Below are 72,089 nucleotides of genomic sequence, written 5' to 3'. Positions count from 1 at the left end.
TTTGACTGTTAAAAAGGCAAACCAAATATATTTATTTTTTTCTAAAATTTTTGTCATATAACTAAAATATACAGATCTTGACATCCGTACGGTTGGATCATTCATTAATATTTTTAAAAATATCGAATCATCACTATGGGATTAAACACTAGTTAGAAGTACCAGTCAAATTACTAGTTGATTCTTAAAAAAGTAAACCAAATATATTTGTTTTTTTCTAAAATTTTGGTCATATCACTAAAAGATATAGATCTTGACATCCGTATGGTTGGATCAATAATTAATATTTTTAAAAATATTGAAACATCAATATGAGTTAAAACACTAGTTAGAAGTACTGGTCAAACTACTCTTTGACTCTTAAAAAGACAAACCAAATATATTTATTTTTTTCTAAATTTTTTTGTCATATAACGAAATTATACAGATCTTGACATCCGTACGGTTGAATCATTCATTAGTATTTTTAAAAATATCGAATCATCAATATGGGATTAAACACTAGTTAGAAGTACGGGTCAAATTACTAGTTGACTTTTAAAAAAGTAAGCCAAATATATTTATTTTTTTCTACAATTTTTGTCATATCACTAAAATATACTGATTTTGACATCCGTACGTGATAGGGATAAATAAGTCCTGATTTTATAATTAATGGGCTGATAGGCCCAATAATAAGATGTATAATATTCAGACCAGAAAGGTTAAGCCTGATGGACCAGATCAGGCCTAATGGAATAAAAAAGGCCCAAAAGCCCTGATTATTAATTAATTTCGTAATTAATTAATAAGGGAGAAATCAGATGTTGAAAAGAGTCCCGATAAGGATATAAATCCTTAGAGATTAGCCTCAAGGGGATCTAAAAGGATAAGGAATCAGCTTCCTACTTCCTAGGACTCCTAAGTCTATCCTAATTCAGAGGCTTGTCCACCAAGTCTCCTATACCAAGTCCAATTCAAGGACCACCAACATCTATATAAGGGGTCTCACCCCCACCAATCAGAACTACGTTTTTTGACTTGATCCTTGGCAATCAGCAAGGTACGTAGGCATCTTGTTAAGGCAGATTGAGTCACGAAACACAAGAGCAGTCAAATCGAGCCTCGAAGCTCACGTTCCTTAGTATTAAATACAGCAATTATATATATTAGTTTTTAATCCATAATATTTGGCGCCGTCTGTGGGAAAAACGGAACAACAACCATGGCGAGAACACGGAGAACAACCAGCACTCTGGAGGAGGGAACACCATCAGGGACAACCCAGGTGATTTCATCAACCGTGGAGGTTCCTCCCCATTCAACTTATGCATCTACTCAGGGGGAAGTCCAGACAGGGGCAACTCATCCTCAGCCACAAGGGACAACTCCCCCGACTATTCAAGGTACGAATCCTCAAGTTCAACAAATACATATACCTGTGAATTCTCGACCCGTCGGGTATGAATATTCAACTATTGTTACTACTAACCCCCCTTATGGGATGCCTCTTCACCCTGAGGTTGGAGGAAGTGGATATGCTGGGCGAAGCGAAGCACGAGGGCGGTCGCCCCCCTATATACGAGGTTTGGATCCTATCCCCGAGGATCGGGAATTTTCTGGTCCATACACTGAGAGAGACTCCGAATCTTCGGATGATGAAGTAGCCCCGAGAAGGAGGCGTCCTGGAAAAGAGCCAATGGCCGATGGAAGGCAACGCCCCCAAAGCACCCCAGGGGCGAATCCCCAAGAAGTGCAGGAAAAGATCAGGGCTCATGAGGCTGAAATCCAAAGGTTGAGGCGTGATTTGGAGGCTCACCAAGCCACCAGACCCCACATACCTCCTAGGGGGAGAAATCCTCCTCCTATCATAGACCTGGATGGTCCGGTAAGAAGAAGGGCTGCTGTCCCAAGAACTGATCCAAGCAATCTCCTTCCCCTTGGAGATCCTGATGATCCAACACCACCCTTCACAGAAGAGATAATGAATGCCCATATCTCAAGAAAATTCAAGATGCCCACTATCAAAGCCTATGATGGCACGGGAGACCCCGCTAATCATGTTAGGACATTCTCTAATGCACTGCTGCTGCAACCCGTGAATGATGCTATAAAATGTCGGGCCTTCCCTCAAACCCTGTCGGGTATGGCTCAAAGATGGTACAGTCGCCTACCCCCAAATTCTATTGGATCATTCAGAGAATTAAGTCAGGCTTTTATTAAGCAATTCATCAGTGGAAGAGTCCATGAGAAAAGTTCAGCATCTCTTATGAGTCTTGTGCAGGGAGCTAAAGAATCCTTAAGAGATTACCTAAATCATTTTACAAAGGAGGCTTTAAAAGTCCCAGACCTTGATGATAAGGTAGCCATGATAGCACTGCAACAAGGAACTAGGGATGAGTTTTTCAAGATGTCTTTGGCCAAACGACCCCCTGAGAGCATGTTGCAGCTCCAAGAGAGGGCAGGGAAGTATATCAAGGTTGAAGAAAGTATGAGGAAGACCGTAGTAAGTAATGAGCCCACTGGAGGCAAGAAACGAAAAACTGACTTGGAGTATATCGCTAAGGATAAATATCCTAGAACTGAAAAAACCCTGATTCAACCCCCAAGAAGGGAGGACCTGGGCAAAAGTTCACTGAATACGCTAAGCTGAATGCTCCCAGAAGTCAGATTTTGATGGAGATTGAGAAAGACAGAGATATTCGCTGGCCTAAGCCCTTGAAGGCTGATCCCGCCAAGCTAGATAAGGGCAAGTATTGCAGGTTTCACAAAGATGTTGGTCATGACACCGATGAGTGTAGGCAGTTGAAAGATGAAATTGAGTTTTTGATTCGAAAAGGAAGACTGAACAAGTATACTGGAGATGGAGGAGACAGAAATAATAATGGAAGGAAGAACTTTGAAGATCGTAGGAGGGACCAAGATGATCAGGGGCGGAATCCCCAACCTAGAGGACCAGTTATAAACACCATTTATGGAGGGCCGAGACCTCGAGGGCCTGTGATAAACACGATCTTTGGAGGTCCAACTGCTGCTGGATTGTCCAAAAATTCCAGAAAGGCATATACTAGAGAGGTTATGCATATTGTTGGAGAAGCCCCGAAGAGGGCCTGAACAGAAGTAACATTGGCTTTTGATGATTCCGACCTAGAGGGTGTGAAGTTTCCCCATGACGACCCGCTGGTCATAACGCCGATAATAGGAAATAGCCCGGTTAAGAGGGTCCTTGTGGATAATGGTGCTTCTGTGGATATCCTGCTCCACGACACCTTTCTAAGGATGGGGTATAACGACTCCCAGTTGACACCAACCGACATGCCGATATATGGATTTGTTGGAGTAGAATGTCCTGTGGAAGGGATAATTAAATTGCCAACCACCATAGGTACGGAGCCAAGGCAAGCAACGCAGATGCTGGATTTTGTGGTGGTAAAGGCTAGTTCAACTTATAATGCTATCATGGGGAGAACATGGATACATGCCTTCAAGGCAGTCCCCTCTTCCTACCATTCAGTCATGAAGTTTCCCACCCGAAACGGGATTGGAGAAGAGAGAGGAGATCAAAAAATGGCTAGAAGCTGTTATGTGGCCTCTTTGAGGGCAGATGGAGTCGGGGGGCAGGTTCTTCCTATTGAAGATATGGATGTTCGAGAAAATGATGAGAATAGAGGAAGGCCAGCAGAAGAATTGGTTTCGGTTCCTTTAGATCCCAAGAATCCTGAGAGGATGACTTTCATTGGAGCTACATTAGAGGAGCCCTTTAGAGGGAAGTTAGTGAAATTTTTGCAAGAAAATAGTGATGTGTTTGCATGGTCAGCAGCTGATATGCCAGGCATAGACCCGGAGTTAATTACCCACAAGTTAAACGTGGATCCAAGCCGGAAGACAGTGAAACAAAAGAAAAGAAATTTTGCCCCGGAAAGACAAGAGGCTATAAAGCAGGAAGTGGAAAAGCTCTTAGAGGCTGGTTTCATTGAGGAGATTCAATTTCCGGAGTGGTTAGCAAACCCTGTAATGGTGAAGAAGGCTAATGGAAAGTGGAGGATGTGTATAGACTTCACCGATCTGAATGATGCATGCCCCAAAGACTGTTTTCCGCTGCCTAGAATTGATATTTTGATTGATGCCACCGCTGGACATGAGATGCTGAGTTTCATTGATGGGTTTAGCGGATACAACCAGATCAAAATGCATAAGGATGACATTCCAAAGGTATCATTTATCACTGACTTTGGTGTTTATTGTTATCTTGTTATGACGTTTGGTCTCAAGAATGCAGGAGCCACCTATCAAAGGTTGGTGAATAAAATTTTTAAGGATCTTATTGGGAAGACTATGGAAGTCTATGTTGATGACATGCTAGTCAAGAGTCTAGTAAAGACTGATCATATAACCCATTTGAGGGAAGCTTTTGAGGTCCTGAGGTACCACAAGATGATGTTGAATCCCACGAAGTGTGCTTTCGGAGTAGGATCTGGAAAATTCTTGGGATTGATGGTCTCAAAGAGTGGAATTGAGGCTAACCCCGATAAAATAAAGGAAATCCTGGACATGGAACCCCCAAAAACTGTCAAGGATGTTCAGAAACTCACAGGAAGGGTTGCTGCGCTAGGACGATTCATCTCCAAGTCAGGAGACAAGTGCTTGTCATTCTTAAGTCATTAAAGAACATTAAAGACTTTGTATGGAGTGAGGAAAATCAGAAGGCATTTGAAGAGTTAAAGAAGTATATGGGCCAGGCCCCATTGTTAGCCAAGCCAGTTCCGGGTGAAGTTTTATTCTTGTACTTGGCTGTTTCAGAAAGCGCCTTGAGCGCGGTGTTGGTTAAGGAGGAACTGAAAGTCCAGAAACCCGTATACTATGTCAGCAAAATTTTGCATGGTGCTGAGTTGAATTATTCAGCCATTGAGAAATTCGCTTTAGCCTTGGTAATGGCTTCAAGAAAGCTGCGTCCTTATTTTCAAGCTCACCAAATTGAAGTGCTAACAAATCAGCCACTGAGAAATATCATTCACAGTCCCAAGGCAAGTGGGAGACTGATTAAGTGGGCAATAGAGTTGGGAGAGTTCGATCTCAAGTATAAGCCACGTATGGCCATAAAAGCCCAGGCACTAGCTGACTTCGTGGTGGAATGTACCATACCCAACCAAGAAGTCGGGGGGCAGGAAGATACCACACCTCAAGATAAGGGAGTCGACAATGGGGACAAGGAGAAAGAATATTGGGTTCTCTATTTTGATGGAGCATCAAAAACAAATTCCAGTGGAGCAGGGTTGGTTTTGCAAAGCCGTGATGGATTCTTAATTGAGTATGCCATGAAGCTAGACTTCCCAACCACAAACAATGAGGCAGAGTATGAAGCCCTGATTGCTGGCCTTGGTCTAGCTGGGACACTTAGAGTCAAAAACTTAAATGTCCGTGGAGACTCGAAGTTGATCATATCCCAGGTAAAGGGAGAATTTGAAGCAAGGGATGATACGATGGCAAAGTATGTTCGCCTAGTAAGGGCTGTGATGACCCAATTTAATGAATGCCATGTTGAACACATTCCAAGGGAAGAAAATGCTAAAGCAGATGCGCTATCAAAGTTTGCTTCGTCTGAGATTGAAGAAAGTTCAGGAAGTGTGTACTTCCGTGTTTTGAAGACACGAAGCATAGATGTTAAGCTTGTGGCTCCCGTAGGCTTGGGAACGTCATGGATTGATCCCATCAAGGCTCACATTCAGACCGGTTGGTTGCCAAGCGATACAATTGAGGCACGGAAGTTAACTGTTCGAGCACTAAGGTACTCTTTGATAGATGGGATTCTATATAAGAGATCTTTCGTGGTTCCTTACTTGAGGTGTCTCAGGCCCGATGAGGCACGCTTGGCTCTTGAGGAAGTGCATGAAGGCATTTGCGGGCAGCACTTGGGGGGCAGGGCCTTGGCTCATAAGTTAACCCGTTTAGGCTTTTATTGGCCAAAAATGATGGCTGATGCCAAAGAATATGTGAAGAAGTGTGACCGCTGTCAAAAGCATGCACCAATTGTTAGACAACCCCCCGAGATGCTGACCTCTATCAACTCACCTATTCCCTTTGCCATGTGGGGGATGGATATTCTAGGGCCTTTTCCTATGGCCACGTCACAAAGGAAATTTCTGATTGTAGCCATTGATTATTTCACCAAGTGGATCGAAGCCAAACCTTTGGCCAAAATCACAACCAAGCAGGTTGCACAATTCCTGTGGGAAAACATTATGTGCCGATATGGAATTCCCCGTATCCTCGTCACTGACAATGGAACGCAATTCAACAATGAGGAATTCAAGAAGTATTGTGAAGAAAATGAAATTGAGTTACGATTCACCTCTGTGGCTCACCCGCAAGCCAATGGGCAAGCGGAGGTAGCAAATCGGATAATCCTGGATGGATTAAAGAAGAGGATCGAGAAGTCAAGAAATAATTGGGTAGACGAGATACTTCCCATATTATGGGCCTATAGGACTACCTGTAGAGTCACGACGGGAGCAACTCCCTTCTTGTTGGCATATGGGGCAGAAGCAGTAGTTCCCGTGGAGATATCACATTCCTCTCCAAGGATTCAGGCTTTCAACGCAGAGGAAAATGGGGAAGGTCAGAGGTTAGCCCTGGATTTGATCGATGAAGTGCGAGATAAGGCACATGCAAAGATAGTAGAATATCAGAAAAAAGCTTCATTCTACTACAACCTAAGGGTTAAAGAAAGGTTTTTTAAACAAGGCGATCTAGTCTTGAGGAAGATAGAAGCATCTGGTGTTGGACAAAAAGGGAAGCTTGCCCCAAATTGGGAAGGGCCGTACAGAGTCAAGAGCGTTCAAGGTAGAGGAACCTACAAGCTCGAGACTATGGATGGTTTTGAAGTCCCGAGGACCTGGCACGCACAAAACCTGAAGGTTTACTACGTGTAAGATAGGCGAAGTACGATTCTCACTTGTCATTGTGACAAGTAGGTTTAAAAGCACCTGGAAGCTTTGCTTGTGTAGGATTTTATATTCCAGTAGAATTTACATTGTCTAGTTATTATTGATTAGGGTCGAACCCATGCTATGTAAGGTTTTGAAAAACCAGACTTCATATTAAAGAGTTTGAAATTACTTCAATCCAAGGATGTTTAAGGCTCAAATGCATATTAAACAGAAAGAGGCAAGAAAAGCAACATATAAAATATAAGCCCCGAAGGGTAATAAGTTTTGAATACAATTAAGTCAATACAATAAGACAAGCCATGCAAGGATGAAAAAGCTCTAAGGAGCTGAGGTGCCCTCGGCGTCCATATCATCGTCTTCTCCGCTCTCGCTAGATGTCTCCGTCGTCTCGGAGGAGGAAGAGCTGCCATCCTCAGCAGGTCTGGAAGAAGACTCGGGAGGAGGAAGAAGTGGATCCTGAGGAACATGGTCCGAGACAACTACTCGGGTACGAAACCTCTGTAGCAAAGCCTCGTCATCAGGGCAGATGTAGTCCGCCGGGTTAATATCAGGACAAGCCTCGTTCACGGTCCCAAGGGCCGTGTCCCAACCAGTCCTAAAAAACTCGGGAAAGACTGAATCATCCCTAATCCTCATAGATTGGGCAAACTCCTCCGAGTCCAGATAATTGTCTATAGCTTTATCCTTCTCCGCCCGAAGTACCACCAGCTCGGCGTTAGACTCTCCGAGTTCTTCCTCCTTGCGCTTGAGCTTCTTCTCCAGGGTAGCATACTTCTTCTGTTGCCTCTTGAGGGCATTATCGGCCTTATCAGAAGCCCGCTTCCATGATTCGGCTTGCCTCACAGCGCCTTGAAAGTAGGCGTTAGACTGAAACAAAACAATTAACAAAGTATAAGGCAAGAAAGTGCTACAAGAACGAGAAATAAGTTTAAAAAAGAGAAGGCATACCGAAGCCAGAGATTGGGCTCCCATGAGCTTAATCCTCTCAAGGTCAGGGGTGGCCACCACATCAGTAAAGTCCTTTGGAGTCACGCTATGGTAGGACCAATCCCAAGCATGCTTCGTGAAACCAACCACGGTATCCCCTCGGCGGATTCCCCAGAGAGGCTGAAAGGCGCCTGTAGCAGCAGCAGCAGGGGCAGCAGTAGTGATAGGAGCATTATGGCCCTCAGCTCCTTCAGTTGAAGCCTCCCCCATAGGCTCCTTGTGCTTTCTCAAGAAGATAGGCTCTGTCGCCTTTCCTCGGGTGTCTAGGCCTGCTAACCGAGCTTTCTTCATCCTAGCTGTTTCTTCGACCAAGGGGACATTGTCCTCGTTAATCTCCTTAGCAGCTGAAACAAAGCAAAAGACAAAATAAGTGATGTTAATAATGCGTGAAATAAAGAAAAATTGAGAAGGGAAGAGAAATACCCTGTTGAGAAACAGAGGATAGTCCCACATGAATCAGGGAAAACTCTTCTAAAAGAGTCCAGCTGGTGGTGGTGCCATCATCCTGAGTGAGCCCATTGTAAATGATAGTTTCTTCAGGAGTTAAGTGAATGGATTTGAGGCTACCATCACTGACCTTCCCGAAGGAAGATCGAAAGAGCGTGCCCCAGTCGCCATTCTCCCAACGTAACCCAACGAAACTATTCCTCCAATTTGGATTATTATCAGGAATAGAGGCGCTATTAAAGATATGTTTGCTTTTGGGCCTTTGTTTGACATAAACCCGGCCACAAATATTGGAAGAACTATTGTAACATTGAAAGACTTTCCTAAAAACGGCTACAGAAAGAGGAAAGCCCTCCCTAAGACAACAAACCATAAAACATAGAATATTCCTCCAGGCGTTTGGAGGAAGCTGACACGGGTTGATTTGTAAGTCAGCCAAAAGATGAGGGATAAAAGGATGGAAAGGGAACCTAAGCCCAGCATTAAGGGCGTCGGTGTAGATGAAGAGAGTATCGGGCCTCCAGTGGCAAGTACGGTCACCACCAGAGACTGGAACTAGTCTAAAGGGGGGAGGGACGTTATAACGAGCATTTAGTTTATTGAAATCTATGTTATGCCAAGTATTACAGTGATTAAAGGAGTCGAGATGTGCAGTGGAAGGATATTCATCCCCCCTAGTATTAATCATATCAATTAAAGACATATATGAAGCGCGGATCTCGATATCCTTACCTCGTTTTGAAGCCGAGGCTATCTTGGCCGCCCTCTCGGAACTCTTGTCAGCCATCTAGTAAAGACTGGAAAAGACTTGGGAGGAAGAAGGAGTGGATTTGAGAGAGGAGAAGATTAGAAAGTTCGAGATGAAGAGAAATGAAATGAGAGGTGTGAAGAATCACACTCTCATCCCACCTATATATAGGAGAAATAAATGGATAATGGGCCTTAAAAAGCCCATTTGGGCCCAAAAGTTGGAAGGTTCTGGAAGTTCCTGGAAAATTCAAGAGAATTCTAGTAAAAAATCAAAAGAAAAACTTGAGTTTTTTCAAGATTTTGGAAGAATCCAGAAAGATATTAGAAGAGTTTGGAATTTGGGCTTAGAAATGAGGCCCAATTCTAAAAAAAAAAACCTTGAAAAAATAAAGCCCAGCTAAGGGCCCAAGTGTTTAAAAAGCCCAGAAAAGGGCCCAGATATTTAAGGTTAACAGCCCATAACCCAAAATCCAGTCATAATGGGCCAAAAGAATGAAGGCCCAGCTAAGTGAAGGTGTCCCAAAAATAAAGTCCAGGGAGAAATGGATAAAAAGATCAGGAATATGACCCAATTCGACCAGGAATCATGGGGAAATCCTGGTCGAAATACAGTAGGTCGAAATTGCTTCGATCAAGGCACGAAATGGTACTTAAATCGATCAAAATATTAGTTCCTGACCGAAATGGTCAGAATTCTGATCGAGAGTGAATAAAACAGAAGAACTTTCGACCAGAAAGCAAGGCAAGATCCTGGTCGAATGGATCCTGCCCGAAATTGCTTCGACCAAGGCATCAAATGATGGCTAATTCGGTCAAAAAGCAGGACTCCTGACCGAAAGGGACAAAAATCCTGGTCGAAAAATTTCTGGTCGAAAAATTGTATAAAAAAAAAAAGGAGGGGGGGGAAATCCTGGCCGAAATTCGACCAGGACCTCTGCTCGAATATTCCTGCTCGAAAATCCTTCGACCAGGGCTGAAAGAAGGTTAATTCGACCAGGATCCTGGTCGAATGGATTCCTGGTCGAAAAATTGCATATAAAAAAAAAAAAAATAAAAAGGAAGAAAAAGGGAAGAAAAAGCCTGGAAAATTACAAAGAAAAAAAATAATAATAATAAGGAAATTCCTTAAATAATTTCTGAAAAATGTTAATATTTTCATAAATAAGGAATAAATCCAGAAAATTAAGGATAAATCCCAGAAATTAGGGAAAAAATCCAGAAAAATAAGGAAATTCCTTAAATTCCTTAAATAATTTCTGAAAAATGTTAATATTTTCAGAAAATTAAGGAAAAATCCAGAAAATTAGGATAAATCCCAGAAATTAAGGGAAAAATCCAGAAATTAAGGATAAATCCCAGAAAATTAAGGATAAATCCAGAAAATTAGGATAAATCCCAGAAATTAAGGGAAAAATCCAGAAATTAAGGATAGATCCCAGAAATTAGGGAAAAATCCAGAAATTAAGGATAAATCCAGAAAATTAGGGAAAAATCCAGAAAATTAAGGATAAATCCCAGAAAATTGAGGGAAAAATCCAGAAATTAAGGATAAATCCCAGAAAATTAAGGATAAATCCCAGAAAATTAGGGAAAAATCCCAGAAATTAGGGAAAAAATCCAGAAATTAAGGATAAATCTCAGAAAATTAGGGAAAAATCCAGAAATTAGGGAAAAATCCCAGAAAATTAGGGAAAAATCCCAGAAAATTAGGATAAATCCCAGAAATTAAGGGAAAAATCCAGAAATTAGGGAAAATCCCAGAAAATTAGGGAAAAATTCCTGGAAATTAAGATAATTTCTGAATAAAAGGAAGATTCATTGTAAATGTGTAGGTCGCTCCACACTTTACGCAAAAACGAAACCCTGAAAGGGAACGAATAACTTCTGCGAAACCTAATCAATGTTTCCCAAAAGTTGGGGGGCAAATGATAGGGATAAATAAGTCCTGATTTTATAATTAATGGGCTGATAGGCCCAATAATAAGATGTATAATATTCAGACCAGAAAGGTTAAGCCTGATGGACCAGATCAGGCCTAATGGAATAAAAAAGGCCCAAAAGCCCTGATTATTAATTAATTTCGTAATTAATTAATAAGGGAGAAATCAGATGTTGAAAAGAGTCCCGATAAGGATATAAATCCTTAGAGATTAGCCTCAAGGGGATCTAAAAGGATAAGGAATCAGCTTCCTACTTCCTAGGACTCCTAAGTCTATCCTAATTCAGAGGCTTGTCCACCAAGTCTCCTATACCAAGTCCAATTCAAGGACCACCAACATCTATATAAGGGGTCTCACCCCCACCAATCAGAACTACGTTTTTTGACTTGATCTTTGGCAATCAGCAAGGTACGTAGGCATCTTGTTAAGGCAGATTGAGTCACGAAACACAAGAGCAGTCAAATCGAGCCTCGAAGCTCACGTTCCTTAGTATTAAATACAGCAATTATATATATTAGTTTTTAATCCATAACAGTACGGTTGGATCATTCATTAATATTTTTAAAAATATCGAATCATCAATATGGGATTAAACACTAGTTAGAAGTACGTGTCAAATTACTAGTTGACTGTTAAAAAAGCAAATGAAATATATTTATTTTTTTCTAAAAAAAAATTCATATCCCTAAAATATACAGATCTTCACATCCGTACGGTTGGATCATTCATTAATATTTTTAAAAATATTGAATCATCAATATGGGATTAAACACTAGTTAGAAGTACTAGTCAAATTACTAGTTGACTGTTAAAAAATAAAACCAAATATATTTACTTTTTTCTTTAAATTTTGTCATATCACTAAAATATAGAGATCTTGACATCCGTACGGTTGGATCATTCAGTAATATTTTTAAAAATATAGAAACATCAATATGGGATTAAACGCAAGTTACAAGTACTCGTCAAACTACTCTTTGACGGTTAAAAAGGCAAACCAAATATATTTTTTTTTTCTAAAATTTTTTGTCATATAACGAAATTATACAGATCTTGACATCCGTACGGTTGAATCATTCATTAATATTTTTAAAAATATCGAATCATCAATATGGGATTAAACACTAGTTAGAAGTACGGGTCAAATTACTAGTTGACTTTTAAAAAAGTAAATCAAATATATTTATTTTTTTCTACAATTTTTGTCATATCACTAAAATATACTGATTTTGACATTCGTACGGTTGGATCATTCATTAATATTTTTAAAAATATCGAATCATCAATATGAGATTAAACACTAGTTAGAAGTACGTGTCAAATTACTAGTTGACTGTTAAAAAAACAAACGAAATATATTTATTTTTTTCTAAAAAAAAATTCATATCACTAAAATATACAGATCTTCACATCCGTACGGTTGGATCATTCATTAATATTTTTAAAAATATTGAATCATTAATATGGGATTAAACACTAGTTAGAAGTACCGACCAAATTACTAGTTGACTGTTAAAAAATAAAACCAAATATATTTATTTTTTTCTTTAAATTTTTTCATATTACTAAAATATAAAGATCTTGACATCCGTACGGTTAGATCATTCAGTAATATTTTTTAAAATATCGAAACATCAATATGGGATTAAACACTAGTTAGAATTACTCGTCAAACTACTCTTTGACGGTTAAAAAGGCAAACCAAATATATTTATTTTTTTCTAAATTTTTTATCATATCACTAAAATATACAGATCTTGACATCCGTACGGTTGGATCATTCATTAATATTTTTAAAAATATCAAAACATCAATATGGGATTAAACACTAGTTAGAAGTACCGGTCAAACTACTCTTTGACTATTAAAAAGGCAAACCAAATATATTTATTTTTTTCCAAATTTTTTTTCATATCACAAAAATATATTAATTTTTGTCCCAAAACTGATGTTTGGAGTTTTTTTTAAAAATATTTATAAAATGTGGTATTTATGATAAAATCGACCCAAATCATGGATTACATTTTTTCTTAAAACATTGTATTCTCAAAAAAAAAATTTAAAATTTAGAATATAATAATCTTTGTAAGGAAAATATTAATTAATATTTATGTCCTGTAAAAGTTATCAAATTATATAATAATAATGATAACAATAATAACAATAATAAAATTGATACTCCTAAATTCGACGGAATGCGGTTGTATTTAGAGCGACGTCAGCGATCCGCGTGAATTATATCTAACGGACCATATTCAACTAAGATAACAATAATCCAACAGTTGAAATTACATTTTATAAAAAATATTTACACACAAAAATAAAACAAAATTATATATAAGAAACTAACCTTAAACCCCCCCACCCCCTACCTTACGCGTTCCAAACTAGTTTGAAGTACGAGTAAAATTACTAGTTGACTATTAAAAAAGAAAACCAAATATATTTATTTTTTTCTAAAAATTTTGTCATATCACTGAAATATATAGATCTTGATATCCGTAAGGTTGGATCATTCAGTAATATTTTTAAAAATATCGAAACATCAATATGGGATTAAACACTAGTTAGAAGAGGCAAACCAAATATATTTATTTTTTCTAAATTTTTTATCATATCACTAAAATATACAGATCTTGACATCCGTACGGTTGGATCATTCATTAATATTTTTAAAAATATCGAAACATCAATATGGGATTAAACACAAGTTAGAAGTACTGGTCAAACTACTCTTTGACTATTAAAGAGGCAAACCAAATATATTTATTTTTTTCCAAAATTTTTGTCATATCACTAAAATATACAGATCTTGACATCCGTACAGTTGAATCATTCATTTATATTTTTAAAAATATCGAATCATCAATATGGGATTAAACACTATTTAGGAGTACGGGTCAAATTACTAGTTGACTGTTAAAAAAGCTAACCAAATATATTTATTTTTTTCTAAATTTTTTGACATATCACTAAAATATACAGATCTTGACATCCGTACGGTTGGATCATTCATTAAAAATTTTAAAAATATCAAATGATGAATATGGGATTAAACACTAGTTAGAGGTACAAGTCAAATTACTAGTTGACTGTTAAAAAAACAAACCAGATATATTTATTTTTTTCTAAAATTATTGTCATATCACTAAAATATACAGATCTTGACATCCGAACGGTTGGATCATTCAGTAATATTTTTAAAAATATCAAAACATCAGTATGGGATTAAACACTAGTTAGAAGTACTCGTCAAACTACTCTTTGACTGTTAAAAAGGCAAACCAAATATATTTGTTTTTTTCTAAAAAATTTATCATATCATTAAAATATACAGATCTTAACATCCGTACGGTTGGATCATTCATTAATATTTTAAAAAATATCGAATCATCACTATGGGATTAAACACTAGTTAAAAGTACTCGTCAAACTATTCTTTGACTATTAAAAAGGCAAACCAAATATATTTAATTTTTCTAGATTTATAAAAATATCACAAAAATATATTCATTTTTCCCAAACTCATGTTTATAGTTTTTTTAAAAAATATTTATAAAATGTGGTATTTATGATAAAATTGATCCAAATCATGGATTAAAATTTTTCTTAAAACATTGAATTCTCAAAAATAAATTTTAAAATTTAGAATATAATAATCTTTCTAAGGAAAATATTAATTAATATTTATGTCCTGTAAAAGTTATCAAATTATATAATAATAATAATAATAATAACAATAATAACAATAATAAAATTGATACTCCTAAATTCGAAGGAATGCGGTTGTATTTAGAGCCACGTCAGTGATCCGCGTGAATTATATCTAACGGACCATATTCAACTACTATCACAATAATCCAATGGTTGAAATTACATTTTATAAAAAATATTTACACACAAAAATTAAACAAAATTATATATAAAAAAACTAACCTTAAACCCCCCACCCCTACCTTACGCGTTCCAAACTAGTCAGAAGTACTGGTCAAATTACTAGTTGACTGTTAAAAAAGAAAACCAAATATATTTTTTTTCTAAAATTTTTGTCATATCACTAAAATATATAGATCTTGACATCCTTACAGTTGGATCATTCAGTGATATTTTTAAAAATATTGAAACATCAATATGAGATTAAATACTAGTTAGAAATACTCGTCAAACTACTCTTTGACTGTTAAAAAGGCAAACCAAATATATTTATTTTTTTCTAAAATTTTTATCATATCACTAAAATATACAGATCTTGACATCCGTACGGTTGGATCATTCATTTATATTTTTAAAAATGTCGAATCATCAAATATGTTTCGTCCCCCTTTAATTTTTTTAATGCCAATATGTATGGGATCATGTTTATGTACTAATCAGGTGAATTGGATTTATGTTTATAGGGAATTTTATTTTTGTTTTAGTGAATGTTGGTTTATGTAGTAGTATTCTGACAAACATAATTTAAAGTTTGGATTTTTTGGTGTTTCCTAGTGTATTTTTGTAGAATTTTGAATGTATGTAGTCGGTATGCATGGGAATGGCTGGTGAGCATTTTAAATTCTTTATGGTGAAAATTGTAAATGTCCTTGTACCTGGCCCTGCATATGTTGACACAGGGCTTCACCTCTTTAGCTTCTTAACTGATTTTTTTCAAAATCACATCGATTAAGTGATCTTCTGAGGGTTTTGACCTACCGTGGCCACCAGAGATTTCAAGTTGAATTGAGGCCTAGAGAGATGACGATCGTGTCTTGGAAGAAGCTTGACGCTAATCGAGCTGTTGAGAAAGACAAATCGACTGCCAAAGAGCTGCCAATTTTCGAGAAACCTGTTATGGAGGCTCCCGTTGATTCGGTCTGTATTTCTTGTTAGTTGTATTGTTCTTTTTTTATTATTTTGGAGTTGAATTTATGGAAACTTCGATTCATTTTGGTTGCTTTTACTGAATCTGTCATTTCCGAATATGTGTTATATTTTGTTTTTGTAATTTCTATGAATTGAATTGGTATGTTATGTGAATTTACGTGATACTTAATGTGTTTCGTGGTAGTTTTGAGTGTTTGGATTATGGGTGGTGATTTTGGCTTTTATGAGTGCTGGTTTCGGAATGATGTCAACTTCTTGTTGGTTTAGAACTTGTCAAGGCGTAGCTTCCCCAGTATTTAGAAATATCAATTCCCGGGGTTCCGCATGATGCTATTTGAGTTTTCATTCGATTCTTGTACTGAAATTTGTAAGAATTTTGCTTGATATTCTTGAGATGCTACCCTCAGTATACCTAGATAATTGAAGTTACATTTTCTCTTAGAATTGATCCCTTCTTGATATAATATTAATTTAAGGAAGAACACCATAAAAAATGCATTTGGTTGTATAACTTTGAATCCTTGATACTGCTATTTGCTGACCTTCAAACATTCTTATGTAGCTATGAAGTAGACACCCCTAGGCTTAGCCTGTATATACAAATAAAAGTTGTCCTATAATAGGTGATTCAAGGAATTGTTTTTTGAACGGATGGGTAGATACAGATTTTCTCAAGTGGAGATGGCAGCCTGATGCTTGTCAAATTTCGAGGTTTAATCTAAAGTTGTTTCTTAAGATTGTTAGAGGCAAATCCATGGCGTTCAGAGGTAACTCTGTTGCTAGAAATCACATGGAATCACTGCTATGTCTTTTCTGAAATGAAAATAAAAGAGATAAAGAGGTGAGGAGGACTTCTTGGTTTCATAGATTTACAGGAGGTGCGAGGAAACCAGAAGTAACCTGACCATTTCCTTTTGTGATTTAACTACTCATGCCCTGGAGTTTATATATTGTTATAATGTGCTGGGATGTGCAATGTATTGTATTATTATGCATACTATATATTTTGCTTCATCTCAATTTTTCAATTTTGTTTTATGATTTATGGTGCAATTTAAGTGGCATTCTTGTAAGAAATATTTTAATATAAGACCATAGCAATTATCATGATATAAAAACATGTTATTGAATTAATACCGATTTTGTTAAGGTGAGATTTTTCATATTTCTCAGCCTCTCTTTTAGTTGAAAATAATTAATTATACACAAGAACACACAAACTCTTAGGGTTAGCCATATATTAAAAATATCAAAAATTAGTGTTCTTTTATTAAGTGAATGTTTCTATCTTTATTATAAATTTGTATATTAGATACCCTCCTGGCCATGATATTCCTTGTAGTGGTTGATGTTTATTATCTCTGTAATGCTACTGAGTGTATCTACAAATTGGGTGAAGGCATAATATTGTTAATTATAGGTTTTACTCTTTAAATTTATTTTTTTCTGCCTTCTTTTTAACTGTTCTTGATGTTCTATATATTCTTCTCACATTTAATTCTTGATGCAGCAAACCTTCATGTATATATGATACTTGGAATAAGAACTTGGTGGGCAAGAACAAGAACTAAGACTTGGTGTGCTAATTGGAATGATCATTCTCTTGCTTGTTTGGAAAAATAGACTAAATACATATGCAAACTATTTATTGTGTACCTTAATAAGCATGTTTAGAAATAAATTTTTTAAGTTATAGTTGTAATTCTTGTAGAGAAACTTTGTATTGTTGATTTAATTTCAATTGTGAAATAACAATTGGATTACCAGAATACCATTTTATTTTAAAATTGATTTATTTTAAATAATGAGATTAGTTTTCTAAAGAGTTGTGCACATATTTAAAAAATAAAAATAAAAAAACTGTTGTTTAAAAAAGTTCCAACAATGGTTAATATAGAATTCCAGTTTTGCCTTCTTGATTCTAACAAATATTGAAAAATGCGGAATAGACTACGAAAAATCTACCTTTCAGACAACGGTGCAAAATTGTTGTGTGTTTATAAATTTCTTGTAGTGATAGCTAAAACACAATACCCAAAAAATAAAAAACCGTTGCCTAAAGTATCTCTTACATTTGTTTCTTAATAAAAACCATTGTATAACTAGATGAAATAAGTACATAAACTGTTGTAGGAGTAAATTCTCATAACACTAGTTTTAACTATTGTGTCGGTAAATTGTTACAACAGCTAAAAAACTGTTGTTTATAGAATATTATAAAGGGTCATATGCGTTGTGTGAATAAAAAGAGACAAAGGCTTTATATTCAGTTGTGTGATGTATTTGTTACAATGGTGTGTAACCGTTGTATGAGTTCCAAACACACCGCCCCTGGATAGACAACGAAAAATTCATCTTTTAGACAACGGTGGAAAATCATTGTCTGATTCAATATTTCTTGTAGTGTTCACATGACTACGTCTTCACCTTACTTTCTTCTGCTGCAATGTCACAGACTCCAATATGCTCTTGCATGATCTCGAACTTGACACGTCCGAGTGCCTTCGTTAGAATGTCTGCCTTTTGCTTCTGTGTGCCAACGTACTGAACAACTAGCTCCCCATGCTCGATGCACTCCCAGATAAAATGAAACCTCACGTCTATATGCTTACTCCTCCCATGCAGAACAGGATTTTTCATCAGCTCTATTGCAGACTTATTATCAATGTATAATATGACTGACCCAACCTGTTGTCTCAATACCTTCCTTAACAGACCTCGTAACCAAATGCTCTGACATGCTGCCAGCGTAGCCGCCATGTATTCAGCTTCACACGATGATAATGCAATCATCCTTTGTTTTTGTGATGTCCATGATATCAAATTCCCATTTAGATAGAAGTACATTCCTCCCGTGCTTCTCCTGTCAACCACATCCCCAGCCATGTCAGTGTCTATATAACCAGATAGTGCATTTCTGTAGCTATTACGTGTATATCTCAGGCCATAGCTTATCGTTCCTTTTATATACCTCAGTATTTGCTTCACCGCTTGTTTATGTTTGACTGTTGGCTGCTCCATAAATCTGCTAACGACACCCACAACATAAGTTATATCAGGAAGAGAATGGGTTAAATACCTTAAACACCCAACAATGCATCGATATTCAGTAGCATTCACCAGTTCTCTGCCTTCATCCTTGTCCAACTGAAGTTTCTGATCCATGGGACATCTTGTCAAATTATAACTCACCATCCCAGCTTTCTGAAGGATTCATTTTGCATATGCAGCCCGCTTCAACGTAATACCTGAGCAACTCTGACTGACTTCAATTCCCAAGTAATACGATAAAAAACCCAAGTCACTCATTTCAAACTGTTGATTCATTTCCCTCTTAAACTCATCAACCTCTGTTAAGTTAGCACCTGTTATTATCAGATCATCCACATACATGCCTACTATTAGTAAACTCTCCTTTTTATATCTCGTGTACACAGCCTGTTCGTGTTGGCACTTTACAAACCCCAATTTTGTTAAGCACTTGTCCAGCCTTGCATTTCATGCCCTTGGGGCCTGTCGTAGCCCGTACAACGCCTTCAACAGTCGATACACTTTATATTCCTGTCCTTTTTTAACAAACCCTTCCGGCTGAGTAACGTACACTTTATCAAGTAATTCTCCGTTTAAAAATGCATACTTTACGTCAAGGTGGTGCACCTGCCATCCTTCTTTTGCTGCCAGAGCTAGTAACAACCTTATGGTGTCCAACCTTGCTACAGGAGCGAACACTTCGTTATAATCTATTCCTTGGCCACAAGTCTGGCTTTATGCTTTACTACATTTCCTTCTGTGTCTTTCTCTAGTTTATAGACCCATTTTAGCCCCACAGGTTTATGCCCAGCTGGTAAATCGGTAAGCTCCTAGGTATTATTCTTTTCAATCATTTCAACTTCGGTTTTCATGGCCTCCACCCACTCCTGCTCACTCACTGCTTCACTGTAATGTGTGGGCTCTTCTACCTTTAGTAACATGACCTCGTCAATCATTTCTATCATCTCAGTTTCGTTGTATATTTCATGTAATGGCCTGTATCGTCGTGGTTCGCTGCTCTCAGCACTCGATATATCTGTGTTTTTTGTGAACTCACCCTCTGTTGTGTCACGAGGTATTTGAACAGGTGTCCTCTCCTCCTGTTCTGCTGTGTCGCGATGTTCAACCACTGGTGTTTCTTCAACCTCCAATACTTGTCCTGGAATTAAAATTTCAATGGTTTCAGCTTTTTCCCATGACCAAAACTCGTCCTCAAAGAATACTACATCCCTGCTTTTATGCATTGATCCTGTCATGGGGTCATAAAGCCTATTTCCCTTAGTCCCTGGCTCTCTTCCAAGGTAAATCATCCTTCGACTTCGATCGTCTAATTTCTTGACGTTCACAGTTGGTATTTTCATGTACACGCAGCAACCAAACACACTTAAATGACTTAAATCTGGCATCCTTCCACTCCATGCCTCATATGGCGTTTTTCCCTCCAGCACTCGAGTTGGAAGTCTGTTTAGTACATAATTTGAGTGCCTTACAGCCTCACCCCACATCCACGGCGGTAGTTATGATTCCTTGATGAAACTTCTGACCATGGCTGCTACTGTTCTATTCCTCCTTTCAACCACCTCGTTTTGCTGCGGGGTGTATGGGGCGGTATATTGGCGTTCAATCCCTGAGTCCTCATAAAATGAGTTAAACTCTTTTGAGCAAAACTCTCCTCCTTGATCCGTTCTTAACATTTTGATTTTCAACTCACTTCTATTTTCAACCAACGACTTGAATTTCTTAAACGCATCAAATGCACTACTCTTCTCCTTCAACAAATACACCAACATCCTTCTACTAAAGTCATCTACAAATAATAGAAAATAACGGTTACCTCCTGGTGTAGTGGGCGTGATGGGTCCGCACAGGTGTGCATACACCAGCTCTAGCTTCTTTTCGGCTTTAAACGTTGTACTAGATGGGAATGGGCTCCTGGGTTGCTTTGACATCAGACATCCCTCACATCTCCTAGTTGGTTGAACGAGCTTTGGAATCCCTCTAGTCATCTTCTCCCTTGACATTAATTCAAGGGCCTGAATGTTCACGTGGCCAAGGCGATTATGCCACAACCATGTCTCCTGCTCTGTTTTTACCATCAAACACATAGGGCCATTGTCTTCAAGGCTAATTTTATACAAGCGATTCTCAGACTTTTTCACCTTCATTAATGTTCTCCCACTTTGTGCATAGACCCACATGTACTCTCCGTCCATCACAATTTTATTTCCACCCTCGGACAATTGTCCCAAGCTTATTATGTTGTTGCAAAGGTCGGGTATGAAGAAGACGTCTGTGAACACTCTGTCTTCCCCATTCTTACACTTGAATAAGATATCTCCCTTCCCTCTTATGTACACCACAAACCCATCACCAAATTTAACCTGTCCTGTCACGCTTTTGTCCAAAGTTTTGAATTTCCCTTCTTCGCCAGTCATGTGGTTGCTGGCCCATTATCGAGGTACCACACTTGTGATCGTCTTTGTGACTCGCCCTTTGCTCATAGCTTTGGGAACACATTTCCTTCCTTTACCAATATGCTAACTTTATCCTCATTCTCGATTTCGGCCACCAACAAGGCCGGCTCATCTCCTTGTATTTGTGACAGGTTTACCTCCTTACCCATCTCTCTGTCACGACGAGGTTTCCTGCACTCTGCAGCGAAATGCCCAAGTCCCTGGCAATTGAAGTAACGTACTTTGCTCCTGTCACGTATCCCACGAGCTGGTTCATTGCCCTTGTACTCGTTCCGTCCTTTGTTGTTTCGTTTCATCCTTTCTTCAGGAGTCAACAGTAATTTATCCTCTTGGTTTTCTCTTTGCTTCCATTCCTCTTCAGTCAACAGAAGTTGTCCTTGGCCTGCCCCTGTGTCTGTTTCGCCTCGAACACGTTCCTCATGGGCTTTTAACGAGCCCACCACCTCTTCTACTGACATCTCTTCTAATTTTCCAAATAGCTCGATCGCTTATGCAATATGGAGAAATTGCGAAGGAACAGCTCTTAGAAGCTTCTCAACCACATAACTTTCTTCCATCGTCTCACCTAGTGCCCTTATGTTTGTTACCAGACAGTGTAATTTCAAATAGAAATCATCTAGCGACTCACTTTCCTTCATGCTCAGGGCTTCGAATTCACCCTTCAGTGTTTGAGACTTTGTTGCCTTTACTATGTCAGCTCCCAAGCTCATTATTTTGATGGCGTTCCAAGCATCATTCGACGTTTTCTTCTAAACCAAAGCGAGTAAAATCTCCTCTAGAATGCCTTGGTACATGACAGCCAAAGCCTTCTTGTCCATTTTATCATCGATCACAGCCTTCTCTCCCTTTGGTTCGATCGCCTCTCACACCCTTCACACCCTGTATGCTTGCATGAATACTCTCATTTTGAGAGACCACGCAGCATAATTAGTCTTTGTAAGCATTGGATAACTCACACCAAATGAAGTCTCCTTAGGTTTTTTTATTTCCATGGCGAATTGTTGAGCACGTCTTCTAGCTGATCGCTGAAGCTCTGATACCAGATGTAGCACTAATGTCAACACACACACTGTTTTTGTTGCTTGGAACAATGTTTTCTCACGTTAAGTTCTTCAATAACAGTTACAAAGCATAATTATAGAAATCCTATCAACTACTGCTACAAAATAGGAACAAACTTCTATCTTGAATGCACTTCCTTATTTTTCTCTACCACCTCTAATAACTATCCTGACTAAATCAAATCAACTATATTATAGCTACATAACAACTCTAATTATTTCTAAATAATGTTTAGATTAAAAAAAAATTATCTAACAATCAAGCTTGAAAGAACAAGCTAAACCTTATATTTTGAGTTAGACTTTTACAGTTACTGATATTTCTACCGAAAAAATTTTATATAAGAGTTTTAGCTTATACATCATTCCATACCGAGGAACATAAATTACCAACAAAATTAAAACCAAGAAACCATTCTCCAACATAAAAACAATTAACAATATAATAACTATATACAATAAGAGCTGAGAGGGTTTATTTATAAGATAATTAGCAAATATATACGAGGGTTTTTTGGTTGTTTGTATTAAATGTCTATAAAAATATACATGATAACCTAGTAACTAGTAAGGAGTTTGTCACTACAATATATTGAATTATAACCCTAACAACTACTAAATGATTCTTGCATCACACCTATAGCAATAAAATATTAATATTAATATAATTATGCAAACAAATTAAAATTGTTATTATTATTATTATTATTATTATTATTGCTATTATTATTAAATTAATACACATATGCAAAAACTACAAAGATAAACAGAGGTTACTTTATATATTTTCGTAAGAAAATAATCCATAAGACAAAATAACTTGGCAAGAAATTTAAAAAACAAGATTCATAATTATTCATCAATAACAACAGAGGCACGTTATTTATTTCCCTCAACGTAATACCTTCTTAATCTCATTATTTTTCATATACCAAGAGAGCAAAATCCTGTCAAATCACACGGTTAAAATTATTTTTGCTATGTTTTTGTAATATAATATATTTACATGACACTTAAACTTTTGGAGCCATTTAATTGCATTTTAACAATAATCATAAAAGTAATATATGTCAATTGTCCACTACATGCTCAAACCATATTAACTTGTTCCTTTTAAACATTTTACCATATATATTCTATATAGATCTAGATAAATTTATAAAAAAACATAATTTGGATATTGGTAGCCAAGGATGAATTAACAATATTCGTACAACGCTTACGAAAGAAGAAACAAATGCTACAAATTAGGTATTTTTAGATTATAATCAATTCAGGACTAAACAAAAGAAGCACCATTCAGAGAAATAAGTCATCAAATGTCAAAAAGAACATAAAACAAGGTGAAACATTACTTACCAAATATATTTTGAAGACATGGCCACAGAAAAATCTACTCACATTGTTGTGCGGAAGAGTAGAAATGAAGGGAATGAAAAAAGGAACACTAACTTTTGTGCAATTGAGGATGCATTATTATAGGTATTATTTTGAGGTCATCTTGCTTTGTCAATTTATTATTTAAAAGTTGGTGAGACGTAAAAGATATAACTGTATCCTAAACAGTATTAGAATTTTATGTAGTTATGTTTTGAAAGTCTATGCTATTAAATGCCAAAAAAGAATTAAAAATTGAACATGGAAAAAATAACAAAAGAAGAAGGTTTGCATGAAAACATGTGCTCAACAACTAAACCAAGGATTTCCCAAATGCACGCCGAACATTGGTTGGATAACAATTCATTTTAGCAAAAAAAATTAATTTAAATAGTTGATCAAAGTCTAAAAATTATTAAGATTACATTTAATTTTATATATGAAATCCTTGATTCTAATCCTAATTATTAAAAAAATACATTTAATCAATTTGTAGTTGTTGATAATAACACGCTACCACAATTAAATGAAAAAAAATCTCCAATATTAAACAACTAACAGAGTTATTCTCAATCACCCGCTAACTTTATTCGCAATAAGGTAAAAAGTAAAACTTTTCATATTTCCATCCACAACGTTGTCTTTTTCCTTAAAAAAAAGTTGTCAATAAGTTTCATATAAAATTAAGAATCAACAAAAAGGTAATTTACAAATATAAGTTGAGTAGAGCTGTCCGTGAACATCTCGGGACCGGTTTGCAAGGATGCTACTCATCATCTTGAGATTTTAAAAATCATCTTTTGAAGTAAAAGTTAAAGTAATTTATTCAAATTAAATTATGGGCTTTTTATTATTGTAATTCTTTAAAATTTATTTTTAAGAAAAAATATTGATTTAAATGGAAAAAACCTTGCGAGAGTTTTAATATCATAAATCCTAGTTTTTCCAAATCTGCATCCCCCGTCAATTGGTATCAGAGCCACTATTTTTTATACATAATCAATGATGAATCAATTACTTCGCTGATAGTTACCTCACCTTTATGCCCCTGTAATTACCTCTCCCGAAAAAGTTGTTACCTTCACAAAATATATTTTCAAACCCTGCCAAAAACTTTATTGTGAAAATAAGTTATTCGAAACTTTTTCGAGCACTTATCAGGCATCCTATAATTTATTTACTTTTGCTAAGCAAGAATCCTATAATTAGACCTCAACAAATAAAAAGTTAAGGATTGGTGATCGAGACCACAAGAAAACTAAAAATAAAAGAAGATGTTTCTTATAAAGTATTTTATCCATATTGCACATATAGTTAAGCATGATATGAAGAGGATTAATATTAAAGTAATCAGTTCAAGGAATGAAGTATTTTTTGTACCATGTTCAACGCCAACAATCAAGTACTCACAATATTATTATTAGACATAATATTTAATTGTCATGTTCCTCAACCAAAATATTCTTTCAAAGAGACACATAGTGGTAGAAAATATGTATATATTTTAACCCCAACATCCACTATGGATAATTGAAAACAAATTAAAAGCAAAAGTTAATCTAGAGTGTCACATAGCCTTGGGGTTATGTAATAAACAAGTTAAGCTTCCGGTATTTCATATGTCCTATGCTAATAAAGTCAATGATATTGCTCAAAAAATGGTTTTTGATAAATTTCTCCTTGGTTGTATTTTTTAGTTCGAAAGATTACTAACATGGTCATATATGATATTTTCCTCATGAAACTTGGTCGTATCATTTTGGGGAGTCTGTAGCTTTTCCATCAAGATGCGCCTCATTTTGTAAGTGTAGACACATTTATTCGTCAAAATATGTAATAAATATACTCCTACTAGTACTAGACATATGTGTAAAGTCTCAAAGAAACTTTTGGAAGCAAAACAAAAGACTCATATACTCCTACTAGTACTTGACATATTTCTAAAATTCTTGAGACGATTTGGAACCAAAATAAAAGACTCTGCAAGCCTAATATTTAGAAGTTTCTAAGGCAAATTATCTATTTTATTAGAATATTAGCTGATTACGATATTAGAAAAAAATTGTTTTATTTGATAAGGAAGTGCTAATATTATTATATATAGGATCCAAGTGATTATAATTATTGATATAGAAATTACATTATATGTTCTGTGTGAGGTTATCACACGCACGTGTGATATTCACTCCAAGAAACTTGGTCGTGTCATTTTAGGGAGTTCATGGGTTATTTTATAAGTGTAAGCACACACATATATATAATAGGCAAATGATCAAATAGAAACTAAAGTTAAAATAGAAACTAGAAACTAATCTAAGCCATTAGATCAATCTGCCTTAATAGCCCCCTAAAAGCACCACACCAAACTAATATGTACCCTCCCACACACAATCTCAGCTTTTTTTCTCCGATTTTTATTTGATTTTTAACGTCAAACGGTAATTTGTTTTAAAATCCGACTTCACTGTATTTTTCTCCACCTCTCAACGATCGATTTGCATACCATATGTGATATATTTCAAAATAATTTAAAATAAAATATTACTTGAAATCTAGTTTTTATTCCAAAATTGGTTTCTATTAGAGTAGCCCATATATATATACTAGTCTGTAACCTGAGCGATACACGGATTGCTTTTAACACTCGAGTAATTTTTAATAATATGTTTTAGCTTAAAATTATTGATATATTAATATAAATTTTCAATAATTGAAAAATAAATTTAAGAACATAATACGTTATAATAATTTATGTTTTATGATAATTTGAGACTTGACTGAAAATAAATAATATAATATATAATATGTTATTTACGGGACTCAAACCTTTAACCTGTAGAAACTATTAAAAATAAAGATATAAAGTTTAAATTTAATATGTTGTTAACGGAATTCGAACCCTCAACCTATGAGAGCAGTTTAAATATTAATATAATTTTTTTTATTATTATATCCAACGGTTCCCATCTATATGTCTTTAAATCTGACGGTTGTTATTTAGGGTGTTATTTAGGGTACCAAATAACTGTACCAAACAACCAACCAACTACCAAATTGCCTATAATAGTATAGTATAGATAGATTTTTTGGTGAATACATGTAGCAGAGCTAGATATCTACTTAGAAGGGCTAGGAACCTATTTGGAAGCAATATAAAAGGTTCTGAAAACCCAACATTTACATTATTTACTTTATTAGGATAACACATAATTATATAATCTTCTTCAAGTTTTGTTTAATTTTATTATATAATGGAGTCAACAAGTTATTATTGTCTATTTATACTAAAGTTATATTATTTGAGTTGTGTGAGATTGTTTTTTGGAAATATTGTTGGGTGCCACAAGTGATAAGCCTCCTCCCATGATTTCCTCATTGTTATCATCCATCTCTTCAAAACCTTTAGGCCCTGTCACCCTGATATAACATTATATATATAGAGGTTCATGATCATGGGTTGAGCAGACATGGAAGACAGAAGAGTAGCGCATTCTGTGTATTACCTGGTTGTCGCAGTATCCAAATTGTTTTTACTAGGTTTATTCCATCCAGTCCCTGGTCCAGGATGTGTGTAAAATAATTTGATACCTAATTTTTCTTTAATAGAATCCGAATATTTGACAAAAATAAGACAAATGAAAAAGCTTATTGTTCAAAAAATGAGAAGCAAACAATAAAGAAAAAAAAATGAAGTGGTTATGTTGGATATTATTGTTAATTTTGACTATAAGATTAAATGTAATACTAATTATTAATCAATAAAATACATGTTTTCATTTGCCTTGTTCAAAAATAAAAAAGTAAAAAACAATCCTCTGCATCTGGTTTTTAAAATTGTGAATCCAGCAACTAGAAGTGTACAATACTTGTATTTGCTAAGTTTCTGATGTGGATTCGGCTGCTCGTCCCCCCTTCTAGGGGTTTCCCCACCGACCCAGTGACACACCAACCACCCAACTCTTATTCTGTAGCCGAAAGGGAGCTAGGAGCATACATAAGCTACTTAGAGCATACAAGACTCTGACAGCTACTTTGTAATAAATAGGTAGGGCACCTAGGTTCTTGGGATAGATAGCGACTTAAAGTGTTTATCTGTCCAGGTTGAAGTGATTACCGGGGTTCTTTTGCCTTAGGCTGAGCAGTCTACAAGGTGAACCGGACTCGGCCATCTCATCTCGAGATCAACGGGATTAGAAAAGCTCATAGGAGAGGGCGATCCAGGACCTAGCAAGGGGAGAGTTAGCCACTAAGGAAGAGTTACGAATCCATATCTGTTATCTACCCACTGCCTTGGACTTCGTCAAGCTACAGCTTAATCCCAGCAATAACTTGATTACATTGTTCAGAATGAATAATCTCACCTAATGCTCTCTCTTGCACCTGCAGATGATACATATTATATTGATTATAAACATACAAAGTACACATAATCAAAAGAAAATCAACCCTTCTTCTCAGTTGTCCTGCTTCCAAAGAAATGATGTGTCGGCTCAGAGATATTTTAAACAGTAAAACTTCAACATATCTACTAATCTGTCTTTAACTTCTATTGTAGGTTCCAGATTGATATCAAATAAACTACACAGTAATATTACACACTGAACTAGAATTAGAAAATCACCACAACCATCACCTGGACTCAACTGCATTAGATTCCGATCCTCAAAAGAATGAAAGGCCCCACCAAATCCAAAATGCTTTACTGAGATTTGGGAATTCAGTACCACCAAGTCTGGAGAAACATCAGAATCCCACTCTGTAAACAATGTGTGGTAATGCTTACAAGGAAGAGTAAGGAGTACTTGTGGCTTCTTCTAGCACATCTCTGTCTAGCCTTTTTTCACACGTTTGTAGCCACGAGAGAACTGAACTCCTGAATCTAGGAGTACAGCCGAGAATTTAAAAAAACACAACATACTAATGAAATATGATTGCCCAACCATTTTTTAGCTTTTGCGTGGTAAATTTTTTCCATAAATTACCAGTTCTTTTCGAAATGGACGAATTTTGTGAGAACACATAATTACTTTAAATAATGAAAACATGAATGATTTTGAAATATTCCCTTCGCTGACTTATTTAAGTGTTTCCATCCCCTTCTTTATTTTTTGAGCTGCTATCGGAGTTCCAATTCAGAACAACAAACACGCCAGAAATGCCATGATGGCACAAAAAAAATGTCATCGTTCTATTGGCACAACCTACATATATCCCCTTAGCTAGTGAATATATCGGTGGAAAAGTACAACCAAAGAAATTCGTAGTAAAGCACAAACCAAAGAACAAGCGTCAAAATGCATATAAGCAAAGAACATGCTTCAATATGCATACCAGAATGTGCAGCACAGCAGAACACAGCCTCATAACATATTATAAGTGAACTCAGAACCTTCGGCTTCATTTATATCACTTTTGGTGCTAGTAGTTTTTGAAATATTATGCTTAGCTAGGTCATGATTAGTAGCAGCATGATGTGAAAAGGATTAAAATTAAATCACAAAAACAGGCAAGCTATATGATGCAAATATACAAACCACTGTAAACACAAAAAACAAATATCGTCTTAATATTGAACCTCCAGCTGAACAGAAGATGCTTTCACATGGGAATAGGGGAACAGGGGAAAAAACTATTAAAAAGTACTTTGATATTTTTTAACATAAACACCAAGTCAAATTGCTGAGTATGATGGAATCTGAGATGAAGAACATGCACAAGTTATGCCCCGATTTGGAGCTAAATTTACGGTTATCTTTTAGAATGCACCAGTGGGCTACTCCACTCTGTGTGCATATATCGTCTTAATATTGAACCTCCAGCTGAACAAAAGATGCTTTCACAATGGAAAAAAACTATTAAAAACTATTAAAAAACTATTAAAAAGTACTTTGATGTTTTTAACATAAACACCAAGTCAAATTGCTGAGTATGATGGAATCCGAGATGAAGAACATGCACAAGTTATGCCCCGATTTGGTGCTAAATTTACGGTTATCTTCTAGAATGCACCAGTGGGCTACTCCACTCTGTGTGCATATTAGGCCTCCCCATCTTCACTGCTCGAACTACCAAGTATTGCTCGACTAGCTGAAACACAAGTACAGATGTGAAAGTCATTGACCAAAAACAGGGTGAAGTAACAAGATGTCTTCTCCTTTTTACTTCTCTTTTCTTTTTGCGCCTACCAGTATAGCTACCGATCATAACATTTCCCCAATATTTATCAATTTTCATTTGAAATAACCGTCTGATAATCTGATTATTATTTATTTTCCTTTTCATTACTTAAGTAATATAATATTTTCATTATTATGATTCAAATGCAACTTCAGATAGCCTATTGAAATTAATACAAAAATCATAGGGTTTCTAGGAAGTACACAACAAACCAACATGCCTCGAGTATAGAGAATTCGAGCTAGAACTCCAAAATACATTAAAAATCTTTTTCCCAACTTATTTTTACTTTAATATTTAATAACAGCATATTTCATGAAATTTAAATTTTGAAAAGTCCAACTTGATAGATATCCAAAATAATCCTATTAATATCTCTGATATCTAATTAATATCTAGCATAAGTACATATGTACATATTTATTTGTGAAAAAAATCCTTAGACAATGTTTCTAAAAGAAAATCAATATGGTCGAAAACCTGTTACTGCATATAGTTTCTAGGAAGGCATATCAATAGCCAATATAGTTTATGGGAAGGCATATCAATAGCCAACATTGGCTAAAAATAATTTCTCCGAAACTGGTCAAATAAACTGTATCATGAATTGAAGATGAAAAAAGAGGTATAAACTCATATTACAATCTCCAAACTTTTACAAATAAAATGGGAAAACAGTGATGGAAAACTTCTGTTGACTAGGGAGGAGTGGATCAAACGGAATAGCAGAGGAGGTGCAGAGGGGTCGTCCAGCCAAAGAAATCGTTGAAAGGAAGGTGGACGTGGGTTACGCAGTATATATGGTTACTTCGCTGCAGAGTGTCGAAAAACCCGGAGAGAAAAGGAACAAAAGTAAGAAATAAATATGGCACAAATCAAGGATGACGAGCTAGCACTCTTATTGGCCAAACACAGTAAACAAGGGGAAGAAATGGTGTTGCTAAATGAAGAAAAGGTTGTACCAAAACTTGTGCACGATGGTGAACGTGCTGATTCAAACCTGTGGTATTTGGATAATGGTGCGAGTAATCAAGTGACGGGATTACGATCAAAGTTTAGAGAACTTGACGAGGGAGTAACTGGGCAAGTGAGGTTTGGAAATGGCTCACCAGTTGAAATAAAAGGGAAAAGCCATGTGGTCTTTGCATGCAAAAATGGGGAAGAACACACCCTCGAAGAGGTAAATTATATCCATTTGCTTTGCAATAACATAATTAGTCTTGGAGAATTGTCTGAAGTTGGAAACAAAGTCGTCTTAAATGGTGAGTACTTGTGGGTGTTTGAAAAATCAAGAAAACGACTTATGAAGGTGAAAAGATCCCCTAATAGATTTTATAAAATAACTATAGAAACCAGTAAGCCTGCATTGTTAATCTCTAAGACAGATGAATTACCTTGGTTATGGCATTCAGTGGCCACATGAATTTTCAAACTTTGACACTTATGCATTCTACACAAATGGTGCATGGGTTGCCGAAGTTTGAGAATCCAAAGACTATGTGCACAGATTGTTCGATGTCCAAACAGGTCAGAAAATCGTTCCCATCTCAAAGCAAATTCTGTGCGAAACAAGTGCTTGAATTGGTGCATGGTGATCTTTGTGGTCCGATATCTCCGGCAACAACTGGTGGCAACAGGTATTTTCTTCTTTTGGTGGACGATTTCAGTCGAATAATGTGGTCATATACTCTAAAAAGTAAGGATGAAGCCCTTAATGCATTTAAGAAGTTCAAAGCACATGTTGAAAATGGAACAGACAAGCGAGTAAAGACTCTCAGAACTGATCGTGTAGTAAAATTTTGTTCTCAAGATTTTACAACATTATGTGAGGAAAGCGGAATAGAAAGACACTACAAAGCTCCCTACTCTCCACAACAGAATGGGGTGATGGAACGAAGAAATAGGACAGTGGTTGCAATGGCTAGAAGTATGATGAAATAAATGAATCTACCTTTGACGTTATGGGGAGAAGCTGTGAGACACTCCATGTATATTCTCGACAGGTTACCCACGCGATCTCTAACTGGAAGGACTCTATATGAGGCATGGAAAGGAGATAAACCAAACATAGGCCATGTACGTTTCTTTGGATTTATGGCTTATATGAAAATCCCATGGGTACACACTAAGAAGTTGGATGACAGGAGCAAACCAGTGATACATTTTGGAAATGAACCACGAACAAAGGCAATGAACCAGGAACAAAGGCATATCGCTTGCTTGATCCTCAAAGCAATAAGATATTTGTAAACAGGGATGTGGCGTTCGAGGAAAGGAAAACATGGCCATGGGATCAGCATAGAGAGGAAAATCGTGATCAACAGACCACGTTTGTTGTAGTTGGCCCTGATGTTCAGAATAGTGAAGAAACTGTTATTCAAAGGGGGAGAAGAAAGCTTTCAATCACAACAAACGAGTATGGAGTCTGAAAATGAAGCAGTGACTCCATCGACAAAAGGGAGCATGCCCATGACACCACAGATGTCAGTAAACATAGACCATTCAGAGTCTACAAGCTCGGACAGTAGCAGTAAACCGCGACGTTACAAATCTCTTGCTGATATTTAAAATGAGACATAGGAAATTAAGCTCGATGATGAGCTTCTATTGATGGGAATTGATGAGCTAATGAGTTATAGCAATGCTGAGCGAAATGGAGTCTATTGAGCAGAATAAGACATGGACACTGACAGAATTAACGGCTTATCGCAAGGTAATAGGCCTGAAATGGATATACAAGCTGAAGAGGAATGCTAATGGGGAAATAATAAAATACAAAACAAGGCTCGTCTCCAAAAGATACGTACAAGAGCAGGGGGTGGACTTTGACGAAATTTTTGCTCCGGTCAGCAGGCTCAAGACTGTTCGCTTTCTGTTGGCATTGGCTACCAAGACCGATTGGCAGATTCACCACTTGGATGTCAAAACAACATTTTTAAATAGAGAAATTTAGAAAGAAGTTTATGTTGCTCAACCTTAAGGCTTTATTAAAGAAGGTCAAGAACACTTGGTGTATAGATTGATTAAGGCTCTTTATGGTCTGCGTCAAGCACCACGTGTCTGGTATGCTAAACTAAACAAGTATTTTGAGAATCTAGGTTTTTCAAGGTACCCATATGAGCATGCATTGTACATCAGGAGTAATGGTGTTGAAGCTCTCATTGTTGTTGTCTATGTAGACGATCTCTTAATAACAGGTACTAAATGAATTTAAACAACAGATGAATGATTGGTTCGAAATGAATGATTTGGGGAGGTTGTCGTACTATCTGGGAATGGAGGTTCAACAAATGAAGGACTGTATAGAGCTAAAACAGTCAGCTTATACAAAGAAAATATTGGAGAAGGCTGGAATGCAAGCTTTTAACCCCACTAAATATCCTATGGATCCGAAGGAGCATTTGACTAAGGACGAAGGCGGGAAACTGGTGGATCCAACAGAATACAAAAGCTTGGTTGGAGGACTTCGCTACCTTGTGCATACATGTCTCGACATGGCTATGCTGTGGGGATAGTCAGCCGTTTCATGGAAAAGGGCACAGTTCTTCATATGAATGCTGTAAAGCGTATACTCAGGTACGTCAAGGGTACAATTAACTACGGCGTGGTTTATTCGAGGGATATTGGAAACAATATGCTTACAGGATACTCGAATAGCGATTTTGGAGGACAAACAGATGACAGGAAGAGTACAAGAGGAATGGTATTTTACTTAAAAGATAACCTCATCACATGGGTCTCACAGAAACAAAGGTGTTTGGCCTTGTCTTCGTGCGAGGCAGAGTTTATGGCAGGGACGACATCAGCGTGTCAAGCTGTTTGGCTGAGGAATCTGCTCAGCAAGCTAACAGGTGAAGATATGGGTCCAGTAATCTTGTACATTTCATGGGCGTAGTAAACATATAGACAAACGCTACCATTATATTCGAGAATGTGTTGAGAGAAAGGAGATCATTGTCAAGCATGTGAGTAGTGATATGCAACGAGCAGATTGCCTGACCAAAGCTCTCACTACTATCCAATTTGAAAGAATGCGCAGATTACTGGGAGTAATGGAGTTGCCTAAATAAGTTTCAAAACTAAGGGGGTGATTGTTGGAATTATTTTGAAACTTATAGATTGTTTTTAAAATAATTAAAGTATGTGCATGTTGAATTAGTATGCATAGTCGTGGAGAAGTTTTAGAAATGGCATATGTAGACACGTAGAAGTAGAACTGCATTAGAAGAGTTAGTTGTTTAATGGTCCTTGTTTTTAGCTGCATATTCTATCATCTATCTATTTATATTGTACGCTTCAAATCAATAAAAACAACTTACACGCAAGTCTTTGTTTTTCTCAGTTTTACAATACACAGCTTATATATATATTTGTATACATCCTGGCATTGAGTATAAACAAGAAATATGCACTATGTTGTTGAAAACCAACTCAAAAAAATAGAAATTTTACTTTAGCATTACGTTTTACATCATTTATAACATGATATATATATATAGCTAGGGAGATAATCGAAATACAAACAACTTTTAAAATTAAAGCTATAAACTAATATAACCCACTAAGTCAATCTAATATAATCCACGCACCACACATAATTGACCTACATCCTCCTGCACAAAATCTCAAGTTTCTAAACACATAAACTATATCATTTAATTATTTTTAAGTATAATTAATGGCATATGCATCATGAAAGTTAGATGTCCTTATTGAAACTATTTGTCATTCAATATTACTAAAAAAATGTAAATTAGTATTGTCTATTAATCATGTCATCAATATAATAGAATAATAAGAAAATGAATTATAACCACACACCGCGTTTAGAGAAGGCATGTAATGGTAGAATCCTCTACACCCATCCTCTCTCACTCTAATTTTTATCATGTACTGATGTATCATAACCAATCTCCTTGAAATACCTGTAGAAAACAATTAATTAGAAAAAAATTAACTATGATTATTTATTTTTTCAAGAGGAGGAGTAAAGAAATATACCGGTGCCAATCTTGATTTACATGTGGAGGGTGGTTTTCTTTATTGTCTTCTTCATCTTCGAATATGTTCATCACTGTTTAGTGTAAATTTGAGTCTCTATGAAATAGATGGGGGCGGCCTGACAGTCCGTCAAGTGTTAGGGTTTGTGAAAAGATAACACTCTTTTTATAGGGAAATTTCCTATATAATTACTAATTTTATTAAGATTTTTTTCAAATTCTTAATGTTGTATATCTTTATTTATTTTTTATTTCATAGTCAAAATTTCACAATTGTTTGGTTCCACTTTTTAATCTTTCGAACATATTATAAGTGCACCGTTGTTATTTAATTAATATGATGTCATATAATTTGCAATATAACACTTTTAATATTTTTATTATAAACTAATTAACAATAAACATCCTAATAAAATGTAAAAAATATAAATATGACATATCAAATTTTAGTTTTGATTAGTTTAATAATGTGATTGAAAAATAAATATCCAAATTACGCGTCAACATAATTTAGACTATAGGTTTATAAAATAAATTATATATATTAGATATCGGTTATATAATTAAAAAAAATATATAATTGGTTAATATTTATTTTATTAGATATTTTTTAAAGTGATAAATCGTAAAAGATTTTTATAACTCATAATACAAATTTAAAAAGTATACTCATACTAAAAATAAAAATTTGAAAATAAAAAAATTAATTTGCACATTACTAATAATGAAGAGTTAGATGAGAGAAGTTATATGAGATAAAATCCTGTGTAAAAGGGATAATGTATACCATATATTGTGAATCTCTCTCAATTATACTTATGGTAGAATCATATTTGTAATATACAACTTATTTATATATTTACTACACATTACTAGTGGAAATAGTTGGAGTTTATCATACAAATCGATACTAATGAAAATATCATACATCACTATGAAAATTAGTATGACAACTGAGGCAACTCCCAACAATCTGCTTAATCCCCACTCTCATACTCCAAGCCCCACATGCCTCGGCCTTTAGCCTATCAGGGGTAGCCCACTTGCCTATCCCAGACCGGTACTGGAGCGATATGAGAGATTATTATGGAATGTTGAACTAAATATTTGATACCACTTGGTGGGTTTGTTAAACAAATTTTAAATCCACATAAGTATGATATTATTTATTTTTAGGGCCCAGCCTGCATGAATTTTTTTTTGAGCCCATCATCTAAAAAGGCATCCTTATAATAGAGTTAAATGGTTGTTTGTAAACTAGCAATCTCATTCCACAAATAAAAGCCTATGTAGTGACTTAATGAAAACATCTTCAATCACTAATAAAATATATAGTATGACAAAAATTAATATTTTTTATTTTATCTTCCACATACATTGTTATATTATGCACCACCAAACAAACTAGAGTGCACATCTCACCATCATTAATAATAAATAATTAGAATTTTATCTGTACTACCAACCCATACTTATTATTAGTCTTTATAATAAAATAACATCAAAAATTATTAAAATACTTATTTAAGTGATATTCAATTTTCCTACTAATTCTCCTTGTGTTATTACTTTACTATGTTTCTGATGTGAATTCCTAGGGGTTTCCCCACGGACCCAGTGACACAAGCTACTAAAAGCATACAAGACTCTGACAGCTACTTTGCAATAAATAGGTAGGGCACCTAGGTTCTTCGGATAGATAGCTGACTTAAAGTATTTATCTGTTCAGGTTGAAGCGATTACGGCGATTCTTTTGGAGGCCATATGGTTCACCCAGGTAATTGACTTTCTTCTTTTATAGCACATTTTATATTTTAGCCTTAGGCTGAGCAGTCTACAAGATACAAGAAAGAAGGCAATGTCAATGCAGACTTGGTAAACCGGACTCGGCCACCTCATCTCGAGATCATTGGGATTAGAAAATCTCATAGGAGAGGGCGATCCAGGACCTAAAAAGGGGAGAGTTAGCTACTATAAGGAAGAGTTATGATCCCGTATTTGCTATCTACCTACTGCCTTGGACTTCGTCGAGCTACAGCTTAATCCCAGCAATAACTTGATTACATTGTTCAGAATGAATAATCACACCTAATGCTCTCTCTTGCACCTGCAGATGATACATATTATATTGATTATAAACGTTCCAAGTACACATAATCAAATGAAAATTAACCCTTCTTCTAAGTTGTCCTGCTTCCAAAGAAATGATGTGTCGGCTCAGAGATATTTTAACCAGTAAAACTTCAAAATATCTACTAATCTCTCTTTAACTTCTATGGTAGGTTCCAGATTGATATCAAATAAACACACTGTAATATTACACACTGAACTAGAATTAGAAAATCACCACAACCATCACCTGGACTCAACTGCACTAGATTCCGATCCTCTAAAGAATGAAAGGCGCCACCAAATCCAAAATGATTAACTCAGATTTGGGAATTCAGTACCATGTCTGGAGAAACATCAGAATCCCACTCCGTAAACAATGTGTGGTAATGCTTACAAGGAAGAGTATGGAGTACGTGTGGGTTCTAGCACATCTCTGTCTAGCCTTCTTTGACACGTACGTAGCCACGAGAGAACTGAACTCCTGAATCTAGGAGTAAAACCGAGAATTTAAAAAACACCACCTACTAATGAAATATGAATGCCCAACAATTTTTTAGCTTTTGCATGGTAAAAATTTTCTATAAATTACCACACTTCCTTTCGAAATGGACAAATTTATTGTGAGAACACATATTTAGGTTAAATAATGAAAACATGAATGATTTTGAAATATTCCCTCCGCCGACTTAATTAAGAGTTTACATCCCCTTCTTTATTTTTTGAGCTGCTTTCTGAGTTCCAATTCGGAATAACAAACACGCCAGAAATGCCATGATGGGACAAAAAAAAATGTCATCGTTCTATTGGCACCACCTACAAATATCCCCTTAGCTAGTGAATATATGTGTGGAAAAGTACAACCAAAGAAATTGGTAGTAAACCACAAACCAAAGAACAAGCGTCAAAATGCATATAAGCAATGAACAGGCTTCAATATGCATACCAAAATGTGCAGCACAATAGAACACAGCCATTGAACATATTATAAGTGAACTCAGAACCTTCGGCTGCATTTATATCACTTTTGGTGCTAGTAGTATTTTGAAATATTATGCTTAGCTAGGTCATGATTAGTAGCAGCATGATGTAAAAAAACAAAAAAATTAAATAACAACAGGCAAGCTATTTGATGCAAAAATACAAACCACACTGTAACCACAAAAAACATATTTCGTCTTAATATTGAACTTCCAGCTGAACAGAAGATGCTTTCACATAGAAATAGGGGAACAGGGGAAAAAACTATTGAAAAAATACTTTGATGTTCTTCAACATAAACACCAAGTCAAATTGCTGATGTATGATGTCCGAGATGAAGAACATGTACAAGTTATGTCCCCATTTGGTGCTAAATTTACGGTTATCTTCCATATTGCACCAGTGGGCTACTTCACTATGTGTGCATATTAGGCCTCCCCATCTTCACTGCTCGAACTACCAAGTATGGCCGGACTAGCTGAAACACGGGAACAGATGTAAAAGTCATTGACCACAAACAGGGTGAAGTAACGAGATGCCTTCTCCTTTTTACTTCTCTTTTCTTTTGCGCCTACCAGTATAGCTACCGATCATAACATTTCCCCAATATTTATAAATTTTTATTTGAAATAACCCTCTGATAATTTGATTATTATTTATTTTCCTATTCATTACTTAAGTAATATATTATTCTTATTATTATGATTCAAATGCAAGTTGAGAGCACCTATTGAAATTAATACAAAAATCATTAGGGTTGCTAGGAAGTACACAACAAACCAACATGCCTCAAGTATAGAGAATTCGAGCTAGAACTCCAAAATACATTAGAAATCTTTTTCCAAACTTACTCGAATATCTTTGAATCCTAAATTGGGTCTCTTCTGCATTTTGTTGTTGGGAAACCCTTGGGATAACGGCTGTTATGCTAGCTGTTCATCCGCCTAAATTCTATCATCATTATCATTTTTAGTTTATATATCCATCATAACTAGAGTTGTCCTACATCATTTTAATTAAAAAAATTAAATCAACAATTTTAGCTCTATTTGTGAAAACTTGACACATCTTTCATATACATATCACTGATTAAAATATTATTCATACGTCATTTGTTTCAAGTAGTTACACATTATGGTAAATGTTGGTTGTGAGCATGTGACCATGTGTGTGTCTTACACAAATAGCTTCAGAAAAAATTTGCAAGCAGGACAGACCTTCGTAGATGAATGCTTAGTTTCTTCACTTAATATAATATACTAATTCGTAAGGAATGGCTATGATAAACAACCTTCCTTGATTATTTTGAATATTATTAAAACCTTAACTAATAAACCTCTGAGGATAAGTCCATCTATATAGATCCATACACATGTGTATCCCAGTCAACTATGTCAATACTCAATAGGCACAAATATAGAACAACAGACTTGCAACAATTATCGTCTAGCTACTGAATCAGATTAAGGAATTAGTTTGGTTCTGTGATAAATATGTCTAGTTTTTCATTATAAATAGAATTTGAAGGCTTAAAACAAAACCTGAAGAAGAAAGCTCAAAAGCAAGGTAACAAAAGACAAAGAAAAATAAATAATAAATTAAACTTACTTCTTGAATTCATCCCGTGCTGCATAATTGTGATGAATCAAGTCCCACCTTAAGTTGACCACTTCTGACATCTATACAATGGAGAAAGATAACAAGGATTAACAATTATGTAAATACATTACTCCAATTCACCATCAACATGGTTGCAACAATTTTAGCATACTCAGAAGACCTTGCGAGTTGTTCTTAGTTTCATCTTTAGCCGACGGAGGTAGTTCTTGTATTTATTTGATAATACCATAATAACAATTAGGTACCCCTCATGTTATAAACACACAAGTTATAACGTATAAAACTTTTTTAATGCAAAGTGCTACAGAAAAATTAATATGATTTTAAAAGTGAAGTGTTGCAAATAAACTAGAATAGATTATATATTTAAAAGTAAACTGAACATAGTACTTCAAAGCATCACAAGTTTTGCAGTCTGTTCATTTGATGCATTTATAAATTCAGATAAAGAGCCGAGATTTGATCAGATAAATAATTGAGGATTTTGAGAAAATAAATATAAAGACTATTTGTACAAAAGAAATATGTTTGTTAAATAAGGTGCAAAAAGAAGAGAATTCTTGTAAAAACTTAATTATCCCTAAAATCATAATACCTCCGTACATCGCACGTATCTTCTTGTAAACCCTATATCAAGGGCAAGTTCAAGACGCTTTGAAAATTGTAAGCTTCTTCTGCTAACCTGAAAATTTGACAGCAGATAAAGTGTTTGGTGTGAAATTCTTCTATACATGCAAATGGATGTCATCAACTCTTCCTGTATTTAAATACATGACACCTGTGATAGACTTTAGTTAGCATGAAAGAATAGAGCTTTCTACTTCTGGGTGAAACCAAAAATTACAGAAAAGAACATTTGGTTGCACAAAGTAGTTAGAGATTGTACGGATAATTATGATTTAACAAAATTTTGATCTTGCCACGGTGAAGGTGCTGCTCTCATAATGATGGGTTCCCTTTCCTACAAACCAACATCCATAAAACACACTTGTTAGAATTATGATACATTATTTAATTCAAATATATTTTAATAATTGATTGATGTTGGCCATATCTTTAGAATATTTTTGGATTATAGTTGTAGGGCTTTTAGAAGAAAAGATATGTCTGTTCGCTTATACAAAGGCCACATTATTACACTAATTGGCAAGTCTAGCCACTTTGTGAAAAAATTGGAGATAACATTTATAGCACGATCTGATTGACTACATATCAACCTTAGAATGGAGCTAAGGATGTAATCCATCTTATTTCAGGTGACATAATGATACTGTGTTCTTTGCTCAAAGGTGTATCTTCTTTTTTCCTTTGGGGGGGGGGGAGGGGAGGCGGGAGCTGGGGAGAGTTTCCAAGCCCGGCAGAAATAAACGATTTATATATCTTGAGGTGTTTCTTTGTTTAGGTTGAGTACTTCAGGTTTTCAACTAAAGTTAAGGTGGTCAATAGGCACATCATATCTCTATGTTATTACTAATTTAATAGTGAATGTTAACATTTAATACCAAACATCAGTTGAAGATGATAATTGTACGAGTTAAGAATAGAAAAACTTATGTACAAGTATAATTTAACTTGGGACCCTCCTGTAAAAAATATCTGCAGGAATCAATGCATTTACTCGGACTCAGCAAGAAGTGTTCGACATGGATACGTGTCAAGTATCGGACTCCACATATTTTGAAAAATATACATGTTTTTATTGTAAAATAAGTGTCCAAATCCGAGTGTACATGTCCAATTGTCGAGTGTCCAACACGGGTACTTGAAGGTAAAATGAAGAGCCCGAGTAATATACACAATCCTGTTGGCTGTAATTACAGAGATTGAAATACAAGATTCCAAAAAGTTCAGATCGTAAAGAAAAAATTATTCATTCCTATACTGTAGTTCATAAAGGTTAGGACACATCATATATAATCCATCCCTGTACTATGATTCATAAACGTTAAGACACAACTTATATGAACCAGCTGGGAAGATCATATTAAAAGTGATCAGGAGTTTTTGGATGGTGAATGTTACTAGTGATTCATACATTATGTTGACTTGGAAAGTAACACTATCTCACATGAAATTATACAAACAGATAAAAGAAAGCAATTCAATTGTAACACAATTAAAAAGCTCGATGCACAAACCAAATTTCTGCTTTATTTGGGTTGTGTACCTAAATTCACATCCAATTATATATGTATATATAAAAATTATTGATAACTAACATAGAAGACCAAGATGGCTCAATGGTCATCATAAAATAGATTGAGCTAATTTATACTGTAGGAAATATGAAGAATACTTACGCATCAGAATATCTTTTTGATGTACTAGATTGCAAGTAGGATGAATCATTCTCAACAGTATGCTTATATTCGCAGGACAAAAACCGAAGCCTGTCAACCTGGAAAGGATAACATTGAGTTTCCTTTTTTATTTTATATATATATAGTGCACTCATAAAACAATATACTTTGAGGCTTGATGTGATTAAGTACGGTCAGTGTATCACCTGAGGTAGCAAGGTATTGCCAGATATAAATTACTCAATATTGCGAATACAAAAGTCCCACACATTAAATTGTAAAAGTTTTAGCCTGACTGCAGCAAAATTTTGGCACAAATTACATTACCATCAGATTTGTAAGCCTAACCTTAACAACGCAAATCTGACCATCGTATTCAGCTTCACACGACGATAATGCAATCATCCTTTATTTTTGTGATGTCCATGATATCAAATTCCCATTTAGATAGAAGTACATTCCTCCCGTGCTTCTCCTGTCAACCACATCCCCAGCCATGTCAGTGTCTATATAACCAGATAGTGCATTTCTGTAGCTATTACGTGTATATCTCAGGCCATAGCTTATCGTTCCTTTTATATACCTCAGTATTTGCTTCACCGCTTGTTTATGTTTGACTGTTGGCTGCTCCATAAATCTGCTAACGACACCCACAACATAAGTTATATCAGGAAGAGAATGGGTTAAATACCTTAAACACCCAACAATGCATCGATATTCAGTAGCATTCACCAGTTCTCTGCCTTCATCCTTGTCCAACTGAAGTTTCTGATCCATGGGACATCTTGTCAAATTATAACTCACCATCCCAGCTTTCTGAAGGATTCATTTTGCATATGCAGCCCGCTTCAACGTAATACCTGAGCAACTCTGACTGACTTCAATTCCCAAGTAATACGATAAAAAACCCAAGTCACTCATTTCAAACTGTTGATTCATTTCCCTCTTAAACTCATCAACCTCTGTTAAGTTAGCACCTGTTATTATCAGATCATCCACATACACGCCTACTATTAGTAAACTCTCCTTTTTATACCTCGTGTACACAGCCTGTTCGTGTTGGCACTTTACAAACCCCAATTTTGTTAAGCACTTGTCCAGCCTTGCATTTCATGCCCTTGGGGCCTGTCGTAGCCCGTACAACGCCTTCAACAGTCGATACACTTTATATTCCTGTCCTTTTTAACAAACCCTTCCGGCTGAGTAACGTACACTTTATCAAGTAATTCTCCGTTTAAAATTGCATACTTTAGGTCAAGGTGGTGCACCTGCCATCCTTCTTTTGCTGCCAGAGCTAGTAACAACCTTATGGTGTCCAACCTTGCTACAGGAGCGAACACTTCGTTATAATCTATTCCTTGGCCACAAGTCTGGCTTTATGCTTTACTACATTTCCTTCTGTGTCTTTCTCTAGTTTATAGACCCATTTTAGCCCCACAGGTTTATGCCCAGCTGGTAAATCGGTAAGCTCCTAGGTATTATTCTTTTCAATCATTTCAACTTCGGTTTTCATGGCCTCCACCCACTCCTGCTCACTCACTGCTTCACTGTAATGTGTGGGCTCTTCTACCTTTAGTAACATGACCTCGTCAATCATTTCTATCATCTCAGTTTCGTTGTATATTTCATGTAATGGCCTGTATCGTCGTGGTTCGCTGCTCTCAGCACTTGATATATCTGTGTTTTTTGTGAACTCACCCTCTGTTGTGTCACGAGGTATTTGAACAGGTGTCCTCTCCTCCTGTTCTGCTGTGTCGCGATGTTCAACCACTGGTGTTTCTTCAACCTCCAATACTTGTCCTGGAATTAAAATTTCAATGGTTTCAGCTTTTTCCCATGACCAAAACTCGTCCTCAAAGAATACTACATCCCTGCTTTTATGCATTGATCCTGTCATGGGGTCATAAAGCCTATTTCCCTTAGTCCCTGGCTCTCTTCCAAGGTAAATCATCCTTCGACTTCGATCGTCTAATTTCTTGACGTTCACAGTTGGTATTTTCATGTACACGCAGCAACCAAACACACTTAAATGACTTAAATCTGGCATCCTTCCACTCCATGCCTCATATGGCGTTTTTCCCTCCAGCACTCGAGTTGGAAGTCTGTTTAGTACATAATTTGAGTGCCTTACAGCCTCACCCCACATCCACGGCGGGTAGTTATGATTCCTTGATGAAACTTCTGACCATGGCTGCTACTGTTCTATTCCTCCTTTCAACCACCTCGTTTTGCTGCGGGGTGTATGGGGCGGTATATTGGCGTTCAATCCCTGAGTCCTCATAAAATGAGTTAAACTCTTTTGAGCAAAACTCTCCTCCTTGATCCGTTCTTAACATTTTGATTTTCAACTCACTTCTATTTTCAACCAACGACTTGAATTTCTTAAACGCATCAAATGCACTACTCTTCTCCTTCAACAAATACACCAACATCCTTCTACTAAAGTCATCTACAAATAATAGAAAATAACGGTTACCTCCTGGTGTAGTGGGCGTGATGGTCCGCACAGGTGTGCATACACCAGCTCTAGCTTCTTTTCGGCTTTAAACGTTGTACTAGATGGGAATGGGCTCCTGGGTTGCTTTGACATCAGACATCCCTCACATCTCCTAGTTGGTTGAACGAGCTTTGGAATCCCTCTAGTCATCTTCTCCCTTGACATTAATTCAAGGGCCTGAATGTTCACGTGGCCAAGGCGATTATGCCACAACCATGTCTCCTGCTCTGTTTTTACCATCAAACACATAGGGCCATTGTCTTCAAGGCTAATTTTATACAAGCGATTCTCAGACTTTTTCACCTTCATTAATGTTCTCCCACTTTGTGCATAGACCCACATGTACTCTCCGTCCATCACAATTTTATTTCCACCCTCGGACAATTGTCCCAAGCTTATTATGTTGTTGCAAAGGTCGGGTATGAAGAAGACGTCTGTGAACACTCTGTCTTCCCCATTCTTACACTTGAATAAGATATCTCCCTTCCCTCTTATGTACACCACAAACCCATCACCAAATTTAACCTGTCCTAGTCACGCTTTTGTCCAAAGTTTTGAATTTCCCTTCTTCGCCAGTCATGTGGTTGCTGGCCCATTATCGAGGTACCACACTTGTGATCGTCTTTGTGACTCGCCCTTTGCTCATAGCTTTGGGAACACATTTCCTTCCTTTACCAATATGCTAACTTTATCCTCATTCTCGATTTCGGCCACCAACAAGGCCGGCTCATCTCCTTGTATTTGTGACAGGTTTACCTCCTTACCCATCTCTCTGTCACGACGAGGTTTCCTGCACTCTGCAGCGAAATGCCCAAGTCCCTGGCAATTGAAGTAACGTACTTTGCTCCTGTCACGTATCCCACTGAGCTGGTTCATTGCCCTTGTACTCGTTCCGTCCTTTGTTGTTTCGTTTCATCCATTTCTTCAGGAGTCAACAGTAATTTATCCTCTTGGTTTTCTCTTTGCTTCCATTCCTCTTCAGTCAACAGAAGTTATCCTTGGCCTGCCCCTGTGTCTGTTTCGCCTCGAACACGTTCCTCATGGGCTTTTAACGAGCCCACCACCTCTTCTACTGACATCTCTTCTAATTTTCCAAATAGCTCGATCGCTTATGCAATATGGAGAAATTGCGAAGGAACAGCTCTTAGAAGCTTCTCAACCACATAACTTTCTTCCATCGTCTCACCTAGTGCCCTTATGTTTGTTACCAGACAGTGTAATTTCAAATAGAAATCATCTAGCGACTCACTTTCCTTCATGCTCAGGGCTTCGAATTCACCCTTCAGTGTTTGAGACTTTGCTGCCTTTACTATGTCAGCTCCCAAGCTCATTATTTTGATGGCGTTCCAAGCATCATTCGACGTTTTCTTCTAAACCAAAGCGAGTAAAATCTCCTCTAGAATGCCTTGGTACATGACAGCCAAAGCCTTCTTGTCCATTTTATCATCGATCACAGCCTTCTCTCCCTTTGGTTCGATCGCCTCTCACACCCTTCACACCCTGTATGCTTGCATGAATACTCTCATTTTGAGAGACCACGCAACATAATTAGTCTTTGTAAGCATTGGATAACTCACACCAAATGAAGTCTCCTTAGGTTTTTTTATTTCCATGGCGAATTGTTGAGCACGTCTTCTAGCTGATCGCTGAAGCTCTGATACCAGATGTAGCACTAATGTCAACACACACACTGTTTTTGTTGCTTGGAACAATGTTTTCTCACATTAAGTTCTTCAATAACAATTACAAAGCATAATTATAGAAATCCTATCAACTACTGCTACAAAATAGGAACAAACTTCTATCTTGAATGCACTTCCTTATTTTTCTCTACCACCTCTAATAACTATCCTGACTAAATCAAATCAACTATATTATAGCTACATAACAACTCTAATTATTTCTAAATAATGTTTAGATTAAAAAAAAATTATCTAACAATCAAGCTTGAAAGAACAAGCTAAACCTTATATTTTGAGTTAGACTTTTACAGTTACTGATATTTCTACCGAAAAAATTCTATATAAGAGTTTTAGCTTATACATCATTCCATACCGAGGAACATAAATTACCAACAAAATTAAAACCAAGAAACCATTCTCCAACATAAAAACAATTAACAATATAATAACTATATACAATAAGAGCTGAGAGGGTTTATTTATAAGATAATTAGCAAATATATACGAGGGTTTTTTGGTTGTTCGTATTAAATGTCTATAAAAATATACATGATAACCTAGTAACTAGTAAGGAGTTTGTCACTACAATATATTGAATTATAACCCTAACAACTACTAAATGATTCTTGCACACACCTATAGCAATAAAATATTAATATTAATATAATTATGCAAACAAATTAAAATTGTTATTATTATTATTATTATTATTATTGCTATTATTATTAAATTAATACACATATGCAAAAACTACAAAGATAAACAGAGGTTACTTTATATATTTTCGTAAGAAAATAATCCATAAGACAAAATAACTTGGCAAGAAATTTAAAAAACAAGATTCATAATTATTCATCAATAACAACAGAGGCACGTTATTTATTTCCCTCAACGTAATACCTTCTTAATCTCATTATTTTTCATATACCAAGAGAGCAAAATCCTGTCAAATCACACGGTTAAAATTATTTTTGCTATGTTTTTGTAATATAATATATTTACATGACACTTAAACTTTTGGAGCCATTTAATTGCATTTTAACAATAATCATAAAAGTAATATATGTCAATTGTCCACTACATGCTCAAACCATATTAACTTGTTCCTTTTAAACATTTTACCATATATATTCTATATAGATCTAGATAAATTTATAAAAAAACATAATTTGGATATTGGTAGCCAAGGATGAATTAACAATATTCGTACAACGCTTACGAAAGAAGAAACAAATGCTACAAATTAGGTATTTTTAGATTATAATCAATTCAGGACTAAACAAAAGAAGCACCATTCAGAGAAATAAGTCATCAAATGTCAAAAAGAACATAAAACAAGGTGAAACATTACTTACCAAATATATTTTGAAGACATGGCCACAGAAAAATCTACTCACATTGTTGTGCGGAAGAGTAGAAATGAAGGGAATGAAAAAAGGAACACTAACTTTTGTGCAATTGAGGATGCATTATTATAGGTATTATTTTGAGGTCATCTTGCTTTGTCAATTTATTATTTAAAAGTTGGTGAGACGTAAAAGATATAACTCTATCCTAAACAGTATTAGAATTTTATGTAGTTATGTTTTGAAAGTCTATGCTATTAAATGCCAAAAAAGAATTAAAAATTGAACATGGAAAAAATAACAAAAGAAGAAGGTTTGCATGAAAACATGTGCTCAACAACTAAACCAAGGATTTCCCAAATGCACGCCGAACATTGGTTGGATAACAATTCATTTTAGCAAAAAAAAATTAATTTAAATAGTTGATCAATGTCTAAAAATTATTAAGATTACATTTAATTTTATATATGAAATCCTTGATTCTAATCCTAATTATTAAAAAAATACATTTAATCAATTTGTAGTTGTTGATAATAACACGCTACCACAATTAAATGAAAAAAAATCTCCAATATTAAACAACTAACAGAGTTATTCTCAATCACCCGCTAACTTTATTCGCAATAAGGTAAAAAGTAAAACTTTTCATATTTTCATCCACAACGTTGTCTTTTTCCTTAAAAAAAAGTTGTCAACAAGTTTCATATAAAATTAAGAATCAACAAAAAGGTAATTTACAAATATAAGTTGAGTAGAGCTGTCCGTGAACATCTCGGGACCGGTTTGCAAGGATGCTACTCATCATCTTGTGATTTTAAAAATCATCTTTTGAAGTAAAAGTTAAAGTAATTTATTCAAATTAAATTATGGGCTTTTTATTATTGTAATTCTTTAAAATTTATTTTTAAGAAAAAAATATTGATTTAAATGGAAAAAAACCTTGCGAGAGTTTTAATATCATAAATCCTAGTTTTTCCAAATCTGCATCCCCCGTCAATTGGTATCAGAGCCACTATTTTTTATACATAATCAATGATGAATCAATTACTTCGCTGATAGTTACTTCACCTTTATGCCCCTGTAATTACCTCTCCCGAAAAAGTTGTTACCTTCACAAAATATATTTTCAAACCCTGCCAAAAACTTTATTGTGAAAATAAGTTATTCGAAACTTTTCGAGCACTTATCAGGCATCCTATAATTTATTTACTTTTGCTAAGCAAGAATCCTATAATTAGACCTCAACAAATAAAAAGTTAAGGATTGGTGATCGAGACCACAAGAAAACTAAAAATAAAAGAAGATGTTTCTTATAAAGTATTTTATCCATATTGCACATATAGTTAAGCATGATATGAAGAGGATTAATATTAAAGTAATCAGTTCAAGGAATGAAGTATTTTTTGTACCATGTTCAACGCCAACAATCAAGTACTCACAATATTATTATTAGACATAATATTTAATTGTCATGTTCCTCAACCAAAATATTCTTTCAAAAAGACACATAGTGGTAGAAAATATGTATATATTTTAACCCCAACATCCACTATGGATAATTGAAAACAAATTAAAAGCAAAAGTTAATCTAGAGTGTCACATAGCCTTGGGGTTATGTAATAAACAAGTTAAGCTTCCGGTATTTCATATGTCCTATGCTAATAAAGTCAATGATATTGCTCAAAAAATGGTTTTTGATAAATTTCTCCTTGGTTGTATTTTTTAGTTCGAAAGATTACTAACATGGTCATATATGATATTTTCCTCATGAAACTTGGTCGTATCATTTTGGGGAAGTCTATAGCTTTTTCCATCAAGATGCGCCTCATTTTGTAAGTGTAGACACATTTATTCGTCAAAATATGTAATAAATATACTCCTACTAGTACTAGACATATGTGTAAAGTCTCAAAGAAACTTTTGGAAGCAAAACAAAAGACTCATATACTCCTACTAGTACTTGACATATTTCTAAAATTCTTGAGACGATTTGGAACCAAAATAAAAGACTCTGCAAGCCTAATATTTAGAAGTTTCTAAGGCAAATTATCTATTTTATTAGAATATTAGCTGATTACGATATTAGAAAAAAATTGTTTTATTTGATAAGGAAGTGCTAATATTATTATATATAGGATCCAAGTGATTATAATTATTGATATAGAAATTACATTATATGTTCTGTGTGAGGTTATCACACGCACGTGTGATATTCACTCCAAGAAACTTGGTCGTGTCATTTTAGGGAGTTCATGGGTTATTTTATAAGTGTAAGCACACACATATATAATAGGCAAATGATCAAATAGAAACTAAAGTTAAAATAGAAACTAGAAACTAATCTAAGCCATTAGATCAATCTGCCTTAATAGCCCCTAAAAGCACCACACCAAACTAATATGTACCTCCCACACACAATCTCAGCTTTTTTTCTCCGATTTTTTATTTGATTTTTAACGTCAAACGGTAATTAGTTTTAAAATCCGACTTCACTGTATTTTTCTCCACCTCTCAACGATCGATTTGCATACCATATTGTGATATATTTCAAAATAATTTAAAATAAAATATTACTTGAAATCTAGTTTTTATTCCAAATTGGTTTCTATTAGAGTAGCCATATATATATACTAGTCTGTAACCTGAGCGATACACGGATTGCTTTTAACACTCGAGTAATTTTTAATAATATGTTTTAGCTTAAATTATTGATATATTAATATAAATTTCAATAATTGAAAAATAAATTTAAGAACATAATACGTTATAATAATTTATGTTTATGATAATTTGAGACTTGACTGAAAATAAATAATATAATATATAATATGTTATTTACGGGACTCAACCTTTAACCTGTAGACACTATTAAAAATAAAGATATAAAGTTTAAATTTATATGTTGTTAACGGAATTCGAACCCTCAACCTATGAGAGCAGTTTAAATATTTAATATAATATTTTTTATTATTATATCCAACGGTTCCCATCTATATGTCTTTAAATCTGACGGTTGTTATTTAGGGTGTATTTAGGGTACCAATAACTGTACCAAACAACCAACCAACTACCAAATTGCCTATAATAGTATAGTATAGATAGATTTTTTGGTGAATACATGTAGCAGAGCTAGATATCTACTTAGAAGGGCTAGGAACCTATTTGGAAGCAATATAAAAGGTTCTGAAAACCCAACATTTACATTATTTACTTTATTAGGATAACACATAATTATATAATCTTCTTCAAGTTTTGTTTAATTTTATTATATAATGGAGTCAACAAGTTATTATTGTCTATTTATACTAAAGTTATATTATTTGAGTTGTGTGAGATTGTTTTTTGGAAATATTGTTGGGTGCCACAAGTGATAAGCCTCCTCCCATGATTTCCTCATTGTTATCATCCATCTCTTCAAAACCTTTAGGCCCTGTCACCCTGATATAACTATATATATAGAGGTTCATGATCATGGGTTGAGCAGACATGGAAGACAGAAGAGTAGCGCATTCTGTGTATTACCTGGTTGTCGCAGTATCCAAATTGTTTTTACTAGGTTTATTCGATCCAGTCCCTGGTCCAGGATGTGTGTAAAATAATTTGATACCTAATTTTTCTTTAATAGAATCCGAATATTTGACAAAATAAGACAAATGAAAAAGCTTATTGTTCAAAAAATGAGAAGCAAACAATAAAGAAAAAAAAAGGAAGTGGTTATGTTGGATTATTGTTAATTTTGACTATAAGATTAAATGTAATACTAATTATTAATCAATAAAATACATGTTTTCATTTGCCTTGTTCAAAAATAAAAAAGTAAAAAACAATCCTCTGCATCTGGTTTTTAAAATTGTGAATCCAGCAACTAGAAGTGTACAATACTTGTATTTGCTAAGTTTCTGATGTGGATTCGGCTGCTCGTCCCCCCTTCTAGGGGTTTCCCCACCGACCCAGTGACACACCAACCACCCAACTCTTATTCTGTAGCCGAAAGGGAGCTAGGAGCATACATAAGCTACTTAGAGCATACAAGACTCTGACAGCTACTTTGTAATAAATAGGTAGGGCACCTAGGTTCTTGGGATAGATAGCGACTTAAAGTGTTTATCTGTCCAGGTTGAAGTGATTACGGGGTTTCTTTTGCCTTAGGCTGAGCAGTCTAAGGTGAACCGGACTCGGCCATCTCATCTCGAGATCAACGGGATTAGAAAAGCTCATGGAGAGGGCGATCCAGGACCTAGCAAGGGGAGAGTTAGCCACTAAGGAAGAGTTACGAATCCTATCGTTATCTACCCACTGCCTTGGACTTCGTCAAGCTACGGCTTAATCCCAGCAATAACTTGATTACATTGTTCAGAATGAATAATCTCACCTAATGCTCTCTCTTGCACCTGCAGATGACATATTATATTGATTATAAACTACAAAGTACACATAATCAAAAGAAACCCTTCTTCTCAGTTGTCCTGCTTCCAAAGAAATGATGTGTCGGTCTCAGAGATATTTTAAACAGTAAAACTTCAACATATCTACTAATCTGTCTTTAACTTCTTGTAGGTTCCAGATTGATATCAAATAAACTACACAGTTATTACACACTGAACTAGAATTAGAAAATCACCCAACAATCACCTGGACTCAACTGCATTAGATTCCGATCCCTCAAAAGAATGAAAGGCCCCACCAACATCCAAAATGCTTTACTGAGATTTGGGATTCAGTACCACCAGCCTGGAGAAACATCAGAATCCCCTCTGTAAACAATGTGTGGTAATGCTTACAAGGAAGAGTAAGGAGACTTGTGGCTTCTTCTAGAACATCTCTGTCTAGCCTTTTTTCACACGTTGTAGCCACGAGAGAACTGAACTCCTGAATCTAGGAGTACAGTCGAGAATTTAAAAAAACACAACATACTAATGAAATATGTGCCCAACCATTTTTTAGCTTTTGCGTGGTAAATTTTTTCCATAAATTACCAGTTCTTTTCGAAATGGACGAATTTTGTGAGAACACATAATTACTTTAAATAATGAAAACATGAATGATTTTGAAATATTCCCTTCGCGACTTATTTAAGTGTTTCCATCCCCTTCTTTATTTTTTGAGCTGCTATCGGAGTTCCAATTCAGAACAACAAACACGCCAGAAATGCCATGATGGCACAAAAAAAATGTCATCATTCTATTGGCACAACCTACATATATCCCCTTAGCTAGTGAATATATCGGTGGAAAAGTAACCAAAGAAATTCGTAACAGCACAAAACCAAAGAACAAGCGTCAAAATGCATATAAGCAAAGAACATGCTTCAATATGCATACCAGAATGTGCAGCACAGGCAGAACACAGCCTCATAACAATATAAGTGAACTCAGAACCTTCGGCTTCATTTATATCACTTTTGGGGCTAGAGTTTTTTGAAATATTATGCTTAGCTAGGTCTGATTAGTAGCGCAGTGTGAAAAGGATTAAAATTAAATCACAAAAACAGGCAAGCTATATGATGCAAAATATACAAACCACTGTAAACACAAAAAACAAATATCGTCTTAATATTGAACCTCCAGCTGAACAGAAGATGCTTTCACATGGGAATAGGGGAACAGGGGAAAAAACTATTAAAAAGTACTTGATATTTTTAACAAACACCAAGTCAAATTGCTGAGTATGATGGAATCTGAGATGAAGAACATGCACAAGTTATGCCCGATTTGGAGCTAAAATTACGGTATCTTTTAGAATGCCAGTGGGCTACTCCACTGTGTGCATATATCGTCTTATATTGAACCTCCAGCTGAACAAAAGATGCTTTCACAATGGAAAAAAAACTATTAAAACATTAAAAACTATTAAAAAGTACTTGATGTTTTTAACATAAACACCAAGTCAAATGCTGAGTTGAGGAATCCGAGATGAAGAACATGCACAAGTATGCCCCGATTTGGTGCAATTTAGGTATCTTATGAATGCACTAGTGGGCTACTCCAACTCTGTGTGCATATTAGGCCTCCCCATCTTCATGCGCGAACTACCAAGTAATTGCTCGACTAGCTGAAACCAAGTTACAGATGTGAAAGTCATTGACCAAAAAAGGGTGAAGTAACAAGATGTCTTCTCCTTTTTACTTCTTTTCTTTTTGCGCCTACTAGTATAGCTACCGATCATAACATTTCCCCAATATTATCAATTTTAATTTGAAATAACCGTCTGATAATCTGATATTATTATTTTCCTTTTCATTACTTAAGTAATATAATATTTTCATTATTATGATTCAAATGCAACTTAGATAGCCTATGAAATTAATCAAAAATCATAGGGTTTCTAGGAAAGTACAAAACAAAACCAAACATGCCTCGAGATAGAGGAATCGAGCTAGAACTCCAAAATAATTAAAAATCTTTTTCCCAACTTATTTTTACTTTAATATTTAATAACAGCATATTTCATGAAATTTAAATTTTGAAAAGTCCAACTTGATAGATATCCAAAATAATCCTATTAATATCTCTGATATCTAATTAATATCTAGCATAAGTACATATGTACATATTTATTTGTGAAAAAAATCCTTAGACAATGTTTCTAAAAGAAAATCAATATGGTCGAAAACCTGTTACTGCATATAGTTTCTAGGAAGGCATATCAATAGCCAATATAGTTTATGGGAAGGCATATCAAGCCAACATTGGCTAAAAATAATTTCTCGAAACTGGTCAAATAAACTGTATCATGAATTGAAGATGAAAAAAGAGGTATAAAACTCATATTACAATCTCCAAACTTTACAAATAAATGGGGAAACAGTGATGGAAAACTCTGTTGATAGGGAGGAGTGGATCAACGGAATAGCAGAGGAGGTGCAGAGGGGTCGTCCAGCCAAAGAAATCGTTGAAGGAAGGTGGACGTGGGTTACGCAGTATATAGGTTACTTCGCTGCAGAGTGTCGAAAAACCCGGAGAGAAAAGGAACAAAAGTAAGAAATAAATATGGCACAAATCAAGGATGACGAGCTAGCACTCTTATTGCCAAACACAGTAAACAAGGGGAAGAATGGTGTTGCTAAATGAGAAAAGGTTGTACCAAACTTGGGCACGATGGTGAACGTGCTGATTCAAACCTGTGGTATTTGGATAATGGTGCGAGTAATCAAGTGACGGGATTACGATCAAAGTTTAGAGAACTTGACGAGGGAGTAACTGGGCAAGTGAGGTTTGGAAATGGCTCACCAGTTGCAATAAAAGGGAAAAGCCATGTGGTCTTTGCCATGCAAAAATGGGGAAGAACACACCCTCGAAGAGGGTAAATTATATCCATTTGCTTTGCAATAACATAATTAGTCTTGGAGAAGTGTTCTGAAGTGGAAACAAAGGCGTCTTAAATGGTGAGTACTTGTGGGTGTTTGAAAAATCAAGAAAACGACTTATGAAGGTGAAAAGATCCCTAATAGATTTTATAAAATAACTATAGAAACCAGTAAGCCTGCATTGTTAATCTCTAAGACAGATGAATTACCTTGGTTATGGCATTCAGTGGCCACATGAAATTTTCAAACTTTGGACACTTATGCATTCTACACAAATGGTGCATGGGTTGCCGAAGTTTGAGAATCCAAAGACTATGTGCACAGATTGTTCGATGTCCAAACAGGTCAGAAAATCGTTCCCATCTCAAAGCAAATTCTGGCTGAAACAAGTGCTTGAATTGGTGCATGGTGATCTTTGTGGTCCGATATCTCCGGCAACAACTGGTGGCAACAGGTATTTCTTCTTTTGGTGGACGATTTCAGTCGAATAATGTGGTCATATACTCTAAAAAGTAAGGATGAAGCCCTTAATGCATTTAAGAAGTTCAAAGCACATGTTGAAAATGGAACAGACAAGCGAGTAAAGACTCTCAGAACTGATCGTGTAGTAAAATTTTGTTCTCAAGATTTACAACATTATGTGAGGAAAGCGGAATAGAAAGACACTACAAAGCTCCCTACTCTCCACAACAGAATGGGGGTGATGGAACGAAGAAATAGGACAGTGGTTGCAATGGCTAGAAGTATGATGAATAAATGAATCTACCTTTGACGTTATGGGGAGAAGCTGTGAGACACTCCATGTATATTCTCGACAGGTTACCCACGCGATCTCTAACTGGAAGGACTCTATATGAGGCATGGAAAGGAGATAAACCAAACATAGGCCATGTACGTGTCTTTGGATTTATGGCTTATATGAAAATCCCAGGGGTACACACTAAGAAGTGGATGACAGGAGCAAACCAGTGATACATCTTGGAAATGAACCACGAACAAAGGCAATGAACCAGGAACAAAGGCATATCGCTTGCTTGATCCTCAAAGCAATAAGATATTTGTAAACAGGGATGTGGCGTTCGAGGAAAGGAAAACATGGCCATGGGATCAGCATAGAGAGGAAAATCGTGATCAACAGACCACGTTTGTTGTAGTTGGCCCTGATGTTCAGAATAGTGAAGAAACTGTTATTCAAAGGGGGAGAAGAAAGCTTTCAATCACAACAAACGAGTATGGAGTCTGAAAATGAAGCAGTGACTCCATCGACAAAAGGGAGCATGCCCATGACACCACAGATGTCAGTAAACATAGACCATTCAGAGTCTACAAGCTCGGACAGTAGCAGTAAACCGCGACGTTACAAATCTCTTGCTGATATTTAAAATGAGACATAGGAAATTAAGCTCGATGATGAGCTTCTATTGATGGGAATTGATGAGCTAATGAGTTATAGCAATGCTGAGCGAAATGGAGTCTATTGAGCAGAATAAGACATGGACACTGACAGAATTAACGGCTTATCGCAAGGTAATAGGCCTGAAATGGATATACAAGCTGAAGAGGAATGCTAATGGGGAAATAATAAAATACAAAACAAGGCTCGTCTCCAAAAGATACGTACAAGAGCAGGGGGTGGACTTTGACGAAATTTTTGCTCCGGTCAGCAGGCTCAAGACTGTTCGCTTTCTGTTGGCATTGGCTACCAAGACCGATTGGCAGATTCACCACTTGGATGTCAAAACAACATTTTTAAATAGAGAAATTTAGAAAGAAGTTTATGTTGCTCAACCTTAAGGCTTTATTAAAGAAGGTCAAGAACACTTGGTGTATAGATTGATTAAGGCTCTTTATGGTCTGCGTCAAGCACCACGTGTCTGGTATGCTAAACTAAACAAGTATTTTGAGAATCTAGGTTTTTCAAGGTACCCATATGAGCATGCATTGTACATCAGGAGTAATGGTGTTGAAGCTCTCATTGTTGTTGTCTATGTAGACGATCTCTTAATAACAGGTACTAAATGAATTTAAACAACAGATGAATGATTGGTTCGAAATGAATGATTTGGGGAGGTTGTCGTACTATCTGGGAATGGAGGTTCAACAAATGAACGACTGTATAGAGCTAAAACAGTCAGCTTATACAAAGAAAATATTGGAGAAGGCTGGAATGCAAGCTTTTAACCCCACTAAATATCCTATGGATCCGAAGGAGCATTTGACTAAGGACGAAGGCGGGAAACTGGTGGATCCAACAGAATACAAAAGCTTGGTTGGAGGACTTCGCTACCTTGTGCATACATGTCTCGACATGGCTATGCTGTGGGGATAGTCAGCCGTTTCATGGAAAAGGGCACAGTTCTTCATATGAATGCTGTAAAGCGTATACTCAGGTACGTCAAGGGTACAATTAACTACGGCGTGGTTTATTCGAGGGATATTGGAAACAATATGCTTACAGGATACTCGAATAGCGATTTTGGAGGACAAACAGATGACAGGAAGAGTACAAGAGGAATGGTATTTTACTTAAAAGATAACCTCATCACATGGGTCTCACAGAAACAAAGGTGTTTGGCCTTGTCTTCGTGCGAGGCAGAGTTTATGGCAGGGACGACATCAGCGTGTCAAGCTGTTTGGCTGAGGAATCTGCTCAGCAAGCTAACAGGTGAAGATATGGGTCCAGTAATCTTGTACATTTTATGGGCGTAGTAAACATATAGACAAACGCTACCATTATATTCGAGAATGTGTTGAGAGAAAGGAGATCATTGTCAAGCATGTGAGTAGTGATATGCAACGAGCAGATTGCCTGACCAAAGCTCTCACTACTATCCAATTTGAAAGAATGCGCAGATTACTGGGAGTAATGGAGTTGCCTAAATAAGTTTCAAAACTAAGGGGGTGATTGTTGGAATTATTTTGAAACTTATAGATTGTTTTTAAAATAATTAAAGTATGTGCATGTTGAATTAGTATGCATAGTCGTGGAGAAGTTTTAGAAATGGCATATGTAGACACGTAGAAGTAGAACTGCATTAGAAGAGTTAGTTGTTTAATGGTCCTTGTTTTTAGCTGCATATTCTATCATCTATCTATTTATATTGTACGCTTCAAATCAATAAAAACAACTTACACGCAAGTCTTTGTTTTTCTCAGTTTTACAATACACAGCTTATATATATATTTGTATACATCCTGGCATTGAGTATAAACAAGAAATATGCACTATGTTGTTGAAAACCAACTCAAAAAAATAGAAATTTTACTTTAGCATTACGTTTTACATCATTTATAACATGATATATATATATAGCTAGGGAGATAATCGAAATACAAACAACTTTTAAAATTAAAGCTATAAACTAATATAACCCACTAAGTCAATCTAATATAATCCACGCACCACACATAATTGACCTACATCCTCCTGCACAAAATCTCAAGTTTCTAAACACATAAACTATATCATTTAATTATTTTTAAGTATAATTAATGGCATATGCATCATGAAAGTTAGATGTCCTTATTGAAACTATTTGTCATTCAATATTACTAAAAAAATGTAAATTAGTATTGTCTATTAATCATGTCATCAATATAATAGAATAATAAGAAAATGAATTATAACCACACACCGCGTTTAGAGAAGGCATGTAATGGTAGAATCCTCTACACCCATCCTCTCTCACTCTAATTTTTATCATGTACTGATGTATCATAACCAATCTCCTTGAAATACCTGTAGAAAACAATTAATTAGAAAAAAATTAACTATGATTATTTATTTTTTCAAGAGGAGGAGTAAAGAAATATACGGTGCCAATCTTGATTTACATGTGGAGGGTGGTTTTCTTTATTGTCTTCTTCATCTTCGAATATGTTCATCACTGTTTAGTGTAAATTTGAGTCTCTATGAAATAGATGGGGGCGCCTGACAGTCCGTCAAATGTTAGGGTTTGTGAAAAGATAACACTCTTTTTATAGGGAAATTTCCTATATAATTACTAATTTTATTAAGATTTTTTTCAAATTCTTAATGTTGTATATCTTTATTTATTTTTTATTTCATAGTCAAAATTTCACAATTGTTTGGTTCCACTTTTTAATCTTTCGAACATATTATAAGTGCACCGTTGTTGTTGTTATTTAATTATGATGTCATATAATTTGCAATATAACACTTTTAATATTTTTATTATAAACTAATTAACAATAAACATCCTAAATAAAATGTAAAAAAATATAAATATGACATATCAAATTTTACTTTTGATTAGTTTAATAATGTGATTGAAAAATAAATATCCAAATTACGCGTCAACATAATTTAGACTATAGGTTTATAAAATAAATTATATATATTAGATATCGGTTATATAATTAAAAAAAATATATAATTGGTTAATATTTATTTTATTAGATATTTTTTAAAGTGATAAATCGTAAAAGATTTTTATAACTCATAATACAAATTTAAAAAGTATACTCATACTAAAATAAAAATTTGAAAATAAAAAAATTAATTTGCACATTACTAATAATGAAGAGTTAGATGAGAGAAGTTATATGAGATAAAATCCTGTGTAAAAGGGATAATGTATACCATATATTGTGAATCTCTCTCAATTATACTTATGGTAGAATCATATTTGTAATATACAACTTATTTATATATTTACTACACATTACTAGTGGAAATAGTTGGAGTTTATCATACAAATCGATACTAATGAAAATATCATACATCACTATGAAAATTAGTATGACAACTGAGGCAACTCCCAACAATCTGCTTAATCCCCACTCTCATACTCCAAGCCCCACATGCCTCGGCCTTTAGCCTATCAGGGGTAGCCCACTTGCCTATCCCAGACCGGTACTGGAGCGATATGAGAGATTATTATGGAATGTTGAACTAAATATTTGATACCACTTGGTGGGTTTGTTAAACAAATTTTAAATCCACATAAGTATGATATTATTTATTTTTAGGGCCCAGCCTGCATGAATTTTTTTTTGAGCCCATCATCTAAAAAGGCATCCTTATAATAGAGTTAAATGGTTGTTTGTAAACTAGCAATCTCATTCCACAAATAAAAGCCTATGTAGTGACCTAATGAAAACATCTTCAATCACTAATAAAATATATAGTATGACAAAAATTAATATTTTTTATTTTATCTTCCACATACATTGTTATATTATGCACCACCAAACAAACTAGAGTGCACATCTCACCATCATTAATAATAAATAATTAGAATTTTATCTGTACTACCAACCCATACTTATTATTAGTCTTTATAATAAAATAACATCAAAAATTATTAAAATACTTATTTAAGTGATATTCAATTTTCCTACTAATTCTCCTTGTGTTATTACTTTACTATGTTTCTGATGTGAATTCCTAGGGGTTTCCCCACGGACCCAGTGACACAAGCTACTAAAAGCATACAAGACTCTGACAGCTACTTTGCAATAAATAGGTAGGGCACCTAGGTTCTTCGGATAGATAGCTGACTTAAAGTATTTATCTGTTCAGGTTGAAGCGATTACGGCGATTCTTTTGGAGGCCATATGGTTCACCCAGGTAATTGACTTTCTTCTTTTATAGCACATTTTATATTTAGCCTTAGGCTGAGCAGTCTACAAGATACAAGAAAGAAGGCAATGTCAATGCAGACTTGGTAAACCGGACTCGGCCACCTCATCTCGAGATCATTGGGATTAGAAAATCTCATAGGAGAGGGCGATCCAGGACCTAAAAAGGGGAGAGTTAGCTACTATAAGGAAGAGTTATGATCCCGTATTTGCTATCTACCTACTGCCTTGGACTTCGTCGAGCTACAGCTTAATCCCAGCAATAACTTGATTACATTGTTCAGAATGAATAATCACACCTAATGCTCTCTCTTGCACCTGCAGATGATACATATTATATTGATTATAAACGTTCCAAGTACACATAATCAAATGAAAATTAACCCTTCTTCTAAGTTGTCCTGCTTCCAAAGAAATGATGTGTCGGCTCAGAGATATTTTAACCAGTAAAACTTCAAAATATCTACTAATCTCTCTTTAACTTCTATGGTAGGTTCCAGATTGATATCAAATAAACACACTGTAATATTACACACTGAACTAGAATTAGAAAATCACCACAACCATCACCTGGACTCAACTGCACTAGATTCCGATCCTCTAAAGAATGAAAGGCGCCACCAAATCCAAAATGATTAACTCAGATTTGGGAATTCAGTACCATGTCTGGAGAAACATCAGAATCCCACTCCGTAAACAATGTGTGGTAATGCTTACAAGGAAGAGTATGGAGTACGTGTGGGTTCTAGCACATCTCTGTCTAGCCTTCTTTGACACGTACGTAGCCACGAGAGAACTGAACTCCTGAATCTAGGAGTAAAACCGAGAATTTAAAAAACACCACCTACTAATGAAATATGAATGCCCAACAATTTTTTAGCTTTTGCATGGTAAAAATTTTCTATAAATTACCACACTTCCTTTCGAAATGGACAAATTTATTGTGAGAACACATATTTAGGTTAAATAATGAAAACATGAATGATTTTGAAATATTCCCTCCGCCGACTTAATTAAGAGTTTACATCCCCTTCTTTATTTTTTGAGCTGCTTTCTGAGTTCCAATTCGGAATAACAAACACGCCAGAAATGCCATGATGGGACAAAAAAAAATGTCATCGTTCTATTGGCACCACCTACAAATATCCCCTTAGCTAGTGAATATATGTGTGGAAAAGTACAACCAAAGAAATTGGTAGTAAACCACAAACCAAAGAACAAGCGTCAAAATGCATATAAGCAATGAACAGGCTTCAATATGCATACCAAAATGTGCAGCACAATAGAACACAGCCATTGAACATATTATAAGTGAACTCAGAACCTTCGGCTGCATTTATATCACTTTTGGTGCTAGTAGTATTTTGAAATATTATGCTTAGCTAGGTCATGATTAGTAGCAGCATGATGTAAAAAAACAAAAAAATTAAATAACAACAGGCAAGCTATTTGATGCAAAAATACAAACCACACTGTAACCACAAAAAACATATTTCGTCTTAATATTGAACTTCCAGCTGAACAGAAGATGCTTTCACATAGAAATAGGGGAACAGGGGAAAAAACTATTGAAAAAATACTTTGATGTTCTTCAACATAAACACCAAGTCAAATTGCTGATGTATGATGTCCGAGATGAAGAACATGTACAAGTTATGTCCCCATTTGGTGCTAAATTTACGGTTATCTTCCATATTGCACCAGTGGGCTACTTCACTATGTGTGCATATTAGGCCTCCCCATCTTCACTGCTCGAACTACCAAGTATGGCCGGACTAGCTGAAACACGGGAACAGATGTAAAAGTCATTGACCACAAACAGGGTGAAGTAACGAGATGCCTTCTCCTTTTTACTTCTCTTTTCTTTTGCGCCTACCAGTATAGCTACCGATCATAACATTTCCCCAATATTTATAAATTTTTATTTGAAATAACCCTCTGATAATTTGATTATTATTTATTTTCCTATTCATTACTTAAGTAATATATTATTCTTATTATTATGATTCAAATGCAAGTTGAGAGCACCTATTGAAATTAATACAAAAATCATTAGGGTTGCTAGGAAGTACACAACAAACCAACATGCCTCAAGTATAGAGAATTCGAGCTAGAACTCCAAAATACATTAGAAATCTTTTTCCAAACTTACTCGAATATCTTTGAATCCTAAATTGGGTCTCTTCTGCATTTTGTTGTTGGGAAACCCTTGGGATAACGGCTGTTATGCTAGCTGTTCATCCGCCTAAATTCTATCATCATTATCATTTTTAGTTTATATATCCATCATAACTAGAGTTGTCCTACATCATTTTAATTAAAAAAATTAAATCAACAATTTTAGCTCTATTTGTGAAAACTTGACACATCTTTCATATACATATCACTGATTAAAATATTATTCATACGTCATTTGTTTCAAGTAGTTACACATTATGGTAAATGTTGGTTGTGAGCATGTGACCATGTGTGTGTCTTACACAAATAGCTTCAGAAAAAATTTGCAAGCAGGACAGACCTTCGTAGATGAATGCTTAGTTTCTTCACTTAATATAATATACTAATTCGTAAGGAATGGCTATGATAAACAACCTTCCTTGATTATTTTGAATATTATTAAAACCTTAACTAATAAACCTCTGAGGATAAGTCCATCTATATAGATCCATACACATGTGTATCCCAGTCAACTATGTCAATACTCAATAGGCACAAATATAGAACAACAGACTTGCAACAATTATCGTCTAGCTACTGAATCAGATTAAGGAATTAGTTTGGTTCTGTGATAAATATGTCTAGTTTTTCATTATAAATAGAATTTGAAGGCTTAAAACAAAACCTGAAGAAGAAAGCTCAAAAGCAAGGTAACAAAAGACAAAGAAAAATAAATAATAAATTAAACTTACTTCTTGAATTCATCCGTGCTGCATAATTGTGATGAATCAAGTCCCACCTTAAGTTGACCACTTCTGACATCTATACAATGGAGAAAGATAACAAGGATTAACAATTATGTAAATACATTACTCCAATTCACCATCAACATGGTTGCAACAATTTTAGCATACTCAGAAGACCTTGCGAGTTGTTCTTAGTTTCATCTTTAGCCGACGGAGGTAGTTCTTGTATTTATTTGATAATACCATAATAACAATTAGGTACCCCTCATGTTATAAACACACAAGTTATAACGTATAAAACTTTTTTAATGCAAAGTGCTACAGAAAAATTAATATGATTTTAAAAGTGAAGTGTTGCAAATAAACTAGAATAGATTATATATTTAAAAGTAAACTGAACATAGTACTTCAAAGCATCACAAGTTTTGCAGTCTGTTCATTTGATGCATTTATAAATTCAGATAAAGAGCCGAGATTTGATCAGATAAATAATTGAGGATTTTGAGAAAATAAATATAAAGACTATTTGTACAAAAGAAATATGTTTGTTAAATAAGGTGCAAAAAGAAGAGAATTCTTGTAAAAACTTAATTATCCCTAAAATCATAATACCTCCGTACATCGCACGTATCTTCTTGTAAACCCTATATCAAGGGCAAGTTCAAGACGCTTTGAAAATTGTAAGCTTCTTCTGCTAACCTGAAAATTTGACAGCAGATAAAGTGTTTGGTGTGAAATTCTTCTATACATGCAAATGGATGTCATCAACTCTTCCTGTATTTAAATACATGACACCTGTGATAGACTTTAGTTAGCATGAAAGAATAGAGCTTTCTACTTCTGGGTGAAACCAAAAATTACAGAAAAGAACATTTGGTTGCACAAAGTAGTTAGAGATTGTACGGATAATTATGATTTAACAAAATTTTGATCTTGCCACGGTGAAGGTGCTGCTCTCATAATGATGGGTTCCCTTTCCTACAAACCAACATCCATAAAACACACTTGTTAGAATTATGATACATTATTTAATTCAAATATATTTTAATAATTGATTGATGTTGGCCATATCTTTAGAATATTTTTGGATTATAGTTGTAGGGCTTTTAGAAGAAAAGATATGTCTGTTCGCTTATACAAAGGCCACATTATTACACTAATTGGCAAGTCTAGCCACTTTGTGAAAAAATTGGAGATAACATTTATAGCACGATCTGATTGACTACATATCAACCTTAGAATGGAGCTAAGGATGTAATCCATCTTATTTCAGGTGACATAATGATACTGTGTTCTTTGCTCAAAGGTGTATCTTCTTTTTTCCTTTGGGGGGGGGGGAGGGGAGGCGGGAGCTGGGGAGAGTTTCCAAGCCCGGCAGAAATAAACGATTTATATATCTTGAGGTGTTTCTTTGTTTAGGTTGAGTACTTCAGGTTTTCAACTAAAGTTAAGGTGGTCAATAGGCACATCATATCTCTATGTTATTACTAATTTAATAGTGAATGTTAACATTTAATACCAAACATCAGTTGAAGATGATAATTGTACGAGTTAAGAATAGAAAAACTTATGTACAAGTATAATTTAACTTGGGACCCTCCTGTAAAAAATATCTGCAGGAATCAATGCATTTACTCGGACTCAGCAAGAAGTGTTCGACATGGATACGTGTCAAGTATCGGACTCCACATATTTTGAAAAATATACATGTTTTTATTGTAAAATAAGTGTCCAAATCCGAGTGTACATGTCCAATTGTCGAGTGTCCAACACGGGTACTTGAAGGTAAAATGAAGAGCCCGAGTAATATACACAATCCTGTTGGCTGTAATTACAGAGATTGAAATACAAGATTCCAAAAAGTTCAGATCGTAAAGAAAAAATTATTCATTCCTATACTGTAGTTCATAAAGGTTAGGACACATCATATATAATCCATCCCTGTACTATGATTCATAAACGTTAAGACACAACTTATATGAACCAGCTGGGAAGATCATATTAAAAGTGATCAGGAGTTTTTGGATGGTGAATGTTACTAGTGATTCATACATTATGTTGACTTGGAAAGTAACACTATCTCACATGAAATTATACAAACAGATAAAAGAAAGCAATTCAATTGTAACACAATTAAAAAGCTCGATGCACAAACCAAATTTCTGCTTTATTTGGGTTGTGTACCTAAATTCACATCCAATTATATATGTATATATAAAAATTATTGATAACTAACATAGAAGACCAAGATGGCTCAATGGTCATCATAAAATAGATTGAGCTAATTTATACTGTAGGAAATATGAAGAATACTTACGCATCAGAATATCTTTTTGATGTACTAGATTGCAAGTAGGATGAATCATTCTCAACAGTATGCTTATATTCGCAGGACAAAAACCGAAGCCTGTCAACCTGGAAAGGATAACATTGAGTTTCCTTTTTTATTTTATATATATATAGTGCACTCATAAAACAATATACTTTGAGGCTTGATGTGATTAAGTACGGTCAGTGTATCACCTGAGGTAGCAAGGTATTGCCAGATATAAATTACTCAATATTGCGAATACAAAAGTCCCACACATTAAATTGTAAAAGTTTTAGCCTGACTGCAGCAAAATTTTGGCACAAATTACATTACCATCAGATTTGTAAGCCTAACCTTAACAACGCAAATCTGACCATCGTATTCAGCTTCACACGACGATAATGCAATCATCCTTTATTTTTGTGATGTCCATGATATCAAATTCCCATTTAGATAGAAGTACATTCCTCCCGTGCTTCTCCTGTCAACCACATCCCCAGCCATGTCAGTGTCTATATAACCAGATAGTGCATTTCTGTAGCTATTACGTGTATATCTCAGGCCATAGCTTATCGTTCCTTTTATATACCTCAGTATTTGCTTCACCGCTTGTTTATGTTTGACTGTTGGCTGCTCCATAAATCTGCTAACGACACCCACAACATAAGTTATATCAGGAAGAGAATGGGTTAAATACCTTAAACACCCAACAATGCATCGATATTCAGTAGCATTCACCAGTTCTCTGCCTTCATCCTTGTCCAACTGAAGTTTCTGATCCATGGGACATCTTGTCAAATTATAACTCACCATCCCAGCTTTCTGAAGGATTCATTTTGCATATGCAGCCCGCTTCAACGTAATACCTGAGCAACTCTGACTGACTTCAATTCCCAAGTAATACGATAAAAAACCCAAGTCACTCATTTCAAACTGTTGATTCATTTCCCTCTTAAACTCATCAACCTCTGTTAAGTTAGCACCTGTTATTATCAGATCATCCACATACACGCCTACTATTAGTAAACTCTCCTTTTTATACCTCGTGTACACAGCCTGTTCGTGTTGGCACTTTACAAACCCCAATTTTGTTAAGCACTTGTCCAGCCTTGCATTTCATGCCCTTGGGGCCTGTCGTAGCCCGTACAACGCCTTCAACAGTCGATACACTTTATATTCCTGTCCTTTTTTAACAAACCCTTCCGGCTGAGTAACGTACACTTTATCAAGTAATTCTCCGTTTAAAATTGCATACTTTAGGTCAAGGTGGTGCACCTGCCATCCTTCTTTTGCTGCCAGAGCTAGTAACAACCTTATGGTGTCCAACCTTGCTACAGGAGCGAACACTTCGTTATAATCTATTCCTTGGCCACAAGTCTGGCTTTATGCTTTACTACATTTCCTTCTGTGTCTTTCTCTAGTTTATAGACCCATTTTAGCCCCACAGGTTTATGCCCAGCTGGTAAATCGGTAAGCTCCTAGGTATTATTCTTTTCAATCATTTCAACTTCGGTTTTCATGGCCTCCACCCACTCCTGCTCACTCACTGCTTCACTGTAATGTGTGGGCTCTTCTACCTTTAGTAACATGACCTCGTCAATCATTTCTATCATCTCAGTTTCGTTGTATATTTCATGTAATGGCCTGTATCGTCGTGGTTCGCTGCTCTCAGCACTTGATATATCTGTGTTTTTGTGAACTCACCCTCTGTTGTGTCACGAGGTATTTGAACAGGTGTCCTCTCCTCCTGTTCTGCTGTGTCGCGATGTTCAACCACTGGTGTTTCTTCAACCTCCAATACTTGTCCTGGAATTAAAATTTCAATGGTTTCAGCTTTTTCCCATGACCAAAACTCGTCCTCAAAGAATACTACATCCCTGCTTTTATGCATTGATCCTGTCATGGGGTCATAAAGCCTATTTCCCTTAGTCCCTGGCTCTCTTCCAAGGTAAATCATCCTTCGACTTCGATCGTCTAATTTCTTGACGTTCACAGTTGGTATTTTCATGTACACGCAGCAACCAAACACACTTAAATGACTTAAATCTGGCATCCTTCCACTCCATGCCTCATATGGCGTTTTTCCCTCCAGCACTCGAGTTGGAAGTCTGTTTAGTACATAATTTGAGTGCCTTACAGCCTCACCCCACATCCACGGCGGTAGTTATGATTCCTTGATGAAACTTCTGACCATGGCTGCTACTGTTCTATTCCTCCTTTCAACCACCTCGTTTTGCTGCGGGGTGTATGGGGCGGTATATTGGCGTTCAATCCCTGAGTCCTCATAAAATGAGTTAAACTCTTTTGAGCAAAACTCTCCTCCTTGATCCGTTCTTAACATTTTGATTTTCAACTCACTTCTATTTTCAACCAACGACTTGAATTTCTTAAACGCATCAAATGCACTACTCTTCTCCTTCAACAAATACACCAACATCCTTCTACTAAAGTCATCTACAAATAATAGAAAATAACGGTTACCTCCTGGTGTAGTGGGCGTGATGGTCCGCACAGGTGTGCATACACCAGCTCTAGCTTCTTTTCGGCTTTAAACGTTGTACTAGATGGGAATGGGCTCCTGGGTTGCTTTGACATCAGACATCCCTCACATCTCCTAGTTGGTTGAACGAGCTTTGGAATCCCTCTAGTCATCTTCTCCCTTGACATTAATTCAAGGGCCTGAATGTTCACGTGGCCAAGGCGATTATGCCACAACCATGTCTCCTGCTCTGTTTTTACCATCAAACACATAGGGCCATTGTCTTCAAGGCTAATTTTATACAAGCGATTCTCAGACTTTTTCACCTTCATTAATGTTCTCCCACTTTGTGCATAGACCCACATGTACTCTCCGTCCATCACAATTTTATTTCCACCCTCGGACAATTGTCCCAAGCTTATTATGTTGTTGCAAAGGTCGGGTATGAAGAAGACGTCTGTGAACACTCTGTCTTCCCCATTCTTACACTTGAATAAGATATCTCCCTTCCCTCTTATGTACACCACAAACCCATCACCAAATTTAACCTGTCCTGTCACGCTTTTGTCCAAAGTTTTGAATTTCCCTTCTTCGCCAGTCATGTGGTTGCTGGCCCATTATCGAGGTACCACACTTGTGATCGTCTTTGTGACTCGCCCTTTGCTCATAGCTTTGGGAACACATTTCCTTCCTTTACCAATATGCTAACTTTATCCTCATTCTCGATTTCGGCCACCAACAAGGCCGGCTCATCTCCTTGTATTTGTGACAGGTTTACCTCCTTACCCATCTCTCTGTCACGACGAGGTTTCCTGCACTCTGCAGCGAAATGCCCAAGTCCCTGGCAATTGAAGTAACGTACTTTGCTCCTGTCACGTATCCCACGAGCTGGTTCATTGCCCTTGTACTCGTTCCGTCCTTTGTTGTTTCGTTTCATCCTTTCTTCAGGAGTCAACAGTAATTTATCCTCTTGGTTTTCTCTTTGCTTCCATTCCTCTTCAGTCAACAGAAGTTGTCCTTGGCCTGCCCCTGTGTCTGTTTCGCCTCGAACACGTTCCTCATGGGCTTTTAACGAGCCCACCACCTCTTCTACTGACATCTCTTCTAATTTTCCAAATAGCTCGATCGCTTATGCAATATGGAGAAATTGCGAAGGAACAGCTCTTAGAAGCTTCTCAACCACATAACTTTCTTCCATCGTCTCACCTAGTGCCCTTATGTTTGTTACCAGACAGTGTAATTTCAAATAGAAATCATCTAGCGACTCACTTTCCTTCATGCTCAGGGCTTCGAATTCACCCTTCAGTGTTTGAGACTTTGCTTGCCTTTACTATGTCAGCTCCCAAGCTCATTATTTTGATGGCGTTCCAAGCATCATTCGACGTTTTCTTCTAAACCAAAGCGAGTAAAATCTCCTCTAGAATGCCTTGGTACATGACAGCCAAAGCCTTCTTGTCCATTTTATCATCGATCACAGCCTTCTCTCCCTTTGGTTCGATCGCCTCTCACACCCTTCACACCCTGTATGCTTGCATGAATACTCTCATTTTGAGAGACCACGCAACATAATTAGTCTTTGTAAGCATTGGATAACTCACACCAAATGAAGTCTCCTTAGGTTTTTTTATTTCCATGGCGAATTGTTGAGCACGTCTTCTAGCTGATCGCTGAAGCTCTGATACCAGATGTAGCACTAATGTCAACACACACACTGTTTTTGTTGCTTGGAACAATGTTTTCTCACATTAAGTTCTTCAATAACAATTACAAAGCATAATTATAGAAATCCTATCAACTACTGCTACAAAATAGGAACAAACTCCTATCTTGAATGCACTTCCTTATTTTTCTCTACCACCTCTAATAACTATCCTGACTAAATCAAATCAACTATATTATAGCTACATAACAACTCTAATTATTTCTAAATAATGTTTAGATTAAAAAAAAATTATCTAACAATCAAGCTTGAAAGAACAAGCTAAACCTTATATTTTGAGTTAGACTTTTACAGTTACTGATATTTCTACCGAAAAAATTTTATATAAGAGTTTTAGCTTATACATCATTCCATACCGAGGAACATAAATTACCAACAAAATTAAAACCAAGAAACCATTCTCCAACATAAAAACAATTAACAATATAATAACTATATACAATAAGAGCTGAGAGGGTTTATTTATAAGATAATTAGCAAATATATACGAGGGTTTTTTGGTTGTTTGTATTAAATGTCTATAAAAATATACATGATAACCTAGTAACTAGTAAGGAGTTTGTCACTACAATATATTGAATTATAACCCTAACAACTACTAAATGATTCTTGCATCACACCTATAGCAATAAAATATTAATATTAATATAATTATGCAAACAAATTAAAATTGTTATTATTATTATTATTATTATTATTATTGCTATTATTATTAAATTAATACACATATGCAAAAACTACAAAGATAAACAGAGGTTACTTTATATATTTTCGTAAGAAAATAATCCATAAGACAAAATAACTTGGCAAGAAATTTAAAAAACAAGATTCATAATTATTCATCAATAACAACAGAGGCACGTTATTTATTTCCCTCAACGTAATACCTTCTTAATCTCATTATTTTTCATATACCAAGAGAGCAAAATCCTGTCAAATCACACGGTTAAAATTATTTTTGCTATGTTTTTGTAATATAATATATTTACATGACACTTAAACTTTTGGAGCCATTTAATTGCATTTTAACAATAATCATAAAAGTAATATATGTCAATTGTCCACTACATGCTCAAACCATATTAACTTGTTCCTTTTAAACATTTTACCATATATATTCTATATAGATCTAGATAAATTTATAAAAAAACATAATTTGGATATTGGTAGCCAAGGATGAATTAACAATATTCGTACAACGCTTACGAAAGAAGAAACAAATGCTACAAATTAGGTATTTTTAGATTATAATCAATTCAGGACTAAACAAAAGAAGCACCATTCAGAGAAATAAGTCATCAAATGTCAAAAAGAACATAAAACAAGGTGAAACATTACTTACCAAATATATTTTGAAGACATGGCCACAGAAAAATCTACTCACATTGTTGTGCGGAAGAGTAGAAATGAAGGGAATGAAAAAAGGAACACTAACTTTTGTGCAATTGAGGATGCATTATTATAGGTATTATTTTGAGGTCATCTTGCTTTGTCAATTTATTATTTAAAAGTTGGTGAGACGTAAAAGATATAACTCTATCCTAAACAGTATTAGAATTTTATGTAGTTATGTTTTGAAAGTCTATGCTATTAAATGCCAAAAAAGAATTAAAAATTGAACATGGAAAAAATAACAAAAGAAGAAGGTTTGCATGAAAACATGTGCTCAACAACTAAACCAAGGATTTCCCAAATGCACGCCGAACATTGGTTGGATAACAATTCATTTTAGCAAAAAAAATTAATTTAAATAGTTGATCAATGTCTAAAAATTATTAAGATTACATTTAATTTTATATATGAAATCCTTGATTCTAATCCTAATTATTAAAAAAATACATTTAATCAATTTGTAGTTGTTGATAATAACACGCTACCACAATTAAATGAAAAAAAATCTCCAATATTAAACAACTAACAGAGTTATTCTCAATCACCCGCTAACTTTATTCGCAATAAGGTAAAAAGTAAAACTTTTCATATTTTCATCCACAACGTTGTCTTTTTCCTTAAAAAAAAGTTGTCAACAAGTTTCATATAAAATTAAGAATCAACAAAAAGGTAATTTACAAATATAAGTTGAGTAGAGCTGTCCGTGAACATCTCGGGACCGGTTTGCAAGGATGCTACTCATCATCTTGTGATTTTAAAAATCATCTTTTGAAGTAAAAGTTAAAGTAATTTATTCAAATTAAATTA

General features: G+C 35.4%; 5 protein-coding genes across 5 annotated transcripts; 2 read left to right on the top strand and 3 right to left on the bottom strand.

Moving 5' to 3' along the window:
- Positions 1 to 18,328: 18,328 nt before the first annotated feature.
- On the bottom strand, positions 18,329 to 19,078 carry LOC141674803 (secreted RxLR effector protein 161-like). The gene has a single exon (XM_074481508.1). It carries the CDS (start codon positions 19,076 to 19,078, stop codon positions 18,329 to 18,331), a length of 750 nt encoding a protein of 249 aa, XP_074337609.1.
- Positions 19,079 to 19,773: 695 nt separating this feature from the next.
- LOC141674802 (uncharacterized) lies at positions 19,774 to 20,448 on the bottom strand. The gene has a single exon (XM_074481507.1). The coding sequence runs from the start codon at positions 20,446 to 20,448 to the stop codon at positions 19,774 to 19,776; it is 675 nt and encodes a 224-aa protein (XP_074337608.1).
- Positions 20,449 to 33,558: 13,110 nt separating this feature from the next.
- LOC141674801 (secreted RxLR effector protein 161-like) lies at positions 33,559 to 33,927 on the top strand. The gene has a single exon (XM_074481506.1). The coding sequence runs from the start codon at positions 33,559 to 33,561 to the stop codon at positions 33,925 to 33,927; it is 369 nt and encodes a 122-aa protein (XP_074337607.1).
- A 9,586-nt stretch (positions 33,928 to 43,513) lies between these two features.
- LOC141674800 (uncharacterized) lies at positions 43,514 to 44,188 on the bottom strand. The gene has a single exon (XM_074481504.1). The coding sequence runs from the start codon at positions 44,186 to 44,188 to the stop codon at positions 43,514 to 43,516; it is 675 nt and encodes a 224-aa protein (XP_074337605.1).
- Positions 44,189 to 57,213: 13,025 nt separating this feature from the next.
- LOC141674798 (secreted RxLR effector protein 161-like) lies at positions 57,214 to 57,582 on the top strand. Its single transcript, XM_074481503.1, has one exon. The coding sequence runs from the start codon at positions 57,214 to 57,216 to the stop codon at positions 57,580 to 57,582; it is 369 nt and encodes a 122-aa protein (XP_074337604.1).
- The last annotated feature ends 14,507 nt before the right edge of the window (positions 57,583 to 72,089 follow it).

The sequence above is a fragment of the Apium graveolens genome, chromosome 7 (assembly GCF_009905375.1).
Source record: "Apium graveolens cultivar Ventura chromosome 7, ASM990537v1, whole genome shotgun sequence".
In the NCBI taxonomy this organism is placed as follows: domain Eukaryota; kingdom Viridiplantae; phylum Streptophyta; class Magnoliopsida; order Apiales; family Apiaceae; genus Apium; species Apium graveolens.
This window is presented reverse-complemented; position numbering and strand designations above follow the sequence as displayed.

Excerpts from the sequence above, each read along its gene's own strand:
- LOC141674803 (XM_074481508.1), bottom strand. The coding sequence starts at position 19,078 with ATGGATCAGAAACTTCAGTTGGACAAGGATGAAGGCAGAGAACTGGTG.
- LOC141674802 (XM_074481507.1), bottom strand. The coding sequence starts at position 20,448 with ATGTGGGGTGAGGCTGTAAGGCACTCAAATTATGTACTAAACAGACTT.
- LOC141674801 (XM_074481506.1), top strand. The coding sequence starts at position 33,559 with ATGGAAAAGGGCACAGTTCTTCATATGAATGCTGTAAAGCGTATACTC.
- LOC141674800 (XM_074481504.1), bottom strand. The coding sequence starts at position 44,188 with ATGTGGGGTGAGGCTGTAAGGCACTCAAATTATGTACTAAACAGACTT.
- LOC141674798 (XM_074481503.1), top strand. The coding sequence starts at position 57,214 with ATGGAAAAGGGCACAGTTCTTCATATGAATGCTGTAAAGCGTATACTC.